Source organism: Pimephales promelas, chromosome 22 (genome assembly GCF_988280905.1).
Source record: "Pimephales promelas chromosome 22, fPimPro1.hap1.1, whole genome shotgun sequence".
Lineage (NCBI taxonomy): Eukaryota > Metazoa > Chordata > Actinopteri > Cypriniformes > Leuciscidae > Pimephales > Pimephales promelas.
This window is the reverse complement of record NC_142790.1, coordinates 11,829,232-11,885,603: the sequence shown is the minus strand read 5'-3', so window position 1 is coordinate 11,885,603 and position 56,372 is coordinate 11,829,232. Positions and strand designations below refer to the sequence as shown.

Genomic DNA, 56,372 nt, shown 5'->3' with positions numbered 1-56,372 from the left:
CTGGGTTAAAGATCTATTAGATCAAAATGATATTATCCAGTGGCTTTGGATGGACTTTCAAGACATGTCAATCAAGTTGATCATTTTAGTTGGTACATACTGGACATTGTAATTTTTCCTCATTAAAGATTCTTGCACAAATAAAAGGTTAAGAAGTTCTTTCTCACTATTTTTTTCTTTTCAGTTTTCTTTCTTAACAATCCTTTCTCTAACCATCCATTGTCTCCTTCTTCACCCCATTTCAACACTAGTAGTGTTCCTGCCATCTTACTCCCTACATGCACATTCCCTCTTCCTACATTCTGATTCTTTTCATTCTTCTTCAACATCCTTTCTTCTTCTAAACCAATGCTGAATCATCAAGAGATTAAAGCCATTCCTGGACATTAGTATAACATATATTATATCTGGTCATAATATAATTTATATTCTAGAAAATTGTATAAATCAAAGCTAATTTTATTTGCTGGTCTCTGGGGTCTCTACTGAGTAAATGTCCATACTGACTTGTTATCTTCTCCCTGATCTTTTAGAAGGCATTTGGCCCTGCAGCTCCAGTTGTGCTGCCATGAGCATTGTGTGCACAGCAACAAACTAAGCTGGAAAGCTATAGCTGATATGGTAAACATTCAATGCACTGCAAGCACTGAGAACCATGGGTCAAATCATTGCTCACTTTAAAAATTTCTGTGCATACAATATAGAATTGGACACAATTCTTATCTTGTTTTAGGCCGAGATTTTCTCAATTGCATTCTATTAAGAATCTATTTGAATATGAAAAAATGGTTGGACAAAGGGGTCTGATTGAGGGTGCCATTGTTTTTGGCTTGTTACTTTTGTCAGTGTCTTTTGAGACCTCTGAAAACATACAAGAGCACAGCGATTGCAAAGTATGATTTAATATCAAATTAAAAGCTATGTTTTATAAGACTGTGCCTTAAATGGTGTTGTTTAAACCATATTTTGGGACATCAGTCATGCATTTTTTAGCATTCTTGTAAGATTTTCAAAGAATAATGATTAATTTGATGTAATTCATTCTTTGTCTAACTTCCCTCATGGGACAAGAACCAGCTGTGCATGGGTGAAACTATCAGGCCTGGCTACAAGCCTTTTAGTGACACACTAATCATTATATGCATTAGTTTTAACAGTTTGCATATTCTTTTGAATTTCAGTCACTAGGACTTCTGTATGGCAGCTGTTCTCTAGGACTGAGAGGTCATTTTCCCAGATCATTTCTTTTGAAATATTCAAATTTCATTGCACTGTTTAGTCCAACTTTACATTTTGCACACAAATGATTCAAGTGAGATATTTTTACTTGTTACATTTTAGATCATCTAATCACAACACAAGACCTTTTCACAAGTCAGCATGATCATTTTCTTATTTCAATGTTGCAATCTTGTTGCAGCACACAAAATAATCAAATTACATATTTACCCTCAGAATTTTAAGTTTTTAGTTTACATCCCTCTGTTGAGTACCAGGATAAAATTTGAATGAAATTATTCCAATTTTGGTTTCATCTCTTGTTGCGTGGGCAAACAAGGGTTATTTAAAGTTAAAGCAAGGGATATCATTTCTCATCTACGCTGCTGCTATCATGTCCCTAGCATGTGGTTTCATTAATTCTCAAGCCCCACCGGATTTTGCGTTCTCCGGTCTAACTGGGTATGCCGACCCATTCTACAAATGTGTCTATATGAGGTGCGTCTGCATGTTCCCTCAACACTTCTAAAAGGCAAAAAGAATTGACTTACCACAACAGCTGGAGAAAGAGAAGGAGATCAAACCTCTTACTAGTTGCAAGTTCCAATATTTTGCTGAAAAGACACTCGCAATCTGGAGATCACGGAGGGCCTGTCACCACTTTGTAAGGTCCACCCATTGGCCCAAGGACGGAATCCAATGGCTGGGCGAAGGGATAATGCGTGTATGTCTTTTCAGCGCTCCAGTGAAGTTCACTTAATTTATTAGAATTTAGTTTCAATATTGCTTTAGCTCTACGCTTAATCTGACTCCAATTTTTACTGATGATCAAGTTTAGATTGTGTTTCTTATTAGAAAATAACCATAACTATTGATTAGGATTTAATTTAGATCTTTGATATGTCTGTGTTTCTTACACTTTCAATTATTCGTTCATTATGGACCCGATGCCGCACAGAGATCACGGTGGCCAGATCGTGTTTCTCACGGACACAAACCTTGTCAGTTCTGTATTTAGTCAGAGGGTGCAGGGTTAACTAATACTTCTTAAGTCGGTTGCCTACTGCTCACACGTACATAGAATGTAGTTTATTTTAGCAACTTCCATACAACTTGCTAAATCAGTGATAGACAGAAATCAAAAGGTCTTCAGAAGGACGTGCCTACTGCTCCATTCACATCTGCGCCTTTAGTTTGACCTATCCTGCAAGATTTGCGGTAGCACCAGCCTCCTATAATTTACTAAAATAATGACGTCAGAATACTCCAGAGTAAATCAAGATGTAACATTTATTTGTCAGGAAAAATGTATCATGCCAATTACCCAAGCAATTAACAGCCAATTCAGAAATAGTAAATACATGACATCAATTACTCAAAGATGATTCTAAAAGTAAGCAATGCATTCCTGACAGAGACACACAGTAGTGTGTGAGTGCTTTCCACCGGGAAAACACTGACACAGCACTGTATGGGGGTTTTCCTGGTTACAGGTTCCCGAAGACTGCTCTGTTACCTAGCCTTAAATACCCAGACCAGAACAAAAGGGTTGTACCAATATCTTTCAGAGTTTGTTTTGGGTCCATTCCTATACCCCAGGGGGTAACACCTGGTCTCGGGGGAGAGGGGAGATATCTTGAAAAGACATCACCCTTGGAGGAGAACTGGATTCTCCTAAGTTCTCAATCTTTCTCCTATTTCCAATAACTGTAATGAAATTAAGACCATTTTACCAATCGCACTGAGACACTTAAAATGATACCAAACATGAAAAGGGAAAACCTTAGATTCACAAGCAAAAGAACAATAAACACCTATCACCCAAATCTTTATTGGGGCATCTCCCACAACAGAAGAACAGGCGTTGTTTTCTTGTTCTGCCTGTTCTGCTGCTGCAGGAATGAAACAATTTTACCACTCGCGCCAGAAGTATTTATTTTGTCCTTGCATAACACCGCTGGGGGCAGGAGGTTTGTGAGATTTAAATGCCTGAATGAGCCCTGGAGGAGAGAAGATATTGTGCAGAGTCAAGAACCACAACATGGGGGGGAAGATATCGGGTTGGGCCAGTTGTGTGGTGCCCTCTGTCCCTTTGATCTCTTTTACAGATTAGTAAGTTTTTATTGTTTTACTGCAGTTTCGAATTCCTAAATTCAGTCTTAGGAAAGTCCTTCCTTACAAGATTATAGCTCAAAGACAGCACGAGAGATGGATAACAACAAACATATGGGCCTTGAAAAACCAGGACATCAAAGTGTTTAGTTCCCAACCAGTAATCATCCGACCATCGCATCCGTATGGGAACAACAAGTTTTGAGGATCAATATAGAAGGTAGTGTGGTACCTAACTGGTACCTAATGAAAATGAGAATTTATGCTATAATCTAGCTGGCTCATTTACAGTCTCTACATGAGTGCAAGATTGTTCATTAATGTGCACTGTCTTGAATAAGTAAATAAAGAGTGTACAAAAAGCAAGAAATTACTCGAGATCTCATAAATTAAAACAGTCAAAAACAAACAGTCACATTTACAGTAGAAACCTTTGAGCAGTTGGTTTAAGAAACATCAACACTGCCACACATCACAATCATCAGCATACAGTGGCTTTTCATATTTAGAGTTTATTTGTTCTTTCACACATTATTTTTCTATGACTGTTAGTAAAAATAGGTTTGGGGATATTTTTCAGGTTTAGTTTATTTCTGGGTACATATCTGTCCCTAAACTATGGCTGACAAGTCCCCCCCCCCCACACAGGCAAACAAAGGGAGCTAAATGAAAGACAGGTGAACTTAATTAGTGACTAACATACTAATATGGTTAACTTGTAGCTCCACATGAGTTCCTATAAGAGCAACAGTTTGATTGTAAAGGAACATTCTCTCAACCCCAGTTCAGGATTGCACATGGATTAAGTTTCGGAGTGTTTCTTTGGATTTTCAACTATACGGTGATGGTCCTATGCTTTTTTTGATTCGTTTTTTTCTCTCTCCATTCTTGCAAACATTGACTTGAATTAGTACAACAAAAAGGTTTTTTTTTTTTTTAATTCACTTCACTTGCCCTTGTGACAAAGTGCACTTTAGCATTTAAGTAAATAAAACTTTAAAATATACATAAGTGCAAGAATATAATGTTTTCAGACTTAATTGCCTGTTTATAGAAATGTAAATAAAACTGTGTTCTAGTTTAAAAGTACTGTATATGCAGTTAGCTGAAACAGTCATTGGTTTGACCCAAGCTTATCTCTCTATATATAATTACATAACTACTTGTATTGTCTTTGAAATATGGTTCGTGTAGTACTAAATTTACTGGGCATTTATGGTCAATTAACATTTAATCTGGTTGTGGTGTTTTACCTAATGCAACTTCTACTCTCAGAGCTTTAAACCGTATTCTATCAAACATACCATGTTCTTAAACGGAATGATTTCACTGAATCCAATCTTCATTGTAGGCTATAAAGATCAACATGGAGAAAATGGTCCTACAAATCCCTCTGATATTGCTGGTGCTGCATATACAAGGAGGAGAGTTGACTAGAAGTCCAGTTTGTTCACCCATTGCCGAAGCTCCACAGCCGGAAGTCGTGGAGTTCAACAACACGATCTATGCCACTTGTGAAGTAACTCCCAGCCCCAATTTGCCACCTTCCCAGCCAAAGATCTTTGGGCAAATCCTCTTCAAGCAGGTCTTCCCCGATGGAGTTTTAGAGGTGAAAGTCAACCTCCGTGGTTTCCCTGCCAAGGGTCGTCAAGAGCGTGCCATTGACGTCCATCGGTATGGAGACCTTAGTCAAGGCAGCGTCACTGTTGGTCCTCCTTACAATTCAAATGGTGTTGACCGCCCAAGTCGTCCTGGAGACATGGGCAACTTTGCTTCTGAGAAAGGAGTTATAAGGCTGTCCCTGGATCTCCCAGAGGCCAAGCTCTTCGGGGCTTATTCCATTCTGGGACGTTCGGTGGTGGTTCACGAGAAGGAGGGTGATTTTGGAATGGGGTCAGATGAGGAGAGTCAACCGAGTGGGTGTTCTGGACCGATAATTGCTTATGGTGTCATTGGTATTACTTCTCCAAGTCTGTGGCAGAAGACTGGACCGCTCCCCAGGAAAAGCTGTGGAGGAGGTCACTGAGAGACGGATATGGTGGAAAAGCAGATTCAAATGGGATAACCATGCTTTTTCCTTGTGTGTTTGCATATGTCCTACATTAAAGTGATTCTTAATACTCTGAAATGATATCCCTAGATTTATTGCCATTACAAACACTTCCAATGCTTTTGACTGGTTTCCTGGTGTCCAGCAATTCGTGTCTGTTTTGGTCTTTTCAGAGACTTTTTGGCCATAGCTCCCAATAGTAAACAGCTCCACTCTTAAAAAAAAAAATGTCCACTTTACCTGCGTTCATCCTATAGTTTAAGTTTGCTTGTACTGTGCTTAATGGGTTTACACTTTCAGAGCATCACAATGGTCTATAAATAGACGCTATTTCTCTAAATGATAAAAGAGCGTTGCTTGATGCTATGACACTGATGGGTGTGACCACACCTCAAGGGTGGCTAGGGGAGGGTGGGGCACAACATAACGCCTTTTGACTTTATCAGTTTGTGTAAATCTGCTTGGGTTTAGGTTATTTATTTTCCCACATGTCTATTACAATTGTGGTTTTATTAATACAGTGTATACTTGATTCTTAATTTACCCAGAAAGAATGGAAGTGAAATGTGACAACATGGCCCATAGGTGGGGTACATTGTAACATGTGAGGGGCACATTGTAACATATGACCGCTTAAAATGCTATCTGATCTAATCAAAAAATAAATGTACAATTCAGACAATTTTTTTACGTTACCAGTATGATTTTTTTTCATGTAAAATAAAGGCTTTTTATATTGAAAATAAACAAATTTGAGTTTGACAAACACATCGCAAAACCCAGCTATACAGCATAGTTCAAAATAATTTCTCAACATTGACTCTCAGTTTTTATTAACATGTTTGTCGTGTTATCTCAATAGAATTCATAAAAGTATAGAATATGATAACATTTCTAATGGGGGCACATTGTAAACATGCCACAACTGGGCATTAAACCATGCTAGCGTCTTCTGCTAGTTAATCGAAGCATTAAAGAACTATATCAATTGCAGGGGTGGAAACTAACAAACTGTAGTTGAGTAAAAGTATTGTTACTTAATAATTGACTTGAGTGGAAGTACTGAAAAATAATATGACTCAAGTAAGAGTAAATAAGTAGTTTGCTTAAATATTCAAGTAACTGCATTACAAAGTTCTTTAGTAATATTTTTGTCTAATTTTACCAAAAATGGGAAGATGATAGCGATGTGGAGCACTAATCACTCAACCCTTTAATGCATTGCGAATCAACATAGCTTGTATGATTTCCATTTCCCGAGAGTAGATGTTAAAATTTTGTGCTGATTTGTACTCCGCTTTCGCCAAGATAAGCACAAACTAAGACGTAGCTTTCCAATGGCATACGCTTTTCCATCCATTTACACTTATTTCCTTCTGTCCGGTGTTAATGGCTGCAGGGTACTTGGCGCGTCATCACACACAATGGCTGCAACCACAGTGTGGTCTCCCCAGTGGACCAGCACGACAACCGTCTGCATTGAGCCGAGTTGGGGACATCTCTGACTCCCGTCCTTAAAGGATCAACTCCAGGCCAAACCCTGGTAAGTACGCGGGTAATGGATCCACTTCAAGACAGACCAGGACAGCAAGAATCGGCTCCAAGCCGAACAACGGTGGGTGTACAGGTAATGGCTCTTCTTCCAGGACAGTCAAGGCAACGGGAGATGAGTAACTCGCGTCTCTAACGGATCGGCTCCAGGCCGGACAATGGTAGGTACACGGGTAATGCCTCCTCTTCAAGACAAGCCAGGACAGCAAGAATCGGCTCCAAGCCGAACAACGGTGGGTGTACAGGTAATGGCTCCTCTTCCAGGCAGGCTAAGACAGCGGGGGATGAATTGCTCAGGTCGCTATATAAGACACACTCAACAAACACTGGTTAGGAAGACGCAACGCCCCTCGAGTTTAGGCGATCCAGCAGGTCAAAGCCACAAACTAAGGCGGGACTTTACTCCTCACACTCATGTATTCAGCAAAGCACTTCAAACGTGCAACTATCCACAATCTGCACTGCAATCCACACACTCACAGTGAACTGGGGCCTTTGCTCGTAGCTCCAAACGGGTTCCTCGTCTTTGGTGTGACTATAACTCTGGGACAGGTGCGGGGGCTGAATCCTCGTCCTTGAAGTATTTGGCCTCAAAGACGTCATGAAGGGTGGACAAATCATGGCTGGTTTTGAGAGATCAGAACATCATAATGTTAGTTTGAAGCAAACAATAATCCGACTAGTGCATACATAAGGGAACCAGATCTTCAACTTCGAGGAGATTGTAAGGTCCACCCATTGGCCCAAGGACGGAATCCAATGGCTGGGCGAAGGGATAATGCGTGTATGTCTTTTCAGCGCTCCAGTGAAGTTCACTTAATTTATTAGAATTTAGTTTCAATATTGCTTTAGCTCTACGCTTAATCTGACTCCAATTTTTACTGATGATCAAGTTTAGATTGTGTTTCTTATTAGAAAATAACCATAACTATTGATTAGGATTTAATTTAGATCTTTGATATGTCTGTGTTTCTTACACTTTCAATTATTCGTTCATTATGGACCCGATGCCGCACAGAGATCACGGTGGCCAGATCGTGTTTCTCACGGACACAAACCTTGTCAGTTCTGTATTTAGTCAGAGGGTGCAGGGTTAACTAATACTTCTTAAGTCGGTTGCCTACTGCTCACACGTACATAGAATGTAGTTTATTTTAGCAACTTCCATACAACTTGCTAAATCAGTGATAGACAGAAATCAAAAGGTCTTCAGAAGGACGTGCCTACTGCTCCATTCACATCTGCGCCTTTAGTTTGACCTATCCTGCAAGATTTGCGGTAGCACCAGCCTCCTATAATTTACTAAAATAATGACGTCAGAATACTCCAGAGTAAATCAAGATGTAACATTTATTTGTCAGGAAAAATGTATCATGCCAATTACCCAAGCAATTAACAGCCAATTCAGAAATAGTAAATACATGACATCAATTACTCAAAGATGATTCTAAAAGTAAGCAATGCATTCCTGACAGAGACACACAGTAGTGTGTGAGTGCTTTCCACCGGGAAAACACTGACACAGCACTGTATGGGGGTTTTCCTGGTTACAGGTTCCCGAAGACTGCTCTGTTACCTAGCCTTAAATACCCAGACCAGAACAAAAGGGTTGTACCAATATCTTTCAGAGTTTGTTTTGGGTCCATTCCTATACCCCAGGGGGTAACACCTGGTCTCGGGGGAGAGGGGAGATATCTTGAAAAGACATCACCCTTGGAGGAGAACTGGATTCTCCTAAGTTCTCAATCTTTCTCCTATTTCCAATAACTGTAATGAAATTAAGACCATTTTACCAATCGCACTGAGACACTTAAAATGATACCAAACATGAAAAGGGAAAACCTTAGATTCACAAGCAAAAGAACAATAAACACCTATCACCCAAATCTTTATTGGGGCATCTCCCACAACAGAAGAACAGGCGTTGTTTTCTTGTTCTGCCTGTTCTGCTGCTGCAGGAATGAAACAATTTTACCACTCGCGCCAGAAGTATTTATTTTGTCCTTGCATAACACCGCTGGGGGCAGGAGGTTTGTGAGATTTAAATGCCTGAATGAGCCCTGGAGGAGAGAAGATATTGTGCAGAGTCAAGAACCACAACATGGGGGGGAAGATATCGGGTTGGGCCAGTTGTGTGGTGCCCTCTGTCCCTTTGATCTCTTTTACAGATTAGTAAGTTTTTATTGTTTTACTGCAGTTTCGAATTCCTAAATTCAGTCTTAGGAAAGTCCTTCCTTACAAGATTATAGCTCAAAGACAGCACGAGAGATGGATAACAACAAACATATGGGCCTTGAAAAACCAGGACATCAAAGTGTTTAGTTCCCAACCAGTAATCATCCGACCATCGCATCCGTATGGGAACAACAAGTTTTGAGGATCAATATAGAAGGTAGTGTGGTACCTAACTGGTACCTAATGAAAATGAGAATTTATGCTATAATCTAGCTGGCTCATTTACAGTCTCTACATGAGTGCAAGATTGTTCATTAATGTGCACTGTCTTGAATAAGTAAATAAAGAGTGTACAAAAAGCAAGAAATTACTCGAGATCTCATAAATTAAAACAGTCAAAAACAAACAGTCACATTTACAGTAGAAACCTTTGAGCAGTTGGTTTAAGAAACATCAACACTGCCACACATCACAATCATCAGCATACAGTGGCTTTTCATATTTAGAGTTTATTTGTTCTTTCACACATTATTTTTCTATGACTGTTAGTAAAAATAGGTTTGGGGATATTTTTCAGGTTTAGTTTATTTCTGGGTACATATCTGTCCCTAAACTATGGCTGACAAGTCCCCCCCCCCCACACAGGCAAACAAAGGGAGCTAAATGAAAGACAGGTGAACTTAATTAGTGACTAACATACTAATATGGTTAACTTGTAGCTCCACATGAGTTCCTATAAGAGCAACAGTTTGATTGTAAAGGAACATTCTCTCAACCCCAGTTCAGGATTGCACATGGATTAAGTTTCGGAGTGTTTCTTTGGATTTTCAACTATACGGTGATGGTCCTATGCTTTTTTTGATTCGTTTTTTTCTCTCTCCATTCTTGCAAACATTGACTTGAATTAGTACAACAAAAAGGTTTTTTTTTTTTTTAATTCACTTCACTTGCCCTTGTGACAAAGTGCACTTTAGCATTTAAGTAAATAAAACTTTAAAATATACATAAGTGCAAGAATATAATGTTTTCAGACTTAATTGCCTGTTTATAGAAATGTAAATAAAACTGTGTTCTAGTTTAAAAGTACTGTATATGCAGTTAGCTGAAACAGTCATTGGTTTGACCCAAGCTTATCTCTCTATATATAATTACATAACTACTTGTATTGTCTTTGAAATATGGTTCGTGTAGTACTAAATTTACTGGGCATTTATGGTCAATTAACATTTAATCTGGTTGTGGTGTTTTACCTAATGCAACTTCTACTCTCAGAGCTTTAAACCGTATTCTATCAAACATACCATGTTCTTAAACGGAATGATTTCACTGAATCCAATCTTCATTGTAGGCTATAAAGATCAACATGGAGAAAATGGTCCTACAAATCCCTCTGATATTGCTGGTGCTGCATATACAAGGAGGAGAGTTGACTAGAAGTCCAGTTTGTTCACCCATTGCCGAAGCTCCACAGCCGGAAGTCGTGGAGTTCAACAACACGATCTATGCCACTTGTGAAGTAACTCCCAGCCCCAATTTGCCACCTTCCCAGCCAAAGATCTTTGGGCAAATCCTCTTCAAGCAGGTCTTCCCCGATGGAGTTTTAGAGGTGAAAGTCAACCTCCGTGGTTTCCCTGCCAAGGGTCGTCAAGAGCGTGCCATTGACGTCCATCGGTATGGAGACCTTAGTCAAGGCAGCGTCACTGTTGGTCCTCCTTACAATTCAAATGGTGTTGACCGCCCAAGTCGTCCTGGAGACATGGGCAACTTTGCTTCTGAGAAAGGAGTTATAAGGCTGTCCCTGGATCTCCCAGAGGCCAAGCTCTTCGGGGCTTATTCCATTCTGGGACGTTCGGTGGTGGTTCACGAGAAGGAGGGTGATTTTGGAATGGGGTCAGATGAGGAGAGTCAACCGAGTGGGTGTTCTGGACCGATAATTGCTTATGGTGTCATTGGTATTACTTCTCCAAGTCTGTGGCAGAAGACTGGACCGCTCCCCAGGAAAAGCTGTGGAGGAGGTCACTGAGAGACGGATATGGTGGAAAAGCAGATTCAAATGGGATAACCATGCTTTTTCCTTGTGTGTTTGCATATGTCCTACATTAAAGTGATTCTTAATACTCTGAAATGATATCCCTAGATTTATTGCCATTACAAACACTTCCAATGCTTTTGACTGGTTTCCTGGTGTCCAGCAATTCGTGTCTGTTTTGGTCTTTTCAGAGACTTTTTGGCCATAGCTCCCAATAGTAAACAGCTCCACTCTTAAAAAAAAATGTCCACTTTACCTGCGTTCATCCTATAGTTTAAGTTTGCTTGTACTGTGCTTAATGGGTTTACACTTTCAGAGCATGACAATGGTCTATAAATAGACACTATTTCTCTAAATGATAAAAGAGCGTTGCTTGATGCTATGACACTGATGGGTGTGACCACACCTCAAGGGTGGCTAGGGGAGGGTGGGGCACAACATAACGCCTTTTGACTTTATCAGTTTGTGTAAATCTGCTTGGGTTTAGGTTATTTATTTTCCCACATGTCTATTACAATTGTGGTTTTATTAATACAGTGTATACTTGATTCTTAATTTACCCAGAAAGAATGGAAGTGAAATGTGACAACATGACCCATAGGTGGGGTACATTGTAACATGTGAGGGGCACATTGTAACATATGACCGCTTAAAATGCTATCTGATCTAATCAAAAAATAAATGTACAATTCAGACAATTTTTTTACGTTACCAGTATGATTTTTTTTCATGTAAAATAAAGGCTTTTTATATTGAAAATAAACAAATTTGAGTTTGACAAACACATCGCAAAACCCAGCTATACATTATAGTTCAAAATAATTTCTGAACATTGACTCTCAGTTTTTATTAACATGTTTGTCGTGTTATCTCAATAGAATTCATAAAAGTATAGAATATGATAACATTTCTAATGGGGGCACATTGTAAACATGCCACAACTGGGCATTAAACCATGCTAGCGTCTTCTGCTAGTTAATCGAAGCATTAAAGAACTATATCAATTGCAGGGGTGGAAACTAACAAACTGTAGTTGAGTAAAAGTATTGTTACTTAATAATTGACTTGAGTGGAAGTACTGAAAAATAATATGACTCAAGTAAGAGTAAATAAGTAGTTTGCTTAAATATTCAAGTAACTGCATTACAAAGTTCTTTAGTAATATTTTTGTCTAATTTTACCAAAAATGGGAAGATGATAGCGATGTGGAGCACTAATCACTCAACCCTTTAATGCATTGCGAATCAACATAGCTTGTATGATTTCCATTTCCCGAGAGTAGATGTTAAAATTTTGTGCTGATTTGTACTCCGCTTTCGCCAAGATAAGCACAAACTAAGACGTAGCTTTCCAATGGCATACGCTTTTCCATCCATTTACACTTATTTCCTTCTGTCCGGTGTTAATGGCTGCAGGGTACTTGGCGCGTCATCACACACAATGGCTGCAACCACAGTGTGGTCTCCCCAGTGGACCAGCACGACAACCGTCTGCATTGAGCCGAGTTGGGGACATCTCTGACTCCCGTCCTTAAAGGATCAACTCCAGGCCAAACCCTGGTAAGTACGCGGGTAATGGATCCACTTCAAGACAGACCAGGACAGCAAGAATCGGCTCCAAGCCGAACAACGGTGGGTGTACAGGTAATGGCTCTTCTTCCAGGACAGTCAAGGCAACGGGAGATGAGTAACTCGCGTCTCTAACGGATCGGCTCCAGGCCGGACAATGGTAGGTACACGGGTAATGCCTCCTCTTCAAGACAAGCCAGGACAGCAAGAATCGGCTCCAAGCCGAACAACGGTGGGTGTACAGGTAATGGCTCCTCTTCCAGGCAGGCTAAGACAGCGGGGGATGAATTGCTCAGGTCGCTATATAAGACACACTCAACAAACACTGGTTAGGAAGACGCAACGCCCCTCGAGTTTAGGCGATCCAGCAGGTCAAAGCCACAAACTAAGGCGGGACTTTACTCCTCACACTCATGTATTCAGCAAAGCACTTCAAACGTGCAACTATCCACAATCTGCACTGCAATCCACACACTCACAGTGAACTGGGGCCTTTGCTCGTAGCTCCAAACGGGTTCCTCGTCTTTGGTGTGACTATAACTCTGGGACAGGTGCGGGGGCTGAATCCTCGTCCTTGAAGTATTTGGCCTCAAAGACGTCATGAAGGGTGGACAAATCATGGCTGGTTTTGAGAGATCAGAACATCATAATGTTAGTTTGAAGCAAACAATAATCCGACTAGTGCATACATAAGGGAACCAGATCTTCAACTTCGAGGAGATTATAGCTCAAAGACAGCACGAGAGATGGATAACAACAAACATATGGGCCTTGAAAAACCAGGACATCAAAGTGTTTAGTTCCCAACCAGTAATCATCCGACCATCGCATCCGTATGGGAACAACAAGTTTTGAGGATCAATATAGAAGGTAGTGTGGTACCTAACTGGTACCTAATGAAAATGAGAATTTATGCTATAATCTAGCTGGCTCATTTACAGTCTCTACATGAGTGCAAGATTGTTCATTAATGTGCACTGTCTTGAATAAGTAAATAAAGAGTGTACAAAAAGCAAGAAATTACTCGAGATCTCATAAATTAAAACAGTCAAAAACAAACAGTCACATTTACAGTAGAAACCTTTGAGCAGTTGGTTTAAGAAACATCAACACTGCCACACATCACAATCATCAGCATACAGTGGCTTTTCATATTTAGAGTTTATTTGTTCTTTCACACATTATTTTTCTATGACTGTTAGTAAAAATAGGTTTGGGGATATTTTTCAGGTTTAGTTTATTTCTGGGTACATATCTGTCCCTAAACTATGGCTGACAAGTCCCCCCCCCCCCACACAGGCAAACAAAGGGAGCTAAATGAAAGACAGGTGAACTTAATTAGTGACTAACATACTAATATGGTTAACTTGTAGCTCCACATGAGTTCCTATAAGAGCAACAGTTTGATTGTAAAGGAACATTCTCTCAACCCCAGTTCAGGATTGCACATGGATTAAGTTTCGGAGTGTTTCTTTGGATTTTCAACTATACGGTGATGGTCCTATGCTTTTTTTGATTCGTTTTTTTCTCTCTCCATTCTTGCAAACATTGACTTGAATTAGTACAACAAAAAGGTTTTTTTTTTTTTTAATTCACTTCACTTGCCCTTGTGACAAAGTGCACTTTAGCATTTAAGTAAATAAAACTTTAAAATATACATAAGTGCAAGAATATAATGTTTTCAGACTTAATTGCCTGTTTATAGAAATGTAAATAAAACTGTGTTCTAGTTTAAAAGTACTGTATATGCAGTTAGCTGAAACAGTCATTGGTTTGACCCAAGCTTATCTCTCTATATATAATTACATAACTACTTGTATTGTCTTTGAAATATGGTTCGTGTAGTACTAAATTTACTGGGCATTTATGGTCAATTAACATTTAATCTGGTTGTGGTGTTTTACCTAATGCAACTTCTACTCTCAGAGCTTTAAACCGTATTCTATCAAACATACCATGTTCTTAAACGGAATGATTTCACTGAATCCAATCTTCATTGTAGGCTATAAAGATCAACATGGAGAAAATGGTCCTACAAATCCCTCTGATATTGCTGGTGCTGCATATACAAGGAGGAGAGTTGACTAGAAGTCCAGTTTGTTCACCCATTGCCGAAGCTCCACAGCCGGAAGTCGTGGAGTTCAACAACACGATCTATGCCACTTGTGAAGTAACTCCCAGCCCCAATTTGCCACCTTCCCAGCCAAAGATCTTTGGGCAAATCCTCTTCAAGCAGGTCTTCCCCGATGGAGTTTTAGAGGTGAAAGTCAACCTCCGTGGTTTCCCTGCCAAGGGTCGTCAAGAGCGTGCCATTGACGTCCATCGGTATGGAGACCTTAGTCAAGGCAGCGTCACTGTTGGTCCTCCTTACAATTCAAATGGTGTTGACCGCCCAAGTCGTCCTGGAGACATGGGCAACTTTGCTTCTGAGAAAGGAGTTATAAGGCTGTCCCTGGATCTCCCAGAGGCCAAGCTCTTCGGGGCTTATTCCATTCTGGGACGTTCGGTGGTGGTTCACGAGAAGGAGGGTGATTTTGGAATGGGGTCAGATGAGGAGAGTCAACCGAGTGGGTGTTCTGGACCGATAATTGCTTATGGTGTCATTGGTATTACTTCTCCAAGTCTGTGGCAGAAGACTGGACCGCTCCCCAGGAAAAGCTGTGGAGGAGGTCACTGAGAGACGGATATGGTGGAAAAGCAGATTCAAATGGGATAACCATGCTTTTTCCTTGTGTGTTTGCATATGTCCTACATTAAAGTGATTCTTAATACTCTGAAATGATATCCCTAGATTTATTGCCATTACAAACACTTCCAATGCTTTTGACTGGTTTCCTGGTGTCCAGCAATTCGTGTCTGTTTTGGTCTTTTCAGAGACTTTTTGGCCATAGCTCCCAATAGTAAACAGCTCCACTCTTAAAAAAAAAAATGTCCACTTTACCTGCGTTCATCCTATAGTTTAAGTTTGCTTGTACTGTGCTTAATGGGTTTACACTTTCAGAGCATCACAATGGTCTATAAATAGACGCTATTTCTCTAAATGATAAAAGAGCGTTGCTTGATGCTATGACACTGATGGGTGTGACCACACCTCAAGGGTGGCTAGGGGAGGGTGGGGCACAACATAACGCCTTTTGACTTTATCAGTTTGTGTAAATCTGCTTGGGTTTAGGTTATTTATTTTCCCACATGTCTATTACAATTGTGGTTTTATTAATACAGTGTATACTTGATTCTTAATTTACCCAGAAAGAATGGAAGTGAAATGTGACAACATGGCCCATAGGTGGGGTACATTGTAACATGTGAGGGGCACATTGTAACATATGACCGCTTAAAATGCTATCTGATCTAATCAAAAAATAAATGTACAATTCAGACAATTTTTTTACGTTACCAGTATGATTTTTTTTCATGTAAAATAAAGGCTTTTTATATTGAAAATAAACAAATTTGAGTTTGACAAACACATCGCAAAACCCAGCTATACAGCATAGTTCAAAATAATTTCTCAACATTGACTCTCAGTTTTTATTAACATGTTTGTCGTGTTATCTCAATAGAATTCATAAAAGTATAGAATATGATAACATTTCTAATGGGGGCACATTGTAAACATGCCACAACTGGGCATTAAACCATGCTAGCGTCTTCTGCTAGTTAATCGAAGCATTAAAGAACTATATCAATTGCAGGGGTGGAAACTAACAAACTGTAGTTGAGTAAAAGTATTGTTACTTAATAATTGACTTGAGTGGAAGTACTGAAAAATAATATGACTCAAGTAAGAGTAAATAAGTAGTTTGCTTAAATATTCAAGTAACTGCATTACAAAGTTCTTTAGTAATATTTTTGTCTAATTTTACCAAAAATGGGAAGATGATAGCGATGTGGAGCACTAATCACTCAACCCTTTAATGCATTGCGAATCAACATAGCTTGTATGATTTCCATTTCCCGAGAGTAGATGTTAAAATTTTGTGCTGATTTGTACTCCGCTTTCGCCAAGATAAGCACAAACTAAGACGTAGCTTTCCAATGGCATACGCTTTTCCATCCATTTACACTTATTTCCTTCTGTCCGGTGTTAATGGCTGCAGGGTACTTGGCGCGTCATCACACACAATGGCTGCAACCACAGTGTGGTCTCCCCAGTGGACCAGCACGACAACCGTCTGCATTGAGCCGAGTTGGGGACATCTCTGACTCCCGTCCTTAAAGGATCAACTCCAGGCCAAACCCTGGTAAGTACGCGGGTAATGGATCCACTTCAAGACAGACCAGGACAGCAAGAATCGGCTCCAAGCCGAACAACGGTGGGTGTACAGGTAATGGCTCTTCTTCCAGGACAGTCAAGGCAACGGGAGATGAGTAACTCGCGTCTCTAACGGATCGGCTCCAGGCCGGACAATGGTAGGTACACGGGTAATGCCTCCTCTTCAAGACAAGCCAGGACAGCAAGAATCGGCTCCAAGCCGAACAACGGTGGGTGTACAGGTAATGGCTCCTCTTCCAGGCAGGCTAAGACAGCGGGGGATGAATTGCTCAGGTCGCTATATAAGACACACTCAACAAACACTGGTTAGGAAGACGCAACGCCCCTCGAGTTTAGGCGATCCAGCAGGTCAAAGCCACAAACTAAGGCGGGACTTTACTCCTCACACTCATGTATTCAGCAAAGCACTTCAAACGTGCAACTATCCACAATCTGCACTGCAATCCACACACTCACAGTGAACTGGGGCCTTTGCTCGTAGCTCCAAACGGGTTCCTCGTCTTTGGTGTGACTATAACTCTGGGACAGGTGCGGGGGCTGAATCCTCGTCCTTGAAGTATTTGGCCTCAAAGACGTCATGAAGGGTGGACAACGCATGGCTGGTTTTGAGAGATCAGAACATCATAACGTTAGTTTGAAGCAAACAATAATCCGACTAGTGCATACATAAGGGAACCAGATCTTCAACTTCGAGGAGATTATAGCTCAAAGACAGCACGAGAGATGGATAACAACAAACATATGGGCCTTGAAAAACCAGGACATCAAAGTGTTTAGTTCCCAACCAGTAATCATCCGACCATCGCATCCGTATGGGAACAACAAGTTTTGAGGATCAATATAGAAGGTAGTGTGGTACCTAACTGGTACCTAATGAAAATGAGAATTTATGCTATAATCTAGCTGGCTCATTTACAGTCTCTACATGAGTGCAAGATTGTTCATTAATGTGCACTGTCTTGAAGAAGTAAATAAAGAGTGTACAAAAAGCAAGAAATTACTCGAGATCTCATAAATTAAAACAGTCAAAAACAAACAGTCACATTTACAGTAGAAACCTTTGAGCAGTTGGTTTAAGAAACATCAACACTGCCACACATCACAATCATCAGCATACAGTGGCTTTTCATATTTAGAGTTTATTTGTTCTTTCACACATTATTTTTCTATGACTGTTAGTAAAAATAGGTTTGGGGATATTTTTCAGGTTTAGTTTATTTCTGGGTACATATCTGTCCCTAAACTATGGCTGACCACCCCCCCCCCCCCCCCACCCCCCCCACAGGCAAACAAAGGGAGCTAAATGAAAGACAGGTGAACTTAATTAGTGACTAACATACTAATATGTAGCTCCACATGAGTTCCTATAAGAGCAACAGTTTGATTGTAAAGGAACATTCTCTCAACCCCAGTTCAGGATTGCACATGGATTAAGTTTCGGAGTGTTTCTTTGGATTTTCAACTATACGGTGATGGTCCTATGCTTTTTTTGATTCGTTTTTTTTCTCTCTCCATTCTTGCAAACATTGACTTGAATTAGTACAACAAAAAGGTTGTTTTTTTTTTAATTCACTTCACTTGCCCTTGTGACAAAGTGCACTTTAGCATTTAAGTAAATAAAACTTTAAAATATACATAAGTGCAAGAATATAATGTTTTCAGACTTAATTGCCTGTTTATAGAAATGTAAATAAAACTGTGTTCTAGTTTAAAAGTACTGTATATGCAGTTAGCTGAAACAGTCATTGGTTTGACCCAAGCTTATCTCTCTATATATAATTACATAACTACTTGTATTGTCTTTGAAATATGGTTCGTGTAGTACTAAATTTACTGGGCATTTATGGTCAATTAACATTTAATCTGGTTGTGGTGTTTTACCTAATGCAACTTCTACTCTCAGAGCTTTAAACCGTATTCTATCAAACATACCATGTTCTTAAAAGGAATGATTTCACTGAATCCAATCTTCATTGTAGGCTATAAAGATCAACATGGAGAAAATGGTCCTACAAATCCCTCTGATATTGCTGGTGCTGCATATACAAGGAGGAGAGTTGACTAGAAGTCCAGTTTGTTCACCCATTGCCGAAGCTCCACAGCCGGAAGTCGTGGAGTTCAACAACACGATCTATGCCACTTGTGAAGTAACTCCCAGCCCCAATTTGCCACCTTCCCAGCCAAAGATCTTTGGGCAAATCCTCTTCAAGCAGGTCTTCCCCGATGGAGTTTTAGAGGTGAAAGTCAACCTCCGTGGTTTCCCTGCCAGGGATCGTCAAGAGCGTGCCATTGACGTCCATCGGTATGGAGACCTTAGTCAAGGCAGCGTCACTGTTGGTCCTCCTTACAATTCAAATGGTGTTGACCGCCCAAGTCGTCCTGGAGACATGGGCAACTTTGCTTCTGAGAAAGGAGTTATAAGGCTGTCCCTGGATCTCCCAGAGGCCAAGCTCTTCGGGGCTTATTCCATTCTGGGACGTTCGGTGGTGGTTCACGAGAAGGAGGGTGATTTTGGAATGGGGTCAGATGAGGAGAGTCAACCGAGTGGGTGTTCTGGACCGATAATTGCTTATGGTGTCATTGGTATTACTTCTCCAAGTCTGTGGCAGAAGACTGGACCGCTCCCCAGGAAAAGCTGTGGAGGAGGTCACTGAGAGACGGATATGGTGGAAAAGCAGATTCAAATGGGATAATCATGATTTTTCCTTGTGTGTTTGCATATGTCCTACATTAAAGTGATTCTTAATACTCTGAAATGATATCCCTAGATTTATTGCCATTACAAACACTTCCAATGCTTTTGACTGGTTTCCTGGTGTCCAGCAATTCGTGTCTGTTTTGGTCTTTTCAGAGACTTTTTGGCCATAGCTCCCAATAGTAAACGGCTCCACTCTTAAAAAAATGTCCACTTTACCTGAGTTCATCCTATAGTTTAAGTTTGCTTGTACTGTGCTTAATGGGTTTACACTTTCAGAGCATGACAATGGTCTATAAATAGACACTATTTCTCTAAATGATAAAAGAGCGTTGCTTGATGCTATGACACTGATGGGTGTGACCACACCTCAAGGGTGGCTAGGGGAGGGTGAGGCACAACATAACGCCTTTTGACTTTATCAGTTTGTGTAAATCTGCTTGGGTTTAGGTTATTTATTTTCCCACATGTCTATTACAATTGTGGTTTTATTAAATACAGTGTATACTTGATTCTTAATTTACCCAGAAAGAATGGAAGTGAAATGTGACAACATGGCCCATAGGTGGGGTACATTGTAACATGTGAGGGGCACATTGTAACATATGACCGCTTAAAATGCTATCTGATCTAATCAAAAAATAAATGTACAATTCAGACAATTTTTTTACGTTACCAGTATGATTTTTTTTCATGTAAAATAAAGGCTTTTTATATTGAAAATAAACAAATTTGAGTTTGACAAACACATCGCAAAACCCAGCTATACAGCATAGTTCAAAATAATTTCTCAACATTGACTCTCAGTTTTTATTAACATGTTTGTCGTGTTATCTCAATAGAATTCATAAAAGTATAGAATATGATAACATTTCTAATGGGGGCACATTGTAAACATGCCACAACTGGGCATTAAACCATGCTAGCGTCTTCTGCTAGTTAATCGAAGCATTAAAGAACTATATCAATTGCAGGGGTGGAAACTAACAAACTGTAGTTGAGTAAAAGTATTGTTACTTAATAATTGACTTGAGTGGAAGTACTGAAAAATAATATGACTCAAGTAAGAGTAAATAAGTAGTTTGCTTAAATATTCAAGTAACTGCATTACAAAGTTCTTTAGTAATATTTTTGTCTAATTTTACCAAAAATGGGAAGATGATAGCGATGTGGAGCACTAATCACTCAACCCTTTAATGCATTGCGAATCAACATAGCTTGTATGATTTCCATTTCCCGAGAGTAGATGTTAAAATTTTGTGCTGATTTGTACTCCGCTTTCGCCAAGATAAGCACAAACTAAGACGTAGCTTTCCAATGGCATACGCTTTTCCATCCATTTACACTTATTTCCTTCTGTCCGGTGTTAATGGCTGCAGGGTACTTGGCGCGTCATCACACACAATGGCTGCAACCACAGTGTGGTCTCCCCAGTGGACCAGCACGACAACCGTCTGCATTGAGCCGAGTTGGGGACATCTCTGACTCCCGTCCTTAAAGGATCAACTCCAGGCCAAACCCTGGTAAGTACGCGGGTAATGGATCCACTTCAAGACAGACCAGGACAGCAAGAATCGGCTCCAAGCCGAACAACGGTGGGTGTACAGGTAATGGCTCTTCTTCCAGGACAGTCAAGGCAACGGGAGATGAGTAACTCGCGTCTCTAACGGATCGGCTCCAGGCCGGACAATGGTAGGTACACGGGTAATGCCTCCTCTTCAAGACAAGCCAGGACAGCAAGAATCGGCTCCAAGCCGAACAACGGTGGGTGTACAGGTAATGGCTCCTCTTCCAGGCAGGCTAAGACAGCGGGGGATGAATTGCTCAGGTCGCTATATAAGACACACTCAACAAACACTGGTTAGGAAGACGCAACGCCCCTCGAGTTTAGGCGATCCAGCAGGTCAAAGCCACAAACTAAGGCGGGACTTTACTCCTCACACTCATGTATTCAGCAAAGCACTTCAAACGTGCAACTATCCACAATCTGCACTGCAATCCACACACTCACAGTGAACTGGGGCCTTTGCTCGTAGCTCCAAACGGGTTCCTCGTCTTTGGTGTGACTATAACTCTGGGACAGGTGCGGGGGCTGAATCCTCGTCCTTGAAGTATTTGGCCTCAAAGACGTCATGAAGGGTGGACAACGCATGGCTGGTTTTGAGAGATCAGAACATCATAACGTTAGTTTGAAGCAAACAATAATCCGACTAGTGCATACATAAGGGAACCAGATCTTCAACTTCGAGGAGATTATAGCTCAAAGACAGCACGAGAGATGGATAACAACAAACATATGGGCCTTGAAAAACCAGGACATCAAAGTGTTTAGTTCCCAACCAGTAATCATCCGACCATCGCATCCGTATGGGAACAACAAGTTTTGAGGATCAATATAGAAGGTAGTGTGGTACCTAACTGGTACCTAATGAAAATGAGAATTTATGCTATAATCTAGCTGGCTCATTTACAGTCTCTACATGAGTGCAAGATTGTTCATTAATGTGCACTGTCTTGAAGAAGTAAATAAAGAGTGTACAAAAAGCAAGAAATTACTCGAGATCTCATAAATTAAAACAGTCAAAAACAAACAGTCACATTTACAGTAGAAACCTTTGAGCAGTTGGTTTAAGAAACATCAACACTGCCACACATCACAATCATCAGCATACAGTGGCTTTTCATATTTAGAGTTTATTTGTTCTTTCACACATTATTTTTCTATGACTGTTAGTAAAAATAGGTTTGGGGATATTTTTCAGGTTTAGTTTATTTCTGGGTACATATCTGTCCCTAAACTATGGCTGACAAGTCCCCCCCCCCCCCCCACACAGGCAAACAAAGGGAGCTAAATGAAAGACAGGTGAACTTAATTAGTGACTAACATACTAATATGGTTAACTTGTAGCTCCACATGAGTTCCTATAAGAGCAACAGTTTGATTGTAAAGGAACATTCTCTCAACCCCAGTTCAGGATTGCACATGGATTAAGTTTCGGAGTGTTTCTTTGGATTTTCAACTATACGGTGATGGTCCTATGCTTTTTTTGATTCGTTTTTTTCTCTCTCCATTCTTGCAAACATTGACTTGAATTAGTACAACAAAAAGGTTTTTTTTTTTTTTTAATTCACTTCACTTGCCCTTGTGACAAAGTGCACTTTAGCATTTAAGTAAATAAAACTTTAAAATATACATAAGTGCAAGAATATAATGTTTTCAGACTTAATTGCCTGTTTATAGAAATGTAAATAAAACTGTGTTCTAGTTTAAAAGTACTGTATATGCAGTTAGCTGAAACAGTCATTGGTTTGACCCAAGCTTATCTCTCTATATATAATTACATAACTACTTGTATTGTCTTTGAAATATGGTTCGTGTAGTACTAAATTTACTGGGCATTTATGGTCAATTAACATTTAATCTGGTTGTGGTGTTTTACCTAATGCAACTTCTACTCTCAGAGCTTTAAACCGTATTCTATCAAACATACCATGTTCTTAAAAGGAATGATTTCACTGAATCCAATCTTCATTGTAGGCTATAAAGATCAACATGGAGAAAATGGTCCTACAAATCCCTCTGATATTGCTGGTGCTGCATATACAAGGAGGAGAGTTGACTAGAAGTCCAGTTTGTTCACCCATTGCCGAAGCTCCACAGCCGGAAGTCGTGGAGTTCAACAACACGATCTATGCCACTTGTGAAGTAACTCCCAGCCCCAATTTGCCACCTTCCCAGCCAAAGATCTTTGGGCAAATCCTCTTCAAGCAGGTCTTCCCCGATGGAGTTTTAGAGGTGAAAGTCAACCTCCGTGGTTTCCCTGCCAGGGATCGTCAAGAGCGTGCCATTGACGTCCATCGGTATGGAGACCTTAGTCAAGGCAGCGTCACTGTTGGTCCTCCTTACAATTCAAATGGTGTTGACCGCCCAAGTCGTCCTGGAGACATGGGCAACTTTGCTTCTGAGAAAGGAGTTATAAGGCTGTCCCTGGATCTCCCAGAGGCCAAGCTCTTCGGGGCTTATTCCATTCTGGGACGTTCGGTGGTGGTTCACGAGAAGGAGGGTGATTTTGGAATGGGGTCAGATGAGGAGAGTCAACCGAGTGGGTGTTCTGGACCGATAATTGCTTATGGTGTCATTGGTATTACTTCTCCAAGTCTGTGGCAGAAGACTGGACCGCTCCCCAGGAAAAGCTGTGGAGGAGGTCACTGAGAGACGGATATGGTGGAAAAGCAGATTCAAATGGGATAATCATGATTTTTCCTTGTGTGTTTGCATATGTCCTACATTAAAGTGATTCTTAATACTCTGAAATGATATCCCTAGATTTATTGCCATTACAAACACTTCCAATGCTTTTGACTGGTTTCCTGGTGTCCAGCAATTCGTGTCTGTTTTGGTCTTTTCAGAGACTTTTTGGCCATAGCTCCCAATAGTAAACAGCTCCACTCTTAAAAAAATGTCCACTTTACCTGAGTTCATCCTATAGTTTAAGTTTGCTTGTACTGTGCTTAATGGGTTTACACTTTCAGAGCATGACAATGGTCTATAAATAGACACTATTTCTCTAAATGATAAAAGAGCGTTGCTTGATGCTATGACACTGATGGGTGTGACCACACCTCAAGGGTGGCTAGGGGAGGGTGAGGCACAACATAACGCCTTTTGACTTTATCAGTTTGTGTAAATCTGCTTGGGTTTAGGTTATTTATTTTCCCACATGTCTATTACAATTGTGGTTTTATTAAATACAGTGTATACTTGATTCTTAATTTACCCAGAAAGAATGGAAGTGAAATGTGACAACATGACCCATAGGTGGGGTACATTGTAACATGTGAGGGGCACATTGTAACATATGACCGCTTACAATGCTATCTGATCTAATCAAAAAATAAATGTACAATTCAGACAATTTTTTTTACGTTACCGGTATGATTTTTTTCATGTAAAATAAAGGCTTTTTATATTGAAAATAAACAAATATGAGTTTGACAAACACATCGCAAAACCCAGCTATACAGCATAGTTCAAAATAATTTCTGAACATTGACTCTCAGTTTTTATTAACATGTTTGTCGTGTTATCTCAATAGAATTCATAAAAGTATAGAATATGATAACATTTCTAATGGGGGCACATTGTAAACATGCCACAACTGGGCATTAAACCATGCTAGCGTCTTCTGCTAGTTAATCGAAGCATTAAAGAACTATATCAATTGCAGGGGTGGAAACTAACAAACTGTAGTTGAGTAAAAGTATTGTTACTTAATAATTGACTTGAGTGGAAGTACTGAAAAATAATATGACTCAAGTAAGAGTAAATAAGTAGTTTGCTTAAATATTCAAGTAACTGCATAACAAAGTTCTTTTGTAATATTTTTGTCTAATTTTACCAAAAATGGGAAGATGATAGCGATGTGGAGCACTAATCACTCAACCCTTTAATGCATTGCGAATCAACATAGCTTGTATGATTTCCATTTCCTGAGAGTAGATGTTAAAATTTTGTGCTGATTTGTACTCCGCTTTCGCCAAGATAAGCACAAACTAAGACGTAGCTTTCCAATGGCATACGCTTTTCCATCCATTTACACTTATTTCCTTCTGTCCGGTGTTAATGGCTGCAGGGTACTTGGCGCGTCATCACACACAATGGCTGCAACCACAGTGTGGTCTCCCCAGTGGACCAGCACGACAACCGTCTGCATTGAGCCGAGTTGGGGACATCTCTGACTCCCGTCCTTAAAGGATCAACTCCAGGCCAAACCCTGGTAAGTACGCGGGTAATGGATCCACTTCAAGACAGACCAGGACAGCAAGAATCGGCTCCAAGCCGAACAACGGTGGGTGTACAGGTAATGGCTCTTCTTCCAGGACAGTCAAGGCAACGGGAGATGAGTAACTCGCGTCTCTAACGGATCGGCTCCAGGCCGGACAATGGTAGGTACACGGGTAATGCCTCCTCTTCAAGACAAGCCAGGACAGCAAGAATCGGCTCCAAGCCGAACAACGGTGGGTGTACAGGTAATGGCTCCTCTTCCAGGCAGGCTAAGACAGCGGGGGATGAATTGCTCAGGTCGCTATATAAGACACACTCAACAAACACTGGTTAGGAAGACGCAACGCCCCTCGAGTTTAGGCGATCCAGCAGGTCAAAGCCACAAACTAAGGCGGGACTTTACTCCTCACACTCATGTATTCAGCAAAGCACTTCAAACGTGCAACTATCCACAATCTGCACTGCAATCCACACACTCACAGTGAACTGGGGCCTTTGCTCGTAGCTCCAAACGGGTTCCTCGTCTTTGGTGTGACTATAACTCTGGGACAGGTGCGGGGGCTGAATCCTCGTCCTTGAAGTATTTGGCCTCAAAGACGTCATGAAGGGTGGACAAATCATGGCTGGTTTTGAGAGATCAGAACATCATAATGTTAGTTTGAAGCAAACAATAATCCGACTAGTGCATACATAAGGGAACCAGATCTTCAACTTCGAGGAGATTATAGCTCAAAGACAGCACGAGAGATGGATAACAACAAACATATGGGCCTTGAAAAACCAGGACATCAAAGTGTTTAGTTCCCAACCAGTAATCATCCGACCATCGCATCCGTATGGGAACAACAAGTTTTGAGGATCAATATAGAAGGTAGTGTGGTACCTAACTGGTACCTAATGAAAATGAGAATTTATGCTATAATCTAGCTGGCTCATTTACAGTCTCTACATGAGTGCAAGATTGTTCATTAATGTGCACTGTCTTGAATAAGTAAATAAAGAGTGTACAAAAAGCAAGAAATTACTCGAGATCTCATAAATTAAAACAGTCAAAAACAAACAGTCACATTTACAGTAGAAACCTTTGAGCAGTTGGTTTAAGAAACATCAACACTGCCACACATCACAATCATCAGCATACAGTGGCTTTTCATATTTAGAGTTTATTTGTTCTTTCACACATTATTTTTCTATGACTGTTAGTAAAAATAGGTTTGGGGATATTTTTCAGGTTTAGTTTATTTCTGGGTACATATCTGTCCCTAAACTATGGCTGACAAGTCCCCCCCCCCCACACAGGCAAACAAAGGGAGCTAAATGAAAGACAGGTGAACTTAATTAGTGATAATATGGTTAACTTATAGCTCCACATGAGTTCCTATAAGAGCAACAGTTTGATTGTAAAGGAACATTCTCTCAACCCCAGTTCAGGATTGCACATGGATTAAGTTTCGGAGTGTTTCTTTTGATTTTCAACTATATGGTGATGGTCCTATGCTTTTTTTGATTCGTTTTTTTCTCTCTCCATTCTTGCAAACATTGACTTGAATTAGTACAACAAAAAGGTTTTTTTTTTTTTTAATTCACTTCACTTGCCCTTGTGACAAAGTGCACTTTAGCATTTAAGTAAATAAAACTTTAAAATATACATAAGTGCAAGAAAATAATGTTTTCAGACTTAATTGCCTGTTTATAGAAATGTAAATAAAACTGTGTTCTAGTTTAAAAGTACTGTATATGCAGTTAGCTGAAACAGTCATTGGTTTGACCCAAGCTTATCTCTCTATATATAATTACATAACTACTTGTATTGTCTTTGAAATATGGTTCGTGTAGTACTAAATTTACTGGGCATTTATGGTCCATTAACATTTATTCTGGTTGTGGTGTTTTACCTAATGCAACTTCTACTCTCAGAGCTTTAAACCGTATTCTATCAAACATACCATGTTCTTAAACGGAATGATTTCACTGAATCCAATCTTCATTGTAGGCTATAAAGATCAACATGGAGAAAATGGTCCTACAAATCCCTCTGATATTGCTGGTGCTGCATATACAAGGAGGAGAGTTGACTAGAAGTCCAGTTTGTTCACCCATTGCCGAAGCTCCACAGCCGGAAGTCGTGGAGTTCAACAACACGATCTATGCCACTTGTGAAGTAACTCCCAGCCCCAATTTGCCACCTTCCCAGCCAAAGATCTTTGGGCAAATCCTCTTCAAGCAGGTCTTCCCCGATGGAGTTTTAGAGGTGAAAGTCAACCTCCGTGGTTTCCCTGCCAAGGGTCGTCAAGAGCGTGCCATTGACGTCCATCGGTATGGAGACCTTAGTCAAGGCAGCGTCACTGTTGGTCCTCCTTACAATTCAAATGGTGTTGACCGCCCAAGTCGTCCTGGAGACATGGGCAACTTTGCTTCTGAGAAAGGAGTTATAAGGCTGTCCCTGGATCTCCCAGAGGCCAAGCTCTTCGGGGCTTATTCCATTCTGGGACGTTCGGTGGTGGTTCACGAGAAGGAGGGTGATTTTGGAATGGGGTCAGATGAGGAGAGTCAACCGAGTGGGTGTTCTGGACCGATAATTGCTTATGGTGTCATTGGTATTACTTCTCCAAGTCTGTGGCAGAAGACTGGACCGCTCCCCAGGAAAAGCTGTGGAGGAGGTCACTGAGAGACGGATATGGTGGAAAAGCAGATTCAAATGGGATAACCATGCTTTTTCCTTGTGTGTTTGCATATGTCCTACATTAAAGTGATTCTTAATACTCTGAAATGATATCCCTAGATTTATTGCCATTACAAACACTTCCAATGCTTTTGACTGGTTTCCTGGTGTCCAGCAATTCGTGTCTGTTTTGGTCTTTTCAGAGACTTTTTGGCCATAGCTCCCAATAGTAAACAGCTCCACTCTTAAAAAAAAAATGTCCACTTTACCTGCGTTCATCCTATAGTTTAAGTTTGCTTGTACTGTGCTTAATGGGTTTACACTTTCAGAGCATCACAATGGTCTATAAATAGACGCTATTTCTCTAAATGATAAAAGAGCGTTGCTTGATGCTATGACACTGATGGGTGTGACCACACCTCAAGGGTGGCTAGGGGAGGGTGGGGCACAACATAACGCCTTTTGACTTTATCAGTTTGTGTAAATCTGCTTGGGTTTAGGTTATTTATTTTCCCACATGTCTATTACAATTGTGGTTTTATTAATACAGTGTATACTTGATTCTTAATTTACCCAGAAAGAATGGAAGTGAAATGTGACAACATGGCCCATAGGTGGGGTACATTGTAACATGTGAGGGGCACATTGTAACATATGACCGCTTAAAATGCTATCTGATCTAATCAAAAAATAAATGTACAATTCAGACAATTTTTTTACGTTACCAGTATGATTTTTTTTCATGTAAAATAAAGGCTTTTTATATTGAAAATAAACAAATTTGAGTTTGACAAACACATCGCAAAACCCAGCTATACAGCATAGTTCAAAATAATTTCTGAACATTGACTCTCAGTTTTTCTTAACATGTTTGTCGTGTTATCTCAATAGAATTCATAAAAGTATAGAATATGATAACATTTCTAATGGGGGCACATTGTAAACATGCCACAACTGGGCATTAAACCATGCTAGCGTCTTCTGCTAGTTAATCGAAGCATTAAAGAACTATATCAATTGCAGGGGTGGAAACTAACAAACTGTAGTTGAGTAAAAGTATTGTTACTTAATAATTGACTTGAGTGGAAGTACTGAAAAATAATATGACTCAAGTAAGAGTAAATAAGTAGTTTGCTTAAATATTCAAGTAACTGCATTACAAAGTTCTTTAGTAATATTTTTGTCTAATTTTACCAAAAATGGGAAGATGATAGCGATGTGGAGCACTAATCACTCAACCCTTTAATGCATTGCGAATCAACATAGCTTGTATGATTTCCATTTCCCGAGAGTAGATGTTAAAATTTTGTGCTGATTTGTACTCCGCTTTCGCCAAGATAAGCACAAACTAAGACGTAGCTTTCCAATGGCATACGCTTTTCCATCCATTTACACTTATTTCCTTCTGTCCGGTGTTAATGGCTGCAGGGTACTTGGCGCGTCATCACACACAATGGCTGCAACCACAGTGTGGTCTCCCCAGTGGACCAGCACGACAACCGTCTGCATTGAGCCGAGTTGGGGACATCTCTGACTCCCGTCCTTAAAGGATCAACTCCAGGCCAAACCCTGGTAAGTACGCGGGTAATGGATCCACTTCAAGACAGACCAGGACAGCAAGAATCGGCTCCAAGCCGAACAACGGTGGGTGTACAGGTAATGGCTCTTCTTCCAGGACAGTCAAGGCAACGGGAGATGAGTAACTCGCGTCTCTAACGGATCGGCTCCAGGCCGGACAATGGTAGGTACACGGGTAATGCCTCCTCTTCAAGACAAGCCAGGACAGCAAGAATCGGCTCCAAGCCGAACAACGGTGGGTGTACAGGTAATGGCTCCTCTTCCAGGCAGGCTAAGACAGCGGGGGATGAATTGCTCAGGTCGCTATATAAGACACACTCAACAAACACTGGTTAGGAAGACGCAACGCCCCTCGAGTTTAGGCGATCCAGCAGGTCAAAGCCACAAACTAAGGCGGGACTTTACTCCTCACACTCATGTATTCAGCAAAGCACTTCAAACGTGCAACTATCCACAATCTGCACTGCAATCCACACACTCACAGTGAACTGGGGCCTTTGCTCGTAGCTCCAAACGGGTTCCTCGTCTTTGGTGTGACTATAACTCTGGGACAGGTGCGGGGGCTGAATCCTCGTCCTTGAAGTATTTGGCCTCAAAGACGTCATGAAGGGTGGACAACGCATGGCTGGTTTTGAGAGATCAGAACATCATAATGTTAGTTTGAAGCAAACAATAATCCGACTAGTGCATACATAAGGGAACCAGATCTTCAACTTCGAGGAGATTATAGCTCAAAGACAGCACGAGAGATGGATAACAACAAACATATGGGCCTTGAAAAACCAGGACATCAAAGTGTTTAGTTCCCAACCAGTAATCATCCGACCATCGCATCCGTATGGGAACAACAAGTTTTGAGGATCAATATAGAAGGTAGTGTGGTACCTAACTGGTACCTAATGAAAATGAGAATTTATGCTATAATCTAGCTGGCTCATTTACAGTCTCTACATGAGTGCAAGATTGTTCATTAATGTGCACTGTCTTGAAGAAGTAAATAAAGAGTGTACAAAAAGCAAGAAATTACTCGAGATCTCATAAATTAAAACAGTCAAAAACAAACAGTCACATTTACAGTAGAAACCTTTGAGCAGTTGGTTTAAGAAACATCAACACTGCCACACATCACAATCATCAGCATACAGTGGCTTTTCATATTTAGAGTTTATTTGTTCTTTCACACATTATTTTTCTATGACTGTTAGTAAAAATAGGTTTGGGGATATTTTTCAGGTTTAGTTTATTTCTGGGTACATATCTGTCCCTAAACTATGGCTGACCACCCCCCCCCCCACCCCCCCCACCCCCCCCACAGGCAAACAAAGGGAGCTAAATGAAAGACAGGTGAACTTAATTAGTGACTAACATACTAATATGTAGCTCCACATGAGTTCCTATAAGAGCAACAGTTTGATTGTAAAGGAACATTCTCTCAACCCCAGTTCAGGATTGCACATGGATTAAGTTTCGGAGTGTTTCTTTGGATTTTCAACTATACGGTGATGGTCCTATGCTTTTTTTGATTCGTTTTTTTTCTCTCTCCATTCTTGCAAACATTGACTTGAATTAGTACAACAAAAAGGTTGTTTTTTTTTTAATTCACTTCACTTGCCCTTGTGACAAAGTGCACTTTAGCATTTAAGTAAATAAAACTTTAAAATATACATAAGTGCAAGAATATAATGTTTTCAGACTTAATTGCCTGTTTATAGAAATGTAAATAAAACTGTGTTCTAGTTTAAAAGTACTGTATATGCAGTTAGCTGAAACAGTCATTGGTTTGACCCAAGCTTATCTCTCTATATATAATTACATAACTACTTGTATTGTCTTTGAAATATGGTTCGTGTAGTACTAAATTTACTGGGCATTTATGGTCAATTAACATTTAATCTGGTTGTGGTGTTTTACCTAATGCAACTTCTACTCTCAGAGCTTTAAACCGTATTCTATCAAACATACCATGTTCTTAAAAGGAATGATTTCACTGAATCCAATCTTCATTGTAGGCTATAAAGATCAACATGGAGAAAATGGTCCTACAAATCCCTCTGATATTGCTGGTGCTGCATATACAAGGAGGAGAGTTGACTAGAAGTCCAGTTTGTTCACCCATTGCCGAAGCTCCACAGCCGGAAGTCGTGGAGTTCAACAACACGATCTATGCCACTTGTGAAGTAACTCCCAGCCCCAATTTGCCACCTTCCCAGCCAAAGATCTTTGGGCAAATCCTCTTCAAGCAGGTCTTCCCCGATGGAGTTTTAGAGGTGAAAGTCAACCTCCGTGGTTTCCCTGCCAGGGATCGTCAAGAGCGTGCCATTGACGTCCATCGGTATGGAGACCTTAGTCAAGGCAGCGTCACTGTTGGTCCTCCTTACAATTCAAATGGTGTTGACCGCCCAAGTCGTCCTGGAGACATGGGCAACTTTGCTTCTGAGAAAGGAGTTATAAGGCTGTCCCTGGATCTCCCAGAGGCCAAGCTCTTCGGGGCTTATTCCATTCTGGGACGTTCGGTGGTGGTTCACGAGAAGGAGGGTGATTTTGGAATGGGGTCAGATGAGGAGAGTCAACCGAGTGGGTGTTCTGGACCGATAATTGCTTATGGTGTCATTGGTATTACTTCTCCAAGTCTGTGGCAGAAGACTGGACCGCTCCCCAGGAAAAGCTGTGGAGGAGGTCACTGAGAGACGGATATGGTGGAAAAGCAGATTCAAATGGGATAATCATGATTTTTCCTTGTGTGTTTGCATATGTCCTACATTAAAGTGATTCTTAATACTCTGAAATGATATCCCTAGATTTATTGCCATTACAAACACTTCCAATGCTTTTGACTGGTTTCCTGGTGTCCAGCAATTCGTGTCTGTTTTGGTCTTTTCAGAGACTTTTTGGCCATAGCTCCCAATAGTAAACAGCTCCACTCTTAAAAAAAAAAATGTCCACTTTACCTGCGTTCATCCTATAGTTTAAGTTTGCTTGTACTGTGCTTAATGGGTTTACACTTTCAGAGCATGACAATGGTCTATAAATAGACACTATTTCTCTAAATGATAAAAGAGCGTTGCTTGATGCTATGACACTGATGGGTGTGACCACACCTCAAGGGTGGCTAGGGGAGGGTGGGGCACAACATAACGCCTTTTGACTTTATCAGTTTGTGTAAATCTGCTTGGGTTTAGGTTATTTATTTTCCCACATGTCTATTACAATTGTGGTTTTATTAATACAGTGTATACTTGATTCTTAATTTACCCAGAAAGAATGGAAGTGAAATGTGACAACATGACCCATAGGTGGGGTACATTGTAACATGTGAGGGGCACATTGTAACATATGACCGCTTAAAATGCTATCTGATCTAATCAAAAAATTAATGTACAATTCAGACAATTTTTTTTACGTTACCAGTATGATTTTTTTTCATGTAAAATAAAGGCTTTTTATATTGAAAATAAACAAATTTGAGTTTGACAAACACATCGCAAAACCCAGCTATACAGCATAGTTCAAAATAATTTCTGAACATTGACTCTCAGTTTTTATTAACATGTTTGTCGTGTTATCTCAATAGAATTCATAAAAGTATAGAATATGATAACATTTCTAATGGGGGCACATTGTAAACATGCCACAACTGGGCATTAAACCATGCTAGCGTCTTCTGCTAGTTAATCGAAGCATTAAAGAACTATATCAATTGCAGGGGTGGAAACTAACAAACTGTAGTTGAGTAAAAGTATTGTTACTTAATAATTGACTTGAGTGGAAGTACTGAAAAATAATATGACTCAAGTAAGAGTAAATAAGTAGTTTGCTTAAATATTCAAGTAACTGCATTACAAAGTTCTTTAGTAATATTTTTGTCTAATTTTACCAAAAATGGGAAGATGATAGCGATGTGGAGCACTAATCACTCAACCCTTTAATGCATTGCGAATCAACATAGCTTGTATGATTTCCATTTCCCGAGAGTAGATGTTAAAATTTTGTGCTGATTTGTACTCCGCTTTCGCCAAGATAAGCACAAACTAAGACGTAGCTTTCCAATGGCATACGCTTTTCCATCCATTTACACTTATTTCCTTCTGTCCGGTGTTAATGGCTGCGGGGTACTTGGCGCGTCATCACACACAATGGCTGCAACCACAGTGTGGTCTCCCCAGTGGACCAGCACGACAACCGTCTGCATTGAGCCGAGTTGGGGACATCTCTGACTCCCGTCCTTAAAGGACCAACTCCAGGCCAAACCCTGGTAAGTACGCGGGTAATGGATCCACTTCAAGACAGACCAGGACAGCAAGAATCGGCTCCAAGCCGAACAACGGTGGGTGTACAGGTAATGGCTCTTCTTCCAGGACAGTCAAGGCAACGGGAGATGAGTAACTCGCGTCTCTAACGGATCGGCTCCAGGCCGGACAATGGTAGGTACACGGGTAATGCCTCCTCTTCAAGACAACCCAGCTAACAATTTTTGGTTCCCAGAACGTTCTCAGAACGTTAGATTTTGGTTCCCAGAACGTTCTCAGAACGTTAGTTTTTGGTTCTCAGAACGTTACTTTTTGTGGTTTGTTTTTGGTTAGCTGGGAAAGTTTTCTTAACGTTCCCAGAACGTTAGATTTTGGTTCCCAGAACGTTCTCAGAACGTTGTTTTTTGGTTCTCAGAAAGTTAGTTTTTGGTTCCCAGAAGAGTGGTTTTTGGTTCCCAGAACGTTCTCAGAACGTTAGTTTTTGGTTCTCAGAAAGTTAGTTTTTGGTTCCCAGAACGTTAGTTTTTGGTTCTCAGAACGTTATTTTTTATGGTTTGTTTTTGGTTAGCTGGGAAAGTTTTCTTAACGTTCCCAGAACGTTAGATTTTGGTTCCCAGAACGTTCTCAGAACATTAGTTTTTGGTTCCCAGAAGAGTGGTTTTTGGTTCCCAGAACGTTCTCAGAACGTTAGTTTTTGGTTCTCAGAACATTATTTTTTATGGTTTGTTTTTGGTTAGCTGGGAAAGTTTTCTTAATGTTCTCAGAACGTTAGATTTTGGTTCCCAGAATGTTCTCAGAACATTAGTTTTTGGTTATCATAACGTTAGTTTTTGGTTACCAGAAAGTTCGTTTTTGGTTCCCAAAACATTATTTTTTTATGGTTTGTTTTTAGTTAGACAATAGTTTTCTTTATGTTCAACAACAATTCATCTTTTTTTTTACTTCAATAAAATACAACAGTAAATCTATATAAATAATAAACCTGTACAGTCCATGTTTTTGTCGATTCATTGTTTAATTGTTGATTAAAAACAGACAAAAAAACACAATTATATAGGCCTAGGCTGTGCATCACATTCAAAACAGGCAAAACGAAAAGGTGAAACGAAAACAATTGTAGATCCTGCACTTGAAAGCCTCATCCATCTTCATCCATCTTCACCACAGTCATCTGTAAGAATAACAAATAGTAACATTATTACAAAGAAAAGTAAAAAAAAAAATATATTCTTCAATCAGTCACTGCCATTTAAGATAGAGTTAGGATCCCATAACCTCATCTACCGACGTTTAAGGGGGCCCTAAAAAGGCGAATATTGACGTATGGTCAAAAGACGTCCCAAAACGTCAGTTATATGACGTCTTGGGATGAGACCGGGTTGTCTGAGCATGATCCAAACCAACTGGGTTCATTAAGTCAGTCACAAACTTGTTCTGCAAAGCAAAAAATAAGATAGAAAATTTTCGTCAGGACAGAAACTGTAATCTTTTCAATGTTATTGCATATTAGATGAGGTTTTCACGTTGGAGCTGTGAGTGTAAATTTTAGCATACAAGTATTTATTGTTCATGCTCGAGTCTTGTTACTCTTTTACCTTCATAGGTATTCCAGAGTTTAGGGGTAAAATGCGAGAAATCTCCTTTAGTGGACTTTTATGCTGGGCACTACTCACTGATCTATATAAACGACTTGATTGCTCACGACGTCATGTAAATTGAAGTCACCATATGCAATTGAATTAATAGGAAATTATTATCAATGTTAAAACACAGTTGTGCTGATTAATGCGTTTGTGTAAACCATTGTAACAGTTTAAACCATTTTTTCCCCTCCAAGATTCATTGTTAAATAGACCACAAACATATGAAGGGTAGTTTACACTAATGTTCAAACACAATGATAGATTTAAAAATTAATAGAACAAAAAAAGAAGAATTTTTTACTCAGCAAGGATGCATTACATTAACAAATATATTCAAATAAATGCTGTTATTTAAACCTTTCTATTCATCAAATAATCCTGAAAAACACACAAATATGAAGCAGCACAACTGTTTTCAACACTGATAATAATCATAAATGTTTTTTTTTTTTATTGAGCTTCTTCGGCTCACCTGTGTCCTAACGTTACTTCTCCGGCAGCAGCTTTCTTCAGAAATGTTGAAGTAGTGGAGCTTTCTCTCTGTTATGGGTTATTTCGTTACTACTGAAATCACAGAACATTTAATCAAAATGTGTTTAACGTTACCATTGAGCTAACGTTAGTTTCGGCCAATTGCTCCTGAAAGTCCTGAAACATCACCGATACGTTACGTTTACGTTAAATAAATTAGCTCACTGTAAAACCCTTACAAAACCTCTCATTTACACATAATAGGTGATTAAAAGAAACTTTAATAAATTAAAGTTCAACCGAGTTAACGTGGATGTTCGTTAGCCTTGCTAACGTTAGCTGCTGCTACCTCTTTAGCCTTGCTAAGTCTACGGACTTTTTCCGAAGACTACACCATGTCGATAAAGTACATTTTTAACAGAATTGTGTCAATTACAAGTAGGAGAAATGTCGAAAACAGTTGTGAGTATTATTCGTGTGCTTTTAGAGAGTAATCTCACCTGAAAAAAGCCGTGAATAGTTGAAACAACAGCGAGAGAGGGAGTTTTGTTGTTTACCAGTAGCAGTGGTCCCGCGCCGTTTCCATGGCAACTCTGCGCGCCGGCCGCTCCAGTGTTTGAGAGACTCGAAAGTTCACGTGCACGGCATTAATGATTAACCACGTCAAAATCATGCAGCACGTAAATATATATATACATACAATAAAGATGTCCTGAAAGTGCTTTGTAAATAGAATATGAAAGCAGTAGCCTATTGATTATATCAAATAACATTATTGTCGTTGAATATTCAACTGTAAACCTGCACTTTCACAGAGAGCTTTGGTTATTAAATTAAACCTATAAATAACCTGCAGGGAACGTTCTGGAAAGGTTCTCTTTAGGTTACAAAATTAAACCTAAAAATAACCAGCAGGGAACGTTCCCGGAACGTTCTCTTTAGGTTATAAAATTAAACCCAAAAATAACCTGCAGGGAACGTTCCCGGAACGTTCTCTTTAGGTTATAAAATTAAACCCAAAAATAACCTGCAGGGAACGTTCCCGGAACGTTCTCTTTAGGTTATAAAAATTAAACCTAAAAATAACCTGAAGGGAACGTTCTGGGAAGGTTCTCTTCAGGTTACAAAATTAAACCTAAAAATAACCTGCAGGGAACGTTCCCGGAACGTTCTCTTTAGGTTATAAAATTAAATCTAAAAATAACCTGCAGGGAACGTTCCCGGAACGTTCTCTTTAGGTTATTAAAAAAAAACCTACAGAGAACGTTCTTAGAACGTTCTTATTTGGTTCCCAAAAAAATAACCAAATGGGAACCATATGGGAACGTTAGGGGAACGTTCTGTGTTTACTGGGAAGCCAGGACAGCAAGAATCGGCTCCAAGCCGAACAACGGTGGGTGTACAGGTAATGGCTCCTCTTCCAGGCAGGCTAAGACAGCGGGGGATGAATTGCTCAGGTCGCTATATAAGACACACTCAACAAACACTGGTTAGGAAGACGCAACGCCCCTCGAGTTTAGGCGATCCAGCAGGTCAAAGCCACAAACTAAGGCGGGACTTTACTCCTCACACTCATGTATTCAGCAAAGCACTTCAAACGTGCAACTATCCACAATCTGCACTGCAATTCACACACTCACAGTGAACTGGGGCCTTTGCTCGTAGCTCCAAACGGGTTCCTCGTCTTTGGTGTGACTATAACTCTGGGACAGGTGCGGGGGCTGAATCCTCGTCCTTGAAGTATTTGGCCTCAAAGACGTCATGAAGGGTGGACAACGCATGGCTGGTTTTGAGAGATCAGAACATCATAATGTTAGTTTGAAGCAAACAATAATCCGACTAGTGCATACATAAGGGAACCAGATCTTCAACTTCGAGGAGATTATAGCTCAAAGACAGCACGAGAGATGGATAACAACAAACATATGGGCTTTGAAAAACCAGGACATCAAAGTGTTTAGTTCCCAACCAGTAATTATCCGACCATCGCATCCGTATGGGAACAACAAGTTTTGAGGATCAATATGGAAGGTAGTGTGGTACCTAACTGGTACCTAATGAAAATGAGAATTTATGCTATAATCTAGCTGGCTCATTTACAGTCTCTACATGAGTGCAAGATTGTTCATTAATGTGCACTGTCTTGAATAAGTAAATAAAGAGTGTACAAAAAGCAAGAAATTACTCGAGATCTCATAAATTAAAACAGTCAAAAACAAACAGTCACATTTACAGTAGAAACCTTTGAGCAGTTGGTTTAAGAAACATCAACACTGCCACACATCACAATCATCAGCATACAGTGGCTTTTCATATTTAGAGTTTATTTGTTCTTTCACACATTATTTTTCTATGACTGTTAGTAAAAATAGGTTTGGGGATATTTTTCAGGTTTAGTTTATTTCTGGGTACATATCTGTCCCTAAACTATGGCTGACCACCCCCCCCCCCCCCACAGGCAAACAAAGGGAGCTAAATGAAAGACAGGTGAACTTAATTAGTGACTAACATACTAATATGGTTAACTTGTAGCTCCACATGAGTTCCTATAAGAGCAACAGTTTGATTGTAAAGGAACATTCTCTCAACCCCAGTTCAGGATTGCACATGGATTAAGTTTCGGAGTGTTTCTTTGGATTTTCAACTATACGGTGATGGTCCTATGCTTTTTTTGATTCGTTTTTTTCTCTCTCCATTCTTGCAAACATTGACTTGAATTAGTACAACAAAAAGGTTGTTTTTTTTTTAATTCACTTCACTTGCCCTTGTGACAAAGTGCACTTTAGCATTTAAGTAAATAAAACTTTAAAATATACATAAGTGCAAGAATATAATGTTTTCAGACTTAATTGCCTGTTTATAGAAATGTAAATAAAACTGTGTTCTAGTTTAAAAGTACTGTATATGCAGTTAGCTGAAACAGTCATTGGTTTGACCCAAGCTTATCTCTCTATATATAATAACATAACTACTTGTATTGTCTTTGAAATATGGTTCGTGTAGTACTAAATTTACTGGGCATTTATGGTCAATTAACATTTAATCTGGTTGTGGTGTTTTACCTAATGCAACTTCTACTCTCAGAGCTTTAAACCGTATTCTATCAAACATACCATGTTCTTAAAAGGAATGATTTCACTGAATCCAATCTTCATTGTAGGCTATAAAGATCAACATGGAGAAAATGGTCCTACAAATCCCTCTGATATTGCTGGTGCTGCATATACAAGGAGGAGAGTTGACTAGAAGTCCAGTTTGTTCACCCATTGCCGAAGCTCCACAGCCGGAAGTCGTGGAGTTCAACAACACGATCTATGCCACTTGTGAAGTAACTCCCAGCCCCAATTTGCCACCTTCCCAGCCAAAGATCTTTGGGCAAATCCTCTTCAAGCAGGTCTTCCCCGATGGCGTTTTAGAGGTGAAAGTCAACCTCCGTGGTTTCCCTGCCAGGGATCGTCAAGAGCGTGCCATTGACGTCCATCGGTATGGAGACCTTAGTCAAGGCAGCGTCACTGTTGGTCCTCCTTACAATTCAAATGGTGTTGACCGCCCAAGTCGTCCTGGAGACATGGGCAACTTTGCTTCTGAGAAAGGAGTTATAAGGCTGTCCCTGGATCTCCCAGAGGCCAAGCTCTTCGGGGCTTATTCCATTCTGGGACGTTCGGTGGTGGTTCACGAGAAGGAGGGTGATTTTGGAATGGGGTCAGATGAGGAGAGTCAACCGAGTGGGTGTTCTGGACCGATAATTGCTTATGGTGTCATTGGTATTACTTCTCCAAGTCTGTGGCAGAAGACTGGACCGCTCCCCAGGAAAAGCTGTGGAGGAGGTCACTGAGAGACGGATATGGTGGAAAAGCAGATTCAAATGGGATAATCATGATTTTTCCTTCTGTGTTTGCATATGTCCTACATTAAAGTGATTCTTAATACTCTGAAATGATATCCCTAGATTTATTGCCATTACAAACACTTCCAATGCTTTTGACTGGTTTCCTGGTGTCCAGCAATTCGTGTCTGTTTTGGTCTTTTCAGAGACTTTTTGGCCATAGCTCCCAATAGTAAACAGCTCCACTCTTAAAAAAAAAAATGTCCACTTTACCTGCGTTCATCCTATAGTTTAAGTTTGCTTGTACTGTGCTTAATGGGTTTACACTTTCAGAGCATGACAATGGTCTATAAATAGACACTATTTCTCTAAATGATAAAAGAGCGTTGCTTGATGCTATGACACTGATGGGTGTGACCACACCTCAAGGGTGGCTAGGGGAGGGTGGGGCACAACATAACGCCTTTTGACTTTATCAGTTTGTGTAAATCTGCTTGGGTTTAGGTTATTTATTTTCCCACATGTCTATTACAATTGTGGTTTTATTAATACAGTGTATACTTGATTCTTAATTTACCCAGAAAGAATGGAAGTGAAATGTGACAACATGACCCATAGGTGGGGTACATTGTAACATGTGAGGGGCACATTGTAACATATGACCGCTTAAAATGCTATCTGATCTAATCAAAAAATTAATGTACAATTCAGACAATTTTTTTTACGTTACCAGTATGATTTTTTTTCATGTAAAATAAAGGCTTTTTATATTGAAAATAAACAAATTTGAGTTTGACAAACACATCGCAAAACCCAGCTATACAGCATAGTTCAAAATAATTTCTGAACATTGACTCTCAGTTTTTATTAACATGTTTGTCGTGTTATCTCAATAGAATTCATAAAAGTATAGAATATGATAACATTTCTAATGGGGGCACATTGTAAACATGCCACAACTGGGCATTAAACCATGCTAGCGTCTTCTGCTAGTTAATCGAAGCATTAAAGAACTATATCAATTGCAGGGGTGGAAACTAACAAACTGTAGTTGAGTAAAAGTATTGTTACTTAATAATTGACTTGAGTGGAAGTACTGAAAAATAATATGACTCAAGTAAGAGTAAATAAGTAGTTTGCTTAAATATTCAAGTAACTGCATTACAAAGTTCTTTAGTAATATTTTTGTCTAATTTTACCAAAAATGGGAAGATGATAGCGATGTGGAGCACTAATCACTCAACCCTTTAATGCATTGCGAATCAACATAGCTTGTATGATTTCCATTTCCCGAGAGTAGATGTTAAAATTTTGTGCTGATTTGTACTCCGCTTTCGCCAAGATAAGCACAAACTAAGACGTAGCTTTCCAATGGCATACGCTTTTCCATCCATTTACACTTATTTCCTTCTGTCCGGTGTTAATGGCTGCAGGGTACTTGGCGCGTCATCACACACAATGGCTGCAACCACAGTGTGGTCTCCCCAGTGGACCAGCACGACAACCGTCTGCATTGAGCCGAGTTGGGGACATCTCTGACTCCCGTCCTTAAAGGATCAACTCCAGGCCAAACCCTGGTAAGTACGCGGGTAATGGATCCACTTCAAGACAGACCAGGACAGCAAGAATCGGCTCCAAGCCAAACAACGGTGGGTGTACAGGTAATGGCTCTTCTTCCAGGACAGTCAAGGCAACGGGAGATGAGTAACTCGCGTCTCTAACGGATCGGCTCCAGGCCGGACAATGGTAGGTACACGGGTAATGCCTCCTCTTCAAGACAAGCCAGGACAGCAAGAATCGGCTCCAAGCCGAACAACGGTGGGTGTACAGGTAATGGCTCCTCTTCCAGGCAGGCTAAGACAGCGGGGGATGAATTGCTCAGGTCGCTATATAAGACACACTCAACAAACACTGGTTAGGAAGACGCAACGCCCCTCGAGTTTAGGCGATCCAGCAGGTCAAAGCCACAAACTAAGGCGGGACTTTACTCCTCACACTCATGTATTCAGCAAAGCACTTCAAACGTGCAACTATCCACAATCTGCACTGCAATCCACACACTCACAGTGAACTGGGGCCTTTGCTCGTAGCTCCAAACGGGTTCCTCGTCTTTGGTGTGACTATAACTCTGGGACAGGTGCGGGGGCTGAATCCTCGTCCTTGAAGTATTTGGCCTCAAAGACGTCATGAAGGGTGGACAACGCATGGCTGGTTTTGAGAGATCAGAACATCATAATGTTAGTTTGAAGCAAACAATAATCCGACTAGTGCATACATAAGGGAACCAGATCTTCAACTTCGAGGAGATTATAGCTCAAAGACAGCACGAGAGATGGATAACAACAAACATATGGGCCTTGAAAAACCAGGACATCAAAGTGTTTAGTTCCCAACCAGTAATCATCCGACCATCGCATCCGTATGGGAACAACAAGTTTTGAGGATCAATATAGAAGGTAGTGTGGTACCTAACTGGTACCTAATGAAAATGAGAATTTATGCTATAATCTAGCTGGCTCATTTACAGTCTCTACATGAGTGCAAGATTGTTCATTAATGTGCACTGTCTTGAATAAGTAAATAAAGAGTGTACAAAAAGCAAGAAATTACTCGAGATCTCATAAATTAAAACAGTCAAAAACAAACAGTCACATTTACAGTAGAAACCTTTGAGCAGTTGGTTTAAGAAACATCAACACTGCCACACATCACAATCATCAGCATACAGTGGCTTTTCATATTTAGAGTTTATTTGTTCTTTCACACATTATTTCTCTATGACTGTCAGTAAAAATAGGTTTGGGGATATTTTTCAGGTTTAGTTTATTTCTGGGTACAAATCTGTCCCTAAACTATGGCTGATCCCCCCCCCACAGGCAAACAAAGGGAGCTAAATGAAAGACAGGTGAACTTAATTAGAGACTAACAGACTAATATGGTTAACTTGTAGCTCCACATGAGTTCCTATAAGAGCAACAGTTTGATTGTAAAGGAACATTCTCTCAACCCCAGTTCAGGATTGCACATGGATTAAGTTTCGGAGTGTTTCTTTGGATTTTCAACTATACGGTGATGGTCCTATGCTGTTTTTGATTTGTTTTTTTCTCTCTCCATTCTTGCAAACATTGACTTGAATTAGTACAACAAAAAGGTTGTTTTTTTTTAAATTCACTTCACTTGCCCTTGTGACAAAGTGCACTTTAGCATTTAAGTAAATAAAACTTTAAAATATACATAAGTGCAAGAATATAATGTTTTCAGACTTAATTGCCTGTTTATAGAACTGTAAATAAAACTGTGTTCTAGTTTAAAAGTACTGTATATGCAGTTAGCTGAAACAGTCATTGGTTTGACCCAAGCTTATCTCTCTATATATATTTACATAACTACTTGTATTGTCTTTGAAATATGGTTCGTGTAGTACTAAATTTACTGGGCATTTATGGTCCATTAACATTTAATCTGGTTGTGGTGTTTTACCTAATGCAACTTCTACTCTCAGAGCTTTAAACCGTATTCTATCAAACATACCATGTTCTTAAACGGAATGATTTCACTGAATCCAATCTTCATTGTAGGCTATAAAGATCAACATGGAGAAAATGGTCCTACAAATCCCTCTGATATTGCTGGTGCTGCATATACAAGGAGGAGAGTTGACTAGAAGTCCAGTTTGTTCACCCATTGCCGAAGCTCCACAGCCGGAAGTCGTGGAGTTCAACAACACGATCTATGCCACTTGTGAAGTAACTCCCAGCCCCAATTTGCCACCTTCCCAGCCAAAGATCTTTGGGCAAATCCTCTTCAAGCAGGTCTTCCCCGATGGAGTTTTAGAGGTGAAAGTCAACCTCCGTGGTTTCCCTGCCAGGGATCGTCAAGAGCGTGCCATTGACGTCCATCGGTATGGAGACCTTAGTCAAGGCAGCGTCACTGTTGGTCCTCCTTACAATTCAAATGGTGTTGACCGCCCAAGTCGTCCTGGAGACATGGGCAACTTTGCTTCTGAGAAAGGAGTTATAAGGCTGTCCCTGGATCTCCCAGAGGCCAAGCTCTTCGGGGCTTATTCCATTCTGGGACGTTCGGTGGTGGTTCACGAGAAGGAGGGTGATTTTGGAATGGGGTCAGATGAGGAGAGTCAACCGAGTGGGTGTTCTGGACCGATAATTGCTTATGGTGTCATTGGTATTACTTCTCCAAGTCTGTGGCAGAAGACTGGACCGCTCCCCAGGAAAAGCTGTGGAGGAGGTCACTGAGAGACGGATATGGTGGAAAAGCAGATTCAAATGGGATAATCATGATTTTTCCTTCTGTGTTTGCATATGTCCTACATTAAAGTGATTCTTAATACTCTGAAATGATATCCCTAGATTTATTGCCATTACAAACACTTCCAATGCTTTTGACTGGTTTCCTGGTGTCCAGCAATTCGTGTCTGTTTTGGTCTTTTCAGAGACTTTTTGGCCATAGCTCCCAATAGTAAACAGCTCCACTCTTAAAAAAAAAAATGTCCACTTTACCTGCGTTCATCCTATAGTTTAAGTTTGCTTGTACTGTGCTTAATGGGTTTACACTTTCAGAGCATGACAATGGTCTATAAATAGACACTATTTCTCTAAATGATAAAAGAGCGTTGCTTGATGCTATGACACTGATGGGTGTGACCACACCTCAAGGGTGGCTAGGGGAGGGTGGGGCACAACATAACGCCTTTTGACTTTATCAGTTTGTGTAAATCTGCTTGGGTTTAGGTTATTTATTTTCCCACATGTCTATTACAATTGTGGTTTTATTAATACAGTGTATACTTGATTCTTAATTTACCCAGAAAGAATGGAAGTGAAATGTGACAACATGACCCATAGGTGGGGTACATTGTAACATGTGAGGGGCACATTGTAACATATGACCGCTTAAAATGCTATCTGATCTAATCAAAAAATTAATGTACAATTCAGACAATTTTTTTTACGTTACCAGTATGATTTTTTTTCATGTAAAATAAAGGCTTTTTATATTGAAAATAAACAAATTTGAGTTTGACAAACACATCGCAAAACCCAGCTATACAGCATAGTTCAAAATAATTTCTGAACATTGACTCTCAGTTTTTATTAACATGTTTGTCGTGTTATCTCAATAGAATTCATAAAAGTATAGAATATGATAACATTTCTAATGGGGGCACATTGTAAACATGCCACAACTGGGCATTAAACCATGCTAGCGTCTTCTGCTAGTTAATCGAAGCATTAAAGAACTATATCAATTGCAGGGGTGGAAACTAACAAACTGTAGTTGAGTAAAAGTATTGTTACTTAATAATTGACTTGAGTGGAAGTACTGAAAAATAATATGACTCAAGTAAGAGTAAATAAGTAGTTTGCTTAAATATTCAAGTAACTGCATTACAAAGTTCTTTAGTAATATTTTTGTCTAATTTTACCAAAAATGGGAAGATGATAGCGATGTGGAGCACTAATCACTCAACCCTTTAATGCATTGCGAATCAACATAGCTTGTATGATTTCCATTTCCCGAGAGTAGATGTTAAAATTTTGTGCTGATTTGTACTCCGCTTTCGCCAAGATAAGCACAAACTAAGACGTAGCTTTCCAATGGCATACGCTTTTCCATCCATTTACACTTATTTCCTTCTGTCCGGTGTTAATGGCTGCAGGGTACTTGGCGCGTCATCACACACAATGGCTGCAACCACAGTGTGGTCTCCCCAGTGGACCAGCACGACAACCGTCTGCATTGAGCCGAGTTGGGGACATCTCTGACTCCCGTCCTTAAAGGATCAACTCCAGGCCAAACCCTGGTAAGTACGCGGGTAATGGATCCACTTCAAGACAGACCAGGACAGCAAGAATCGGCTCCAAGCCGAACAACGGTGGGTGTACAGGTAATGGCTCTTCTTCCAGGACAGTCAAGGCAACGGGAGATGAGTAACTCGCGTCTCTAACGGATCGGCTCCAGGCCGGACAATGGTAGGTACACGGGTAATGCCTCCTCTTCAAGACAAGCCAGGACAGCAAGAATCGGCTCCAAGCCGAACAACGGTGGGTGTACAGGTAATGGCTCCTCTTCCAGGCAGGCTAAGACAGCGGGGGATGAATTGCTCAGGTCGCTATATAAGACACACTCAACAAACACTGGTTAGGAAGACGCAACGCCCCTCGAGTTTAGGCGATCCAGCAGGTCAAAGCCACAAACTAAGGCGGGACTTTACTCCTCACACTCATGTATTCAGCAAAGCACTTCAAACGTGCAACTATCCACAATCTGCACTGCAATCCACACACTCACAGTGAACTGGGGCCTTTGCTCGTAGCTCCAAACGGGTTCCTCGTCTTTGGTGTGACTATAACTCTGGGACAGGTGCGGGGGCTGAATCCTCGTCCTTGAAGTATTTGGCCTCAAAGACGTCATGAAGGGTGGACAACGCATGGCTGGTTTTGAGAGATCAGAACATCATAATGTTAGTTTGAAGCAAACAATAATCCGACTAGTGCATACATAAGGGAACCAGATCTTCAACTTCGAGGAGATTATAGCTCAAAGACAGCACGAGAGATGGATAACAACAAACATATGGGCCTTGAAAAACCAGGACATCAAAGTGTTTAGTTCCCAACCAGTAATCATCCGACCATCGCATCCGTATGGGAACAACAAGTTTTGAGGATCAATATAGAAGGTAGTGTGGTACCTAACTGGTACCTAATGAAAATGAGAATTTATGCTATAATCTAGCTGGCTCATTTACAGTCTCTACATGAGTGCAAGATTGTTCATTAATGTGCACTGTCTTGAATAAGTAAATAAAGAGTGTACAAAAAGCAAGAAATTACTCGAGATCTCATAAATTAAAACAGTCAAAAACAAACAGTCACATTTACAGTAGAAACCTTTGAGCAGTTGGTTTAAGAAACATCAACACTGCCACACATCACAATCATCAGCATACAGTGGCTTTTCATATTTAGAGTTTATTTGTTCTTTCACACATTATTTCTCTATGACTGTCAGTAAAAATAGGTTTGGGGATATTTTTCAGGTTTAGTTTATTTCTGGGTACAAATCTGTCCCTAAACTATGGCTGATCCCCCCCCCACAGGCAAACAAAGGGAGCTAAATGAAAGACAGGTGAACTTAATTAGAGACTAACAGACTAATATGGTTAACTTGTAGCTCCACATGAGTTCCTATAAGAGCAACAGTTTGATTGTAAAGGAACATTCTCTCAACCCCAGTTCAGGATTGCACATGGATTAAGTTTCGGAGTGTTTCTTTGGATTTTCAACTATACGGTGATGGTCCTATGCTGTTTTTGATTTGTTTTTTTCTCTCTCCATTCTTGCAAACATTGACTTGAATTAGTACAACAAAAAGGTTGTTTTTTTTTAAATTCACTTCACTTGCCCTTGTGACAAAGTGCACTTTAGCATTTAAGTAAATAAAACTTTAAAATATACATAAGTGCAAGAATATAATGTTTTCAGACTTAATTGCCTGTTTATAGAACTGTAAATAAAACTGTGTTCTAGTTTAAAAGTACTGTATATGCAGTTAGCTGAAACAGTCATTGGTTTGACCCAAGCTTATCTCTCTATATATATTTACATAACTACTTGTATTGTCTTTGAAATATGGTTCGTGTAGTACTAAATTTACTGGGCATTTATGGTCCATTAACATTTAATCTGGTTGTGGTGTTTTACCTAATGCAACTTCTACTCTCAGAGCTTTAAACCGTATTCTATCAAACATACCATGTTCTTAAACGGAATGATTTCACTGAATCCAATCTTCATTGTAGGCTATAAAGATCAACATGGAGAAAATGGTCCTACAAATCCCTCTGATATTGCTGGTGCTGCATATACAAGGAGGAGAGTTGACTAGAAGTCCAGTTTGTTCACCCATTGCCGAAGCTCCACAGCCGGAAGTCGTGGAGTTCAACAACACGATCTATGCCACTTGTGAAGTAACTCCCAGCCCCAATTTGCCACCTTCCCAGCCAAAGATCTTTGGGCAAATCCTCTTCAAGCAGGTCTTCCCCGATGGAGTTTTAGAGGTGAAAGTCAACCTCCGTGGTTTCCCTGCCAGGGATCGTCAAGAGCGTGCCATTGACGTCCATCGGTATGGAGACCTTAGTCAAGGCAGCGTCACTGTTGGTCCTCCTTACAATTCAAATGGTGTTGACCGCCCAAGTCGTCCTGGAGACATGGGCAACTTTGCTTCTGAGAAAGGAGTTATAAGGCTGTCCCTGGATCTCCCAGAGGCCAAGCTCTTCGGGGCTTATTCCATTCTGGGACGTTCGGTGGTGGTTCACGAGAAGGAGGGTGATTTTGGAATGGGGTCAGATGAGGAGAGTCAACCGAGTGGGTGTTCTGGACCGATAATTGCTTATGGTGTCATTGGTATTACTTCTCCAAGTCTGTGGCAGAAGACTGGACCGCTCCCCAGGAAAAGCTGTGGAGGAGGTCACTGAGAGACGGATATGGTGGAAAAGCAGATTCAAATGGGATAATCATGATTTTTCCTTCTGTGTTTGCATATGTCCTACATTAAAGTGATTCTTAATACTCTGAAATGATATCCCTAGATTTATTGCCATTACAAACACTTCCAATGCTTTTGACTGGTTTCCTGGTGTCCAGCAATTCGTGTCTGTTTTGGTCTTTTCAGAGACTTTTTGGCCATAGCTCCCAATAGTAAACAGCTCCACTCTTAAAAAAAAAAATGTCCACTTTACCTGCGTTCATCCTATAGTTTAAGTTTGCTTGTACTGTGCTTAATGGGTTTACACTTTCAGAGCATGACAATGGTCTATAAATAGACACTATTTCTCTAAATGATAAAAGAGCGTTGCTTGATGCTATGACACTGATGGGTGTGACCACACCTCAAGGGTGGCTAGGGGAGGGTGGGGCACAACATAACGCCTTTTGACTTTATCAGTTTGTGTAAATCTGCTTGGGTTTAGGTTATTTATTTTCCCACATGTCTATTACAATTGTGGTTTTATTAATACAGTGTATACTTGATTCTTAATTTACCCAGAAAGAATGGAAGTGAAATGTGACAACATGACCCATAGGTGGGGTACATTGTAACATGTGAGGGGCACATTGTAACATATGACCGCTTAAAATGCTATCTGATCTAATCAAAAAATTAATGTACAATTCAGACAATTTTTTTTACGTTACCAGTATGATTTTTTTTCATGTAAAATAAAGGCTTTTTATATTGAAAATAAACAAATTTGAGTTTGACAAACACATCGCAAAACCCAGCTATACAGCATAGTTCAAAATAATTTCTGAACATTGACTCTCAGTTTTTATTAACATGTTTGTCGTGTTATCTCAATAGAATTCATAAAAGTATAGAATATGATAACATTTCTAATGGGGGCACATTGTAAACATGCCACAACTGGGCATTAAACCATGCTAGCGTCTTCTGCTAGTTAATCGAAGCATTAAAGAACTATATCAATTGCAGGGGTGGAAACTAACAAACTGTAGTTGAGTAAAAGTATTGTTACTTAATAATTGACTTGAGTGGAAGTACTGAAAAATAATATGACTCAAGTAAGAGTAAATAAGTAGTTTGCTTAAATATTCAAGTAACTGCATTACAAAGTTCTTTAGTAATATTTTTGTCTAATTTTACCAAAAATGGGAAGATGATAGCGATGTGGAGCACTAATCACTCAACCCTTTAATGCATTGCGAATCAACATAGCTTGTATGATTTCCATTTCCCGAGAGTAGATGTTAAAATTTTGTGCTGATTTGTACTCCGCTTTCGCCAAGATAAGCACAAACTAAGACGTAGCTTTCCAATGGCATACGCTTTTCCATCCATTTACACTTATTTCCTTCTGTCCGGTGTTAATGGCTGCAGGGTACTTGGCGCGTCATCACACACAATGGCTGCAACCACAGTGTGGTCTCCCCAGTGGACCAGCACGACAACCGTCTGCATTGAGCCGAGTTGGGGACATCTCTGACTCCCGTCCTTAAAGGATCAACTCCAGGCCAAACCCTGGTAAGTACGCGGGTAATGGATCCACTTCAAGACAGACCAGGACAGCAAGAATCGGCTCCAAGCCGAACAACGGTGGGTGTACAGGTAATGGCTCTTCTTCCAGGACAGTCAAGGCAACGGGAGATGAGTAACTCGCGTCTCTAACGGATCGGCTCCAGGCCGGACAATGGTAGGTACACGGGTAATGCCTCCTCTTCAAGACAAGCCAGGACAGCAAGAATCGGCTCCAAGCCGAACAACGGTGGGTGTACAGGTAATGGCTCCTCTTCCAGGCAGGCTAAGACAGCGGGGGATGAATTGCTCAGGTCGCTATATAAGACACACTCAACAAACACTGGTTAGGAAGACGCAACGCCCCTCGAGTTTAGGCGATCCAGCAGGTCAAAGCCACAAACTAAGGCGGGACTTTACTCCTCACACTCATGTATTCAGCAAAGCACTTCAAACGTGCAACTATCCACAATCTGCACTGCAATCCACACACTCACAGTGAACTGGGGCCTTTGCTCGTAGCTCCAAACGGGTTCCTCGTCTTTGGTGTGACTATAACTCTGGGACAGGTGCGGGGGCTGAATCCTCGTCCTTGAAGTATTTGGCCTCAAAGACGTCATGAAGGGTGGACAACGCATGGCTGGTTTTGAGAGATCAGAACATCATAATGTTAGTTTGAAGCAAACAATAATCCGACTAGTGCATACATAAGGGAACCAGATCTTCAACTTCGAGGAGATTATAGCTCAAAGACAGCACGAGAGATGGATAACAACAAACATATGGGCCTTGAAAAACCAGGACATCAAAGTGTTTAGTTCCCAACCAGTAATCATCCGACCATCGCATCCGTATGGGAACAACAAGTTTTGAGGATCAATATAGAAGGTAGTGTGGTACCTAACTGGTACCTAATGAAAATGAGAATTTATGCTATAATCTAGCTGGCTCATTTACAGTCTCTACATGAGTGCAAGATTGTTCATTAATGTGCACTGTCTTGAATAAGTAAATAAAGAGTGTACAAAAAGCAAGAAATTACTCGAGATCTCATAAATTAAAACAGTCAAAAACAAACAGTCACATTTACAGTAGAAACCTTTGAGCAGTTGGTTTAAGAAACATCAACACTGCCACACATCACAATCATCAGCATACAGTGGCTTTTCATATTTAGAGTTTATTTGTTCTTTCACACATTATTTCTCTATGACTGTCAGTAAAAATAGGTTTGGGGATATTTTTCAGGTTTAGTTTATTTCTGGGTACAAATCTGTCCCTAAACTATGGCTGATCCCCCCCCCACAGGCAAACAAAGGGAGCTAAATGAAAGACAGGTGAACTTAATTAGAGACTAACAGACTAATATGGTTAACTTGTAGCTCCACATGAGTTCCTATAAGAGCAACAGTTTGATTGTAAAGGAACATTCTCTCAACCCCAGTTCAGGATTGCACATGGATTAAGTTTCGGAGTGTTTCTTTGGATTTTCAACTATACGGTGATGGTCCTATGCTGTTTTTGATTTGTTTTTTTCTCTCTCCATTCTTGCAAACATTGACTTGAATTAGTACAACAAAAAGGTTGTTTTTTTTTAAATTCACTTCACTTGCCCTTGTGACAAAGTGCACTTTAGCATTTAAGTAAATAAAACTTTAAAATATACATAAGTGCAAGAATATAATGTTTTCAGACTTAATTGCCTGTTTATAGAACTGTAAATAAAACTGTGTTCTAGTTTAAAAGTACTGTATATGCAGTTAGCTGAAACAGTCATTGGTTTGACCCAAGCTTATCTCTCTATATATATTTACATAACTACTTGTATTGTCTTTGAAATATGGTTCGTGTAGTACTAAATTTACTGGGCATTTATGGTCCATTAACATTTAATCTGGTTGTGGTGTTTTACCTAATGCAACTTCTACTCTCAGAGCTTTAAACCGTATTCTATCAAACATACCATGTTCTTAAACGGAATGATTTCACTGAATCCAATCTTCATTGTAGGCTATAAAGATCAACATGGAGAAAATGGTCCTACAAATCCCTCTGATATTGCTGGTGCTGCATATACAAGGAGGAGAGTTGACTAGAAGTCCAGTTTGTTCACCCATTGCCGAAGCTCCACAGCCGGAAGTCGTGGAGTTCAACAACACGATCTATGCCACTTGTGAAGTAACTCCCAGCCCCAATTTGCCACCTTCCCAGCCAAAGATCTTTGGGCAAATCCTCTTCAAGCAGGTCTTCCCCGATGGAGTTTTAGAGGTGAAAGTCAACCTCCGTGGTTTCCCTGCCAGGGATCGTCAAGAGCGTGCCATTGACGTCCATCGGTATGGAGACCTTAGTCAAGGCAGCGTCACTGTTGGTCCTCCTTACAATTCAAATGGTGTTGACCGCCCAAGTCGTCCTGGAGACATGGGCAACTTTGCTTCTGAGAAAGGAGTTATAAGGCTGTCCCTGGATCTCCCAGAGGCCAAGCTCTTCGGGGCTTATTCCATTCTGGGACGTTCGGTGGTGGTTCACAATAAGGAGGGTGATTTTGGAATGGGGTCAGATGAGGAGAGTCAACCGAGTGGGTGTTCTGGACCGATAATTGCTTATGGTGTCATTGGTATTACTTCTCCAAGTCTGTGGCAGAAGACTGGACCGCTCCCCAGGAAAAGCTGTGGAGGAGGTCACTGAGAGACGGATATGGTGGAAAAGCAGATTCAAATGGGATAATCATGATTTTTCCTTCTGTGTTTGCATATGTCCTACATTAAAGTGATTCTTAAAATACTCTGAAATGATATCCCTAGATTTATTGCCATTACAAACACTTCCAATGCTTTTGACTGGTTTCCTGGTGTCCAGCAATTCGTGTCTGTTTTGGTCTTTTCAGAGACTTTTTGGCCATAGCTCCCAATAGTAAACAGCTCCACTCTTAAAAAAAAAAATGTCCACTTTACCTGCGTTCATCCTATAGTTTAAGTTTGCTTGTACTGTGCTTAATGGGTTTACACTTTCAGAGCATGACAATGGTCTATAAATAGACACTATTTCTCTAAATGATAAAAGAGCGTTGCTTGATGCTATGACACTGATGGGTGTGACCACACCTCAAGGGTGGCTAGGGGAGGGTGGGGCACAACATAACGCCTTTTGACTTTATCAGTTTGTGTAAATCTGCTTGGGTTTAGGTTATTTATTTTCCCACATGTCTATTACAATTGTGGTTTTATTAATACAGTGTATACTTGATTCTTAATTTACCCAGAAAGAATGGAAGTGAAATGTGACAACATGACCCATAGGTGGGGTACATTGTAACATGTGAGGGGCACATTGTAACATATGACCGCTTAAAATGCTATCTGATCTAATCAAAAAATTAATGTACAATTCAGACAATTTTTTTTACGTTACCAGTATGATTTTTTTTCATGTAAAATAAAGGCTTTTTATATTGAAAATAAACAAATTTGAGTTTGACAAACACATCGCAAAACCCAGCTATACAGCATAGTTCAAAATAATTTCTGAACATTGACTCTCAGTTTTTATTAACATGTTTGTCGTGTTATCTCAATAGAATTCATAAAAGTATAGAATATGATAACATTTCTAATGGGGGCACATTGTAAACATGCCACAACTGGGCATTAAACCATGCTAGCGTCTTCTGCTAGTTAATCGAAGCATTAAAGAACTATATCAATTGCAGGGGTGGAAACTAACAAACTGTAGTTGAGTAAAAGTATTGTTACTTAATAATTGACTTGAGTGGAAGTACTGAAAAATAATATGACTCAAGTAAGAGTAAATAAGTAGTTTGCTTAAATATTCAAGTAACTGCATTACAAAGTTCTTTAGTAATATTTTTGTCTAATTTTACCAAAAATGGGAAGATGATAGCGATGTGGAGCACTAATCACTCAACCCTTTAATGCATTGCGAATCAACATAGCTTGTATGATTTCCATTTCCCGAGAGTAGATGTTAAAATTTTGTGCTGATTTGTACTCCGCTTTCGCCAAGATAAGCACAAACTAAGACGTAGCTTTCCAATGGCATACGCTTTTCCATCCATTTACACTTATTTCCTTCTGTCCGGTGTTAATGGCTGCAGGGTACTTGGCGCGTCATCACACACAATGGCTGCAACCACAGTGTGGTCTCCCCAGTGAACCAGCACGACAACCGTCTGCATTGAGCCGAGTTGGGGACATCTCTGACTCCCGTCCTTAAAGGATCAACTCCAGGCCAAACCCTGGTAAGTACGCGGGTAATGGATCCACTTCAAGACAGACCAGGACAGCAAGAATCGGCTCCAAGCCGAACAACGGTGGGTGTACAGGTAATGGCTCTTCTTCCAGGACAGTCAAGGCAACGGGAGATGAGTAACTCGCGTCTCTAACGGATCGGCTCCAGGCCGGACAATGGTAGGTACACGGGTAATGCCTCCTCTTCAAGACAAGCCAGGACAGCAAGAATCGGCTCCAAGCCGAACAACGGTGGGTGTACAGGTAATGGCTCCTCTTCCAGGCAGGCTAAGACAGCGGGGGATGAATTGCTCAGGTCGCTATATAAGACACACTCAACAAACACTGGTTAGGAAGACGCAACGCCCCTCGAGTTTAGGCGATCCAGCAGGTCAAAGCCACAAACTAAGGCGGGACTTTACTCCTCACACTCATGTATTCAGCAAAGCACTTCAAACGTGCAACTATCCACAATCTGCACTGCAATCCACACACTCACAGTGAACTGGGGCCTTTGCTCGTAGCTCCAAACGGGTTCCTCGTCTTTGGTGTGACTATAACTCTGGGACAGGTGCGGGGGCTGAATCCTCGTCCTTGAAGTATTTGGCCTCAAAGACGTCATGAAGGGTGGACAACGCATGGCTGGTTTTGAGAGATCAGAACATCATAATGTTAGTTTGAAGCAAACAATAATCCGACTAGTGCATACATAAGGGAACCAGATCTTCAACTTCGAGGAGATTATAGCTCAAAGACAGCACGAGAGATGGATAACAACAAACATATGGGCCTTGAAAAACCAGGACATCAAAGTGTTTAGTTCCCAACCAGTAATCATCCGACCATCGCATCCGTATGGGAACAACAAGTTTTGAGGATCAATATAGAAGGTAGTGTGGTACCTAACTGGTACCTAATGAAAATGAGAATTTATGCTATAATCTAGCTGGCTCATTTACAGTCTCTACATGAGTGCAAGATTGTTCATTAATGTGCACTGTCTTGAATAAGTAAATAAAGAGTGTACAAAAAGCAAGAAATTACTCGAGATCTCATAAATTAAAACAGTCAAAAACAAACAGTCACATTTACAGTAGAAACCTTTGAGCAGTTGGTTTAAGAAACATCAACACTGCCACACATCACAATCATCAGCATACAGTGGCTTTTCATATTTAGAGTTTATTTGTTCTTTCACACATTATTTCTCTATGACTGTCAGTAAAAATAGGTTTGGGGATATTTTTCAGGTTTAGTTTATTTCTGGGTACAAATCTGTCCCTAAACTATGGCTGATCCCCCCCCCACAGGCAAACAAAGGGAGCTAAATGAAAGACAGGTGAACTTAATTAGAGACTAACAGACTAATATGGTTAACTTGTAGCTCCACATGAGTTCCTATAAGAGCAACAGTTTGATTGTAAAGGAACATTCTCTCAACCCCAGTTCAGGATTGCACATGGATTAAGTTTCGGAGTGTTTCTTTGGATTTTCAACTATACGGTGATGGTCCTATGCTGTTTTTGATTTGTTTTTTTCTCTCTCCATTCTTGCAAACATTGACTTGAATTAGTACAACAAAAAGGTTGTTTTTTTTTAAATTCACTTCACTTGCCCTTGTGACAAAGTGCACTTTAGCATTTAAGTAAATAAAACTTTAAAATATACATAAGTGCAAGAATATAATGTTTTCAGACTTAATTGCCTGTTTATAGAACTGTAAATAAAACTGTGTTCTAGTTTAAAAGTACTGTATATGCAGTTAGCTGAAACAGTCATTGGTTTGACCCAAGCTTATCTCTCTATATATAATTACATAACTACTTGTATTGTCTTTGAAATATGGTTCGTGTAGTACTAAATTTACTGGGCATTTATGGTCAATTAACATTTAATCTGGTTGTGGTGTTTTACCTAATGCAACTTCTACTCTCAGAGCTTTAAACCGTATTCTATCAAACATACCATGTTCTTAAACGGAATGATTTCACTGAATCCAATCTTCATTGTAGGCTATAAAGATCAACATGGAGAAAATGGTCCTACAAATCCCTCTGATATTGCTGGTGCTGCATATACAAGGAGGAGAGTTGACTAGAAGTCCAGTTTGTTCACCCATTGCCGAAGCTCCACAGCCGGAAGTCGTGGAGTTCAACAACACGATCTATGCCACTTGTGAAGTAACT

General features: G+C 40.2%; 8 protein-coding genes and 1 long non-coding RNA gene across 9 annotated transcripts; 8 read left to right on the top strand and 1 right to left on the bottom strand.

Moving 5' to 3' along the window:
- The first annotated feature begins 4,686 nt into the window (after positions 1-4,686).
- On the top strand, positions 4,687-5,458 carry LOC148969571 (extracellular superoxide dismutase [Cu-Zn]-like). Its single transcript, XM_089125437.1, has one exon. It carries the CDS (start codon positions 4,697-4,699, stop codon positions 5,354-5,356), a length of 660 nt encoding a protein of 219 aa, XP_088981563.1. The 5' UTR covers positions 4,687-4,696; the 3' UTR covers positions 5,357-5,458.
- A 5,001-nt stretch (positions 5,459-10,459) lies between these two features.
- On the top strand, positions 10,460-11,231 carry LOC148969570 (extracellular superoxide dismutase [Cu-Zn]-like). Its single transcript, XM_089125434.1, has one exon. It carries the CDS (start codon positions 10,470-10,472, stop codon positions 11,127-11,129), a length of 660 nt encoding a protein of 219 aa, XP_088981560.1. The 5' UTR covers positions 10,460-10,469; the 3' UTR covers positions 11,130-11,231.
- A 3,479-nt stretch (positions 11,232-14,710) lies between these two features.
- Positions 14,711-15,482, top strand: LOC148969569 (extracellular superoxide dismutase [Cu-Zn]-like). The gene has a single exon (XM_089125426.1). The coding sequence runs from the start codon at positions 14,721-14,723 to the stop codon at positions 15,378-15,380; it is 660 nt and encodes a 219-aa protein (XP_088981552.1). The 5' UTR covers positions 14,711-14,720; the 3' UTR covers positions 15,381-15,482.
- A 3,482-nt stretch (positions 15,483-18,964) lies between these two features.
- LOC148969568 (extracellular superoxide dismutase [Cu-Zn]-like) lies at positions 18,965-19,735 on the top strand. The gene has a single exon (XM_089125425.1). The coding sequence runs from the start codon at positions 18,974-18,976 to the stop codon at positions 19,631-19,633; it is 660 nt and encodes a 219-aa protein (XP_088981551.1). The 5' UTR covers positions 18,965-18,973; the 3' UTR covers positions 19,634-19,735.
- Positions 19,736-23,227: 3,492 nt separating this feature from the next.
- LOC148969567 (extracellular superoxide dismutase [Cu-Zn]-like) lies at positions 23,228-23,989 on the top strand. Its single transcript, XM_089125538.1, has one exon. The coding sequence runs from the start codon at positions 23,228-23,230 to the stop codon at positions 23,885-23,887; it is 660 nt and encodes a 219-aa protein (XP_088981664.1). The 3' UTR covers positions 23,888-23,989.
- A 3,468-nt stretch (positions 23,990-27,457) lies between these two features.
- LOC148969566 (extracellular superoxide dismutase [Cu-Zn]-like) lies at positions 27,458-28,229 on the top strand. The gene has a single exon (XM_089125423.1). It carries the CDS (start codon positions 27,468-27,470, stop codon positions 28,125-28,127), a length of 660 nt encoding a protein of 219 aa, XP_088981549.1. The 5' UTR covers positions 27,458-27,467; the 3' UTR covers positions 28,128-28,229.
- Positions 28,230-31,714: 3,485 nt separating this feature from the next.
- On the top strand, positions 31,715-32,485 carry LOC148969565 (extracellular superoxide dismutase [Cu-Zn]-like). The gene has a single exon (XM_089125422.1). The coding sequence runs from the start codon at positions 31,724-31,726 to the stop codon at positions 32,381-32,383; it is 660 nt and encodes a 219-aa protein (XP_088981548.1). The 5' UTR covers positions 31,715-31,723; the 3' UTR covers positions 32,384-32,485.
- A 2,401-nt stretch (positions 32,486-34,886) lies between these two features.
- LOC148969564 (uncharacterized) lies at positions 34,887-36,324 on the bottom strand. The gene is made up of 3 exons (XR_016149357.1): positions 36,062-36,324; positions 35,222-35,380; positions 34,887-35,117 (listed from the first exon to the last, which is right to left on the bottom strand). It is a non-coding gene; the product is annotated as an uncharacterized LOC148969564 (long non-coding RNA).
- Positions 36,325-46,984: 10,660 nt separating this feature from the next.
- Positions 46,985-48,383, top strand: LOC148969563 (extracellular superoxide dismutase [Cu-Zn]-like). Its single transcript, XM_089125421.1, has 2 exons — positions 46,985-47,006; positions 47,779-48,383. The coding sequence occupies exons 1-2, from the start codon at positions 46,985-46,987 to the stop codon at positions 48,381-48,383; spliced, it is 627 nt and encodes a 208-aa protein (XP_088981547.1).
- Positions 48,384-56,372: the final 7,989 nt, after the last annotated feature.

Bases quoted from the DNA above. Each gene is read 5' to 3' on its own strand.
- LOC148969571 (XM_089125437.1), top strand. From the start codon at position 4,697: ATGGAGAAAATGGTCCTACAAATCCCTCTGATATTGCTGGTGCTGCAT.
- LOC148969570 (XM_089125434.1), top strand. From the start codon at position 10,470: ATGGAGAAAATGGTCCTACAAATCCCTCTGATATTGCTGGTGCTGCAT.
- LOC148969569 (XM_089125426.1), top strand. From the start codon at position 14,721: ATGGAGAAAATGGTCCTACAAATCCCTCTGATATTGCTGGTGCTGCAT.
- LOC148969568 (XM_089125425.1), top strand. From the start codon at position 18,974: ATGGAGAAAATGGTCCTACAAATCCCTCTGATATTGCTGGTGCTGCAT.
- LOC148969567 (XM_089125538.1), top strand. From the start codon at position 23,228: ATGGAGAAAATGGTCCTACAAATCCCTCTGATATTGCTGGTGCTGCAT.
- LOC148969566 (XM_089125423.1), top strand. From the start codon at position 27,468: ATGGAGAAAATGGTCCTACAAATCCCTCTGATATTGCTGGTGCTGCAT.
- LOC148969565 (XM_089125422.1), top strand. From the start codon at position 31,724: ATGGAGAAAATGGTCCTACAAATCCCTCTGATATTGCTGGTGCTGCAT.
- LOC148969563 (XM_089125421.1), top strand. From the start codon at position 46,985: ATGGCTGATCCCCCCCCCACAG. The intron at 47,007-47,778 runs GCAAACAAAGGG...TGCATATACAAG, and splicing joins GGCTGATCCCCCCCCCACAG to GAGGAGAGTTGACTAGAAGT.